Genomic DNA, 66,533 nt, shown 5'->3' with positions numbered 1-66,533 from the left:
GACCGAAACACCCGAGGAGTAAGGCGTAGTAAGTCCCAGACCGAGAGTGAACAAAACTGGTTTTCCGAAAACAAAACGTCCTGGATTTTCTTCCCCGTATCTCCTTTTTGTGATTCTTTTGTGGACGTGCCTCCTTGCCTGGGTGCAAACAATATGGAAGTACTTGTGTGAACTCTTTCAGCGCAATACGACCCAGAATAGAAGTTGCAGAAAGTAGGGCGAAATTTCACAAGTTTTAGTAGGTTTACACAAAATTTCCGAAAATTCTCCCGAAATAATTTTTTCCTGAAATTCCACGTAAGAATCTCCACTGAATTTGGGACAAAACGCGACAAATTTCAGGTCAAACGGATGAGTATTCGCCCACGAAAAAAATCAAACAGTTTCACACACAAACGAACCTTCCTGTCGGTTCTGGCAGTGATCAATAAAAAATTTATTGCCAATCTTGTGGGACGAATCTGGGCCTCAAATCTCAGCCAAAACTCAACAGACACAGTGACGAACGTCTGGTAAAAATTTCAGACCGAAATACACGAGGAGTAAGGCGTAGTAAGTCCCAGACCGAGAGTGAACAAAACTGGTTTTCCGAAAACAAAACGTCCTGGATTTTCTTCCCCGTATCTCCTTTTTGTGATTCTTTTGTGGACGTGCCTCCTTACCTGGGTGCAAACAACATATGGAAGTACTTGTGTGAACTCTTTCAACGCAATACGACCCAGAATAGAAGTTGCAGAAAGTAGGGCGAAATTTCACAAATTTTGGTAGGTTTGCACAAAATTTCCGAAAAATTCTCCCGAAATAGTTTTTTCCTGAAATTCCACGTAAGAATCTCCACTGAATTTGGGACAAAACGCGACAAATTTCAGGTCAAACGGATGAGTATTCGCCCACGAAAAAAATCAAACAGTTTCACACACAAACGAACCTTCCTTTCGGCCCTGGCAGTGATCAATAAAAAATGTATTGCCAATCTTGTGGGACGAATCTGGGCCTCAAATCTCAGCCAAAACTCAACAGACACAGTGACGAACGTCTGGTAAAATTTCAGACCGAAACACTCGAGGAGTAAGGCGTAGTAAGTCCCAGACCGAGAGTGAACAAAACTGGTTTTCCGAAAACAAACGTCCTGGATTTTCTTCCCAGTATCTCCTTTTTGTGATTCTTTTGTGGACGTGCCTCCTTGCCTGGGTGCAAACAACATATAGAAGTACTTGTGTGAACTCTTTCAGCGCAATACGGACCCGGAATAGAAGTTGCAAAAAGTAGGGCGAAATTTCACAAGGTTTGGTAGAGGATAGCCTTGGTTTGCACAAAATTTCCGAAAATTCTCCCGATATAGTTTTTTCCTGAAATTCCACGTAAGAATCTCCACTGAATTTGGGTTAAAACGCGACAAATTTCAGGTCAAACGGATGAGTATTCGCCCACAAAAAAAATCAAACAGTTTCACACACAAACGAACCTTCCTCTCGGCCCTGGCAGTGATCAATGAAAAATTTATTGCCAATCTTGTGGGACGAATCTGGGCCTCAAATCTCAGCCAAAACTCAACAGACACAGTGACGAACGTCTGGTAAAATTTCAGACCGAAACACCTGAGGAGTAAGGCGTAGTAAGTCCCAGACCGAGAGTGAACAAAACTGGTTTTCCGAAAACAAACGTCCTGGGTTTTCTTCCCCGTATCTCCTTTTTGTGATTCTTTTGTGGACGTGCCTCCTTACCTGGGTGCAAACAACATATGGAAGTACTTGTGTGAACTCTTTCAGCGCAATACGGACCCAGAATAGAAGTTGCAGAAAGTAGGGCGAAATTTCACAAGTTTTGGTAGAGGATAGCCTTGGTTTGCACAAAATTTCCGAAAAATTCTCCCGAAATAGTGACAAACGTCTGGTAAAAATTTCAGACCAAAACACCCGAGGAGTAAGGCATAGTATGCCCCAGACCGAGAGTGGACAAAACTGGTTTTCCGAAAACAAAACGTCCTGGCTTTTTCTTCCCCGTATCTCCTTTTTGTGATTCTTTTGTGGACGTGTCTCCTTACCTAGGTGCAAACAACATATGGAAGTACTTGTGTGAACTCTTTCAGCGCAATACAGACCCAGAATAGAAGTTGCAGAAAGTAGGGCGAAATTTCACAAGTTTTGGTAGAGGATAACCTTGGTTTGCACAAAATTTCCGAAAAATTCTCCCGAAATAGTTTTTTCCTGAAATTCCACGTAAGAATATCCACTAAATTTGGGACAAAACGCGACAAATTTCAGGTCAAAAGGATGAGTATTCGCCCACGAAAAAAATCAAACAGTTTCACACACAAACGAACCCTCCTTTCGACCCTCGCAGTGATCAATAAAAAATTTATTGCCAATCTTGAGGGACGAATCTGGGCCTCAAATGTCAGCCAAAACTCAACAGACACAGTGACGAAAGTCTGGTAAAAATTTCAAACCAAAACACCCGAGGAGTAAGGCGTAGTAAGTCCCAGACCGAGATTGAACAAAACTGGTTTTCCGAAAACAAAACGTCCTGGATTTTCTTCCCCGTATCTCCTTTTTGTGATTCTTTTGTGGACGTGCCTCCTTACCTGGGTGCAAACAACATATGGAAGTACTTGTGTGAACTCTTTCAGCGCAATACGGACCCAGAATAGAAGTTGCAAAAAGTAGGGCGAAATTTCACAAGTTTTGGTAGAGGATAGCCTTGGTTTGCACAAAATTTCCGAAAAATTCTCCCGAAATAGTTTTTTCCTGAAATTCCACGTAAGAATCTCCACTGAATTTGGGACAAAACGCGACAAATTTCAGGTCAAACGGATGAGTATTCTCCCACGAAAAAAAATCAAACAGTTTCACACACAAACGAACCTTCCTTTTAACTCTGACAGTGATTAATAAAAATCTTAATTGCTAATTAGATACCAATTTAGAAACCTTTTAACAATAATAGAAACTAATTTAGAAACCAAAAATTTATTTTGTTCCTAAAATGGTTTCTAATTTAGTCACTATATCAACTAATTATTTTTTGTCTCTAAAATTGATTTCTATTTCATGATTTTCTTGTAGTGATATATAAATGCATGAGCGAGATTTGAAGAATAATATGGGAATAATATTTTTTTTATTTTCTTTTTTTGTAAATAAGTGTATTTATACTTATATTAAGTAAATTAATAAAGTTTATATCTAATGTTATTTTTTTTTGGATGTTACACAAACAATATAAAATCTATACTCACATATAAGGTGGGAGAAAACCTGTATAGCTCAACAAAGTCGTAATTTGTAGAAGTCTATTGAGAAGAATACCATACCAAAGGTTGCATCCATATTTTGACTTCTTTTTATTGGTTTGACTATTTTAGATCAACACGTTTTTTAGAAATAAAATATTTTTCTTTGTATATGGATAGAAACACTCCAAATATTCCTTTTTAATTTATTCTTTATCCTTAACCGATAAAAAGGAAAAATGAATTTATTAAAATAAGTTAATGCAATGGATGAAAATGAGTTAAGTAACCAATACTTTTATTTATTTGTATCATCCACTAAATTATCTAGAGTGGATTAATTCGTACTTTAAGATTGAACTTAAATAATTATTATTATTTTTTTTAAATTAACGATTCGAATAAATAACTTATCCCTTAGATTAAATTTTACATTTTCACTTTCACATGATAATGTGTGTTAGCTGGCAAAGAATATTAATGCCATCATGCACATTCTGCAATTCATAAGGATAGGACCAACCCAATTTATTGATCCTCGAAGTCCTTAATTATTTTTCAGTGAAGTTGAATAAAATAATAATAATAATTTAAGATTTAATTTTTTTCTGAAAATAAAAGTTTGATTATTTACTTCACACAATTAATGTTCAATCTCCTTAAAAGTTTTATGTTTGATTAATTATTTTACACAATGTTCAATCTCCTTAAACAATATTTTTTATATTTATAATTTATCTTCTTTCACCTTCATCACAAACCAAGTTTGTTTCAATCTAATTCTTGGATCAAAATTCTTCCAACGAGTCAAAATACATGCAATAATGATGTTCTTTACACGAGAATATTTTTTATTCATTAAATCTCATATACCCACAAAATAAAGGTCAATGTTATTAATAAATTAGTAATTATCTATCATTATCACTTCACTCAACCAACCATGTCTTTCTTGTGCCATTATTTATTCAAATATATAGTTTTCATTCTCAATTTGTATTTTGCATCATACACCTATCTATTTAATAATCACTCTACCCTATTCGATACATGAATTGCACTATTAAATACAAACTAATTTTAAAAACTAAAAGAATTAATTATTATTTAACTAAAATAAAAACTATTTTTTAAATTAAAAAAATTATTAATATCTAAAATAATTTTTATTATTAATAAAAATTTATAAATTAGTATTTAATCATTAGTTACCAAAATTTTAGTTAATAACTACTTTATATTATAAATTAATTTTTATTAATATTTTAAAGACTAATTTAAAATTTAAAATATTAATAGATAAAACTTTAGTAAGTAATAGTTAGATACCACTTTAAAAATTATTTTATATTAGTAGATAAAACCTTCATAATTAATATTTTTAGTCTCTAAAATAGTATATAATTTAATTAATATAATGATTAATTATTTTTTATCTTTAAATTTAATTGTTATTTAATAATTTTCTTGTAGTTCGGATGATAGAATATTATACTTTATTTTATTGAATTTTTTTATGACGGCCATTTATTTGTGTTGTAAAATAAACGTATTTATAAGAATATATATTTTTAACATTATCAAACTGTATTTTTTTTCCAAAATAGGACATAAATCTCACAAAAAATAGAGAATGTTATCGGGGCACTACAAAATATTAGTAATTAGCGGTGAAAAATTGCCTTAGTAACCTATGTGTATGAATGAAATTGATGTTGATTTTTTATAAGTCTTACTAAAATTAACCTATTCGAAGTTATTTTTAATATTTATATTTACTTTAGTGTTAGTTAAGTCAATGTTAATTTTTTTTAATATTTATTAAATTTTATGTTATTTTAATTAATTTTAATTATATTTATATTTATTTAAGTTAATATAGATTAAACTGATATTAATATTATTTATATTTATCAAAGTTAGTGTAATTTTAATATTTATTTAAATTAGTAGGTTTAATTAATTTTAATTTTTTTTAAATTTCATTTAAGTTAGCTTGACTTAGTTAATCATAAATTTTTTAATTTTATATTTGTATAAATTGACATCAATTTTTTTTATAAGTAAATAATGAATGAACTAATAGGAGAATTTGAGAGATGTTTCAACCATATTTAAAAAAAAGACTAAGACGAGATTATCTCAGTAATACAAAACACCAATGAAATACACAAATGTCAAAGACATTACATTCCTATATATGACTATCAAAAGAGATCACATAACAAAACATGACACCAAGCACAACATTTTAGTGGTAACTCATTCATGGCAAAAAAAACTAGCAAACGATCATCTCCTTCATCATATCCTAATTATAGTTTGATATCAGTGTTGCACTCCTCTACACCTCTTACCGTTATGACAAAGGAGGGTTGATATTTTCCATAATGGCGTCCATTAGTCCAAAAACACTATCACCACATTGTAGTTATATTCACATATGCCAGTTGCTCGAAGTTGAGATGTTAGGTTCTGAAGCATTGTGACCCCAAATGAAGCATTTCCTGCCTCTTCACTGTCCCTATTGTCCATCAAATGCAGTGATGACAACTAAGTTAAACTATTGTATTTTCTGAATAACAAACTGCATGAAACTCAAAAATTGTTCCCATGAACCTAGCTTTCCAGATGCAATAATTCAACAAGTCTATAGTTGTTCATATGTATTCTTCATAGGCATCCATATGTGTTATCACTTTCCTATTTTACTTTTAGTGCGTGAAAATCAAATATACAAATTTGAAAATATCACATACACAAACGAAGGCTCTGTTGGAGATCCCACATCGACTAGAGATTAGAGCCTTTCATTGTATATAAGTGGGTGCAAACCTCAACCCTATGAGCCGGTTTTATGGGGTTGAGTGGTCATCCTTACCATTTTTATAGAAACCAATTGGAATACAAACGTTGTGAACAACTCAATTACCTTTTAGGATACAATATCCTCCACACTAGCTTTTATAGAAGATATGGATGCCCTGGTCATTCTAGAATGACTCATTGTTGTCACTTTCTATATGTCATCACCACTTCATATTAATCCTCTGATTAACATGTTTCTCCCGTCATTGTAGAATAATGTAGTAGTATATGAATGGAATGATTTATAAATAAATAAAACTCCTATTTTCTCTTTAAGAAACAATAAAATAAATATGTAAAATAGAAAAAAAATCCAATGTGACCCCTTCATGTTTTTTATTTTGTTTTTGTGTTTCTTTCCTTTTATGTTATAGTTCGCGTGGAAAAATGATTGTTGAACTTTGGGGTACCAAACTTGTTGGAATGCCAAATTTTCATCATAATGGTTTAGATGAACTTAAGAAAAGTTGATTGATCTAATACATTTTTAATGGTCCAAATTTAAAAATGACAAAATGTTGTGATACATATAAGCCTAATTTCCACCATTGAAGGCATGAGATTATTTTCTCTCACTCTTTTTTATATAAATGGTCTCACACCAAAAATTCCTAATTCACATTTCTTACTCTTTAAATTTCATTTATCTTTAACTTAAACTATTTTATTTTATCCGTTTGTTTATTTAGTTGTGTGTTAAAGAAAAAAAAACAAAGGTGATTGTGAGACTAAAAGTATTGTTATTAGTCTCAGTTAGAAACTTAAATGAATATTAAATTAGTATTAGTTTAGTTGATATTAACTTAAGTAAATATTAAAATAAAACATATTAGTTGGATGTGATTTTTCTGAAGTATTAAGGTTAATATTATACCATTTTTTACTTTAAGCAATACTAAATTAGACCATACGTATATAATTGTTGACTAAATATAGAAAATACAACAATTTTATAAGTGTGGTTTAAAAACTAAATTTTTTTTTTTTATAAAATCGTTAAATATTTTATACCATATTTTTTTAAGTGTTGCCTTTTAAAATGTGTAGATTAAATAATAAAACTGCGACCTAAGAATGACCACAAATATATAAATATAACCTAAAAGTGGAAAAACAACACTTTTACACATGTAACTTACAAATCATTACAAATCAACCTTTCACCTTATGGATGCTTAAACCCATTCTTTTAAACTATGGATATTTTAAACCACATTTAATTAATCTATTAATAAAATAAAAAAGAAATTATACTTTCCAATTTCAAATTTACAATACACTTTTGTTTTGTTTTTCATTCATGTTTCCAAATATAAATCACTAGCTTTCACTAGTTTATAAAACAAAGTGTTAATTTATAGTTACTAAAAAAATTATTTAATAATAACTAATTTAGAAAAAAAATAACTAATCACAATCACTATAAATATAAAAATGACTAAGTTAAATATTATTTTTAAAATATAAATTAAAAAATATATAAAATTATTTAAAAGTATATAAAAATCGTAAGTCGTTTATAATTTAATTTGTCAATCAGTTTTTTTTTATATCAAAATAATATTTTCAAATCTCAATCTAATATACTTCTTTAGTTTAAAAAAAAAACAGCAAGAAAACTGATTTGCTATAAAATCCTTGATTAATTATTGAATAAATTTTTTATATTATAAATTAAATTACATTTTTATGTATATTAAGGTAAATTGAATTATGTAGTCATTCATTATTGGGTAAGAAAATAGGTTTGAAAGAGATGAAAGAGTGAAAGCTTCAACCACCGTTTTAGAATTCAAACATAAACACAACAGGAAAAAGGTAAGTGAGGAAATCGAGGAACTTGTGGGTCCTACTTTTTCTTAAACCTTTTCTTTCTTCCATTTTGTATTTTTCCCACAACTTTCTCTCTCTCTGTTCATTCTCACCTACGCTCTCTTCTCTCTTTAATTTGAAAATCTTTATCAACTTGTTGCAGACGCGCATTCTATGTGTTTTCATTTACCACTGTTTATTACAGAACCGACCAAAGCCAAAACCCTTAACTCTATGTCTCTCTGATTTCATTCATTTGCTTCTGGTGTAATGCCCTTTTGATCAATCCATCATTCCAGGTCTCTCCACAACTTCATTTTAGTTTTTCCACTTCTGGGGTTCTATTATTATTATATTTTTATTTGGGGGTGGGTTCAAGGTTTCTTTTTGGGAATTTTGTTGGTTGTAGATCTGTGGTGGGTTTGGTTTGAAATATTGTGAATTTGTTGGTTGAGGTTAGGGTTTTGATTGTGTTAATGGATGAAACAGTTTGTTCTGTTTAAGGTTTGTGTTTGATGTGCTTTTCGGATTGCCGAGGTTGTTACCTTCTTCAGCTTGCTCAAGTGGGTGTATTGGAATATGTGAAATTTTGAATCTTTCAAAATAAGTTAATCGGATTTTTTTGTGTTCATGCATGTGTTGTTGTTTGTCTTGCCTTTGCAACTGACCCTTTTTTTTATTCTTTAGTATGTTAGGTTTGATGTGCCTGTGTTGGTTTTCATGGGAAAACACCAGGACATTGTTGGAAGCTGAGTCTAGTTGTGTTATTTTTTGTGGAGTTATTCTAGTTTGTTTGCTAGTGGTTTGGTTCTGAATTCTCAGGATGGTCGAGTACTATTCCATGGCTGCAACACTGCATTTCTTGCTTCCTAATGCACTATGTTTCAGAGGGAAAATTCCTTCCTTCTACCAAAATGCTGAGTGCCACTTCAAAAACTAACAAGCTGTTACCTTTTTTGAATTTGGCTTGGGCTAAGCTCAAGGTTATCCAAAATGCTTTTTCGGATCAAACACAAGTTACTCATTGGTCGATCATGGGAGAAGTTAGCTTCTAGATGTTCTGTTACCTTCTTAAGCTGCAAAATAATGGAAAACCTGAGGGATGCACACAACTCTTGTCTTTGGCTGTTATTTGTATTTGAGTGCGATCATGAGGCTGCCATATAGACATTATCCGTGATTTATCATACCTCAAACATATAATAGAACTATCTTTCTTGAGAGATTGGACTCACTTGGAGGGTAATCATATTTTGGTTAGAATACAAACAGTTTGCAGTTTAGATTTTGTTTACTGAGTTTTGGGTTATTTAGACTGTAGATCACACTTCGATGCCAGGGAGGTAGGAACTTTTACAGGGTGCGCGTTTTTAGTATCTGAGATTGAGTATATTAGGATCTCTCCATGCGATTTCATTCATCAATGGACAAGAAGATAGATACAAAATTTGGATTGGTTTAGTAAATAAAATAAAAATTCATCTTAGAAAGCTAATGTTTAAGAAGGGGACAATTTTTAATAGGTTATTTGCTTTTTGTCATTTTATACTTGCCATTTTTTGACCATGAAACCAGTTCAACAACTCATGCCTACAAATTTCCACCTATGACCTGGTCTTGTTAATTAACTTTCTTTATGTTTTATTTTTCTGTTTTTTCACAGGCATAATTATTTGTGCCTAGTCATAGCTGATCTAACACAGCTATGCTTCAAATTCTCACTTTTAAATAAGTGCATAACTTCAAACTGTCATTTATTTTGATCAATTGATATTGAGCCCTGCAACATGTATGTAAGCCTTCTTTTAGATTGTCAATCATGCCAATATGATGTTCATTTTCCTGTAATTTCTCTTTGACAAATTTATGTGGTTCATCTTGTTCCTAGTCTTATGGGAAGAGGACAACCTAATATAGCTGTTTTACATGTTATAATTGTCTCTAATATTCATATAAATTGGACCTGAACGTGATTTGAAATCCTTTAATATATCTGTCATGTTAATCAGGATTTGTTATGCTTTCCATTTTCAATTTTTATTTCATCCATTCTTTCTCTCTAAATATTATAAACTTGTATATAATAATTGTGAACATGCAAAGATTTGTAAGATTTGTTGTTCTGTTCATTTGGAAGTGTAAATTTCATTTTATTATCAAATTATTTTTCTACTCATAAGGGATAGCCTGATAAATGGAGTCCGGAGATCAAACAAGACATTATGCAAAGCAATCAATACAAACCTCTATTTAAATTGCTTGCCAAAAATTTGGATGTTGAGAAAACACAATAGCCTTATTTTATCCATGTAGTTGACTCCAACATTTAGTGATGATATTTTTTACATGATCAGGGCAGCGTGAAAAAGAATCTGAATCCATAAATAATAACTTAAAGAATCTTTTGAAACTATTGTGTCAACTATTCAGCATTTGAAATGTTAATGAGTAACGATCTATGTCTGGTGGAATGCCAGTATTTGAAAATTGTTTATCTTTTGGGCAAACTGTTCATATTATGCTAGGGTAATTACATTTTACAGGATAAGAATTTCCCAATTGCTTAATATAAATGTGAATTTGAGAACTAATTAATTCTCTGAATGTATTTTCAATGACAAATGTATGTGTGCTTTTTTTTTTCTGGTCGATGTGTTCTGTTTGCTTTCATAAGCCATTGAGTTTGTAAATTTGTTTTAAAACTGTGTTTGATGAAGGCCATGATGCATCTTTGATCATATCAATGGAGCATCAGGGAGGGATGATAGCTTCACCCTAGAAAGATTCATGAAATTGTTGTTAGTGCTTTGTCTGTTGATGTTATTCAAAATAGAAGTTTATGTTGTTTGATTCACCTACAGTCAACATCAGGGGATAAAGTGGGTTTTGTCATTCCTTCTGTTGTTTGAATAAACTGGAGATGCGACTTAATAGTTTAACTATTTCTTTGTTAACTGTTTTGTGAAAATTTAAAGAAGGAAGTACTATGTAGAATTTAGTTATAGCCTTTGTGATTGATTATAATGATTATTTCCTGTTCACAGGGTAGCTGGTGATTGCTTTTGCTAGCATGGCATCAAGTACTTTATTCTTCGATGATATTCGAAGCAAAGTTGATGTTGATCCTCCTCAAAATGAAGAGTCAACAGATGTTGGTGAATTAGTAAATGATCCTGCACAAACTGCACTTAAACCTAATGGTACCGTTTCAAGCAGTGTGCGTGAGCTATTAGAGTGCCCTGTATGCTTGAATGCCATGTACCCTCCAATCCATCAGGTTGTTTATATATTGGTGGTTCATTGTTGCTTTGTTATTGGTTCTTGAGAGAAAGCATGCAATTGTAACTAAAAAATACTGGGATGTTCTAAGTGCAATTTGATAAATTATTCACATTGACAAAGCGTGATCATCCAGTACTGGGTTCATGGAATGGTATTGCTGCTTATTAACAGGATTGAACACAAATAAAAAAGGAATTCTCATTCTAATTGTAACTTAACTAAAATAATGGTTTTATTGGCGTGTCATGGAACAAAAAACTTTTAAGGGTGCTGATTTCCTCATTCAAAAGTAATTGTTCCCTTGCTCACCTAACTTATCTATTCCGAGAATGTTAGATGTTTTTACTAGCAGGAACTCAGTCAAATTATATAAATATAACTGTTTTTATATAATTATTGCCTTGTTGATGGTTTCAAAATATTTTTTTTTTTTAACTTAGTTGACTTGTTTTCCTCTGTCAATTTTGCAGTGTTCAAATGGTCACACAATATGCTCTGGTTGCAAACCCAGGGTCCATAACAGGTGCCCTACTTGTAGGCATGAGCTTGGCAATATCAGATGCCTTGCACTGGAGAAAGTGGCTGCATCTTTGGAACTTCCGTGTAAATATCAAGGATTCGGGTGCATTGGAATATATCCCTATTATAGCAAGCTAAAGCATGAATCACAATGTGCATATAGACCTTACAACTGTCCATATGCTGGTTCAGAATGCTCTATTATGGGTGATATACCCTACCTGGTGGCTCATCTGAAAGACGACCACAAAGTGGACATGCACAATGGTAGCACTTTCAACCATCGCTATGTCAAATCAAATCCACATGAAGTTGAAAATGCCACATGGATGTTAACGGTATTATTTTCTGAACTTTGTTCTACCTGCATTCGATTGATTCTGTAAATTCACTATAGTGCCTAACCATATGGTTGGTATGCAGCTGATAAAAAAAAAATGGTTTGTATGCAGAATGTGTAAATTTGGGGTGGGGTTGGATCTACTTGTGTCTGTCTTCATCAGTTCATGAGTAGAGTGATTTAGCAAACCTTGTAATTTCTTCATTTGCTTAAAAAAGAAAAATCCAATATTGCAAATACTAGAACACATTGAAGCTACGTGATTGTTATTTAGATTTGTATCCTCTAGGGACTCTTGATTTACCCTTTTGCATCTATGCCACCCTAGGTGTCTATGATAAACTTATATGCATTCACTTTCAATTTCTTTCTGGACTGAAGTTGGATTTTAGTTGACTATTGTGTTTCACATTGGTTTCTAGGTCTTCAGCTGCTTTGGTCAGTATTTTTGTCTACATTTTGAAGCTTTTCAGCTTGGAATGGCTCCTGTCTACATAGCCTTTTTGCGGTTTATGGGTGATGATAATGAAGCAAAAAATTATAGCTACAGTTTAGAGGTAGGTGGAAATGGGAGGAAGATGATTTGGCAGGGTGTGCCTAGAAGCATCCGGGACAGCCACCGGAAGGTTCGTGACAGTTTTGATGGTCTCATCATCCAGAGAAATATGGCCCTTTTCTTTTCCGGCGGCGACCGGAAGGAATTGAAGCTAAGGGTTACTGGTAGGATTTGGAAAGAACAATGAATGGATAGGAGATGATGTTCTTCAGCTAGTACTGATATTTAGCCTTATAGTTTGTAGTGCAAAGTCGTTTCTTGTAGTGATATGTACCTTCTGGTCATGTAATTTTTTGCAACTTTGGAGGCAAACTCTCTTTGCTTCTCCTCACATCAAGTACATGAACATGAAGTTGTACATCGTATCATTATGATAATTACGCAATAGAGATGTAGAACCTTAAATTGCCCTATATATATTTATATTCTTTTTGTTCAATTAATGGCAATGATTGAGAGCACTTGAGAAAATGTTCATAGCTATGATTTGTTTTACTGCATGGCACAGAACCACGTAATGCGTTTTGTTTATTCGTAGTTGCCATTTTGTCAATTTGCTGCATATCCTAATTTGTTTTGATTATTGGAAAACGATATTTAGCATCTTTTTCTACTTAAGTCCAAGTGTATGTGCAATCTTTCTAGTTTCAGTAGTTGTCATTAATTGGTGTTTTAGTTATTTACAAAATGATTAATAATGGCACAATACTTTAATATGAAGACAAGATTAATAATCCAATCTCGCATTGGCTTGTTGCATCAAAATGAATAACTGTTGAGTCAGACTCAAGAGTGCAACAATTTGTACAACATTTTTTTGATTCACTCCTTTCTTCACATATCCCTTCTTAAATGTTATAATGATGGAGAAAATAAACAAAAGTGTTAAAAATTGTTGCATGTATATCACATCTCCTATCTTTTGTTCATCTTAACGCAATGAAACACCAGTGATTAAAGAAACACATACAGCCAAATCAGTCAATATTTAAGAAATTGCATCAGTAATCCATAAGATTACAATGAATGGTATGCATTAGTTTGGTCCCATTAAAAAAAAGATGTAAATCATTAATGTGAAATGCAGTATTCAACCTGTTACATGCTGAGGAAAATCATAAAATGAAGCACTTCATGCTAAGATCAGCTGAACTGCAAATATTTTTTCTAGCCAAAAATGGGGAGGGGAAAGAAAACAAAATTCCAGTGCTGCATTCAGCTTTAGATGTTACCTATATATACTATGGTGAAATGAAATACATCCTGTTAATAAGTAGGACTCTTCTTCCTAACTATGCACTTGGCATCATCCAATTTGCTGCATATCCTAACTTGTTTTGATTCAATCTTTTTTTCACATATCCCTCTTAAAAGTTTCAGCTGCACTTGGCCAAATACGCATTCCATCCTTGAAGACGATATTCACGAGCTGCATGAGACGGATTTTTGGCCTTGATGATGCCACGACCCACTATGATAATGTCACTACTCCTATCATAGACAACCTGGAAAAACCATTTTGTTATCAAGATAAGCTCAAATGAAAGAAGATTATGTAACTATGAAGTACTGACTCAAAAGATCTTCTTCACATTTAAGGAATGATTTCAAAGTACAATCTTTACAACACAAGGGAGCATGAAACAATATCAGATCCTCTAAAGTGGAAAAAAACTTGGACATGGTCAAATGTCATGATCTCACCATTTATTCTTTTGAACATCAAATTTAAATATTGTGTTAATAAAGTTTATTGAAGGTCTAAGATGTCATGTAGTAGAGTCACTGCAGATTGAGGCATTTTCAGCACATGAATATTAAGGGGTGGATGGTTGTTGTGCTGAAGCAGGAGAAACAAAACGAGCTTGCCAAGGGTAGCAAACCCATAATCCACTTTGTGTCATTTCATTTGTATTCAGTTTTAATGGAAATGTTTAGTTATCAACCCCCACAATATCCATAAATCTATGTCAGCTACAATTAAATATTCAAATAAAATCTGATGATGTCAAGCTACCAAGACAATATAGTAAAAACTCTGATATTGTTTTCTCAACAATAGTCAGAGACTATGCACCCTCCCTCTCCCGTTCCCTGTATACTTTTTTTCTCAACAAAATTCTTCTAACCCAAGGAAAGAATGAAAGATCAACCATGTTAAAAGTAAAATACTTTATGTATGTTATATAACACTGTTCATAAACCATTTATGATCTTTCACCTATCATGTCGTTAATTTATGCACATGACAGAAAGATACACACTGCATGCATAAACTTACAGAATGTGGTGTGTTATACTGCTGCCCTAAAGCATCACCACCAGTCACCATTTGAACTCCAGGGGTTGCATGAATGAAAGAAGGATTTACAGGTGCCCCAGACCATGATGCTGGATTGACTGAGATGAAGCCAATAACAAAGTCAGAATGATCCTCAGCGATTTTCACTGCAGCAGTGGTGTAATCTCCCTTGGCAAGGTTACCACTTGAACTCATTTCAGCAAGCAGCAAAAGACCCCTTCCACGAGGCAAACCCTGAGTATGATTTACAAGACATGTTAGGCTAGCATTTTGGTGTGGCTACAGTCAAGATAATGCTAAGACTAGAGCATAGACCTTCAACTTCAGTCCTTCCACAATTCCAGGACCAGATATAATGTGAGCATTTACTATGTCAGCCCATTCCAATATATGGAAGATCCCTCTGCAGATATCAGAGCATAAATAAGTCATATGAAATGCAGAAACAGAAGGAATAATACTAAGAAGTAATCCAAGATAGATCTTACCCTTCATACTGCATGGTCACTGTGTTACCAATGTCAGCAAACTTACGATCCTCAAATATTAAGAAGTTATGTTTTTCTGCAATCTTCAACAGAAAAAGAAGCATAAATAGAAACAACTAAACCAGAAATATACAAGATTCCTGAAAACTCACTAAATGTGATGCTCATACATATAATACTCTTATAATAGGTCAAATACATGACTTCGGACTCTAATTTCAATAAATATTGACAAATCTACTTCCATCTATAAATGTTGACAACAGGAAGATGAAAAAATTTGTTCTGCACTGCTTAAAAGCAAAAAGGGACTTCTTATAGCACTGTACCGAGCGAAGCTTAGAACCAAAATCAGGAGTAAAATCTGGAAAAATATCCACATGTGTCTTCAGCAAGCATATCTCAGGCCCAACCTGACAGGAAAGAACAGCCAAATTAGTTTAAGTAATTTATTTGTCAGAACTAAACTTCTAACCTTAAGTTTACTATCACACTGATGATCATAAATGAATAGGACTCTTGAAAGAGTTCTCGACCCTTTTTTTAAATTAAGAACCATCTTTAACAGTTTCAAATAAATGATCAAACAAAAATGCCAAGGACTAGTTTAAACATTTTCCCGTTTTGGACAATTGCCAAGTTCTTACCTTGTCAGCGATTTCAAGTAATTCAGCAGCAGTTGCAACATCTGCAGCCAAACACAAATTACTCTCCTTCTCAGCCATTATCTCAAACAACCTCTTTCCTGTTGGATTCTTTGACAATTTAGCCCTTTCCAAATATGGAAAGGCGTTGCACTTAGTTCTTGTTGCCATAGCAGCAATCTTCTGATTCTCTTCTAAGAATCTCATAACAACCCCAAGCATCTGCTCATTAAGCTTCCCTTTTTCCCTCAAAATTTTCACCATCTCAGTCAATTTAAGAATTGCATGCAGCTTGATTCCATTATTCTCCAGATTCTCTCTCCCACCTTGCTCTCTATCAATCAAAACAACAGCATCACTGACCTTCAACCCTGCAGCACGCAGTGGCGCAGCAGTTTCCAAAACTGATGTCCCACTTGTAACTAGATCCTCAATTATCAAGCAACTTTGACCCTGCTTGAAATCACCTTCAATGGCTTTAGAAGTGCCATAATCTTTTATTTCCTTGCGGCGCATGACCATGGGGATATTCTGAGTAACAGAGACACAAGTGGCAATGGGAAGAGCAGTGTAAGGGACACCACAGACAAGGTCAAATGAAGTGGAAGAGACAGAGGAAATGAGGGTTTGAGAAACATTCCGGAGGACAGAAGGGTAAGATATAATAAGGCGGAGGTCTATGTAGATTGGTGAGGATATGCCAGATTTGAGCTTGAAATTGCCAAATTTCACAGCTGAAATCTCATGGAGTTGAAGAATTAGAGACTCCATTTTTTCCCTTTCTCAGTGTGCTTCAAGCTTTTTTTTAGATCTTAGGGATAACCTACGCAATTCAGTAATCAACATCTTAACTTAATTTTTCTAAAAGACACACACAAGTACATGATCAGAATCGTTTCTTAGCATAGATTTAATCATAATATTCCTTCACGCATCATAGATTATATCACAGAAGCAGACAATTCTCACAGAGCATATACAAAGCACAATAACTCAAGCACTAAGCTAATTAATCACTTAAAAAAATATTAGTGACCAACACAAGGAGAAATCAGATGAAACTTTCAGAACTAGTGCATGACAACCTTACACTGATGGTGACGAATCTGCATCCATGTCTTGTGCCTCTAGACACACAGAATCTAACCTACCTGATTCACATTCTGCTATGCCGATCAAAAAAAACAAATTAGGTTAGTTACGTTGAAAGACCAACTCCTTCTCCTAGACCCAATCCCTATTAGGTTTAACATAATCATAAGGAAGCATAATTCCATGAATTTAAAATCCCATCCCCCATAAAACAAACTCAATTCAAACATCTACACTGTTTGAGCAATAAAATCAATTCAATAAGCTAGAAATGCAGCAACCCAGATTCCACAAAACAAAAATTTCATGCAGAATCAATCAATAACAGTCAAAGGTTCAATGTCCTCTAACCCCTTAAAAACTCCTGAAACTTCAATGACCTTATCAACAATAATGATTCAACCAAACCCAGCAACTCAAAGAACATGTGATACAAATTGCAACATTTGAGACTGATCCTTCAAAAGATTCAGCTCACTGGAAGAGGAGAGAAATTGGTGTGTGATCTTACATTTGGTTTTGGGTGTTATCCACAACAATAGCGCCAAAAGAATTTACAGCTAAACAAAAAGTAACAAATCAAATGAGAGACAATAGTGTAACTATATTGAAAGAAAAAAAATTACAATACTTTTCTTTCTAAATTTAAGAAAAAAACAATAACATCCTTTCTTTGAGAATCTTAAAGGAGAAATTAATTTTCTCTTAGTTTTTCTCTCAAATATTAAAATAGGGGAAAAAAATTAATAGAAAAGATTTTAGTGTGTTTTATGTGCTTTTATTAGATGAAAAACAAGTATCAAATTTAATTTTTTTGGATATGGCTTCTCTTCTAACATTGAGTTGCACCACTTCCATTGGGTGGGTGAGTAGTATGACAAATTCTCCTGCTACTCCATAACTACTTCTTCTGCATCTTTATAATTTTTTTATAATTTCAACTAGATCTTCTTCTTCGTTATGAATGGTGGTGGTTGTTTATGGTGAATGTTATTTGTTGAGGTAAATTGTGATATTTTTAATGGTGGTGATTGCAGTTTCGTTGACTTATTTTTTTTCATTTTTCTAGAAAATACAAAACCAAAAAAAACAGTAAGGTTCAAATATCAAGTACAAAACTCACAAAAAAAAATTATCTTGATACCAGAGAACATCGAATTCAATTAATCTTTTCGTCAACCTTTATACACAAGGGAACCGGTATCTCAAACACTTATAATGAAAATTTAAGTGTACGAAATGTAGTTAAGTTATCTAAAAATATGAAGTTATATTTCATTTAGAGTTATTTAAGAAATTTAAAAAAGTTAAAACTGACTTTTTCACAATTAATATAAAAGTGTAAGAGAAAGGTATAGAGTTGGAAGGAAAATTTGACTAATAGTAATGTTCTTGAAGTTTATGCTTGCCATCAATACCAAAATGAAAAATAATTTTCAAATTTTTTTGCAGTTAATTGATTTATGAATATGTGTTACCATTTATTGGCCATAATTATGATATTTCGTTATCAAACAAAATCTCTATAATTGATATTTATGCATTTTAACAAATTAATTTATAAGTTTTTAATGATTACATAATAAGAAAACAAATTATAATTTCATTTGAGACACTTTGATATTAATATATATAAAAAATAGATTAATGTGATGGTTGATGTACATTTTTATAGTTTTTTTTATAGTTTCATTTACTTCATGAACTAATGTGATAATCTCTTCCAATTAAGAATAATTGTTCTAACTAGGTTTTATTAATGAAAATCTTCCAAGAAGAATATAGTTCAAGTTTAGATTAAACCAATATCAAAAGTGCTTTGGGTTTTCTTCTTTTCTTATTCTAGTGCTTTTGAATATTGGATAATCTTCATATATCTATACTTAAATGTTTGTGAAAAGCTTTTAAAACTTCAAATACCCTTATTCATTAAACAAAATTCAACTACCCTTAATCTTTAAAAAAAATCTTCCCTTATTGTGTGTACCTTGTTCTTTCACTTTAGTTTCCCCCTAGTTGTTTGATATTCTCAAGAATTGATATTTGGTATTAGTTCACCTTATCTATGCATATATTTTTATCACTTGTATATGTATATGGTTAAGTTTCAATGTTTATTTTTTTTTCCTTTTCTTATATGATGATAATGTATCATCTTTTTAATTTCCAAATAGGCTTATCCATTAGAAATTTAGTTGAATGTGAAATAAATGCTCCAAAACACTTTTTATTATAAAAACATTTATTATTAATATCACCAACATAAACATAACAATCACATATATTTGTATTTTCTAATTTTATCATTTATATATAATTATATTTAATATTAAAAATCAAATAAAGCACATCATCATTTTTTTTTTGCATACTTTACATTACAAATCTAATTTATATTGACAATATATTCTCAAAAAAATTTTAAAAGTAAAAGTATCATCCAACATAATTACTTTAAGGATTAATAGTGGAATATATATATATATATATATATATATATATATATATATTAAGTAGATGAGTAATTTATATATTTTTTTTTAGTTTTTTGTAATTTTAAAATATAATTAAAGATAAAATAAAATATGAAATGTTTATATAAAACATGGAATGGTTATAAATTATTATTATTATTTATGGCATGAAAGTATTTTTTTTATTTTTTTATCTTGCAATATTACACATGTCAAGATACCCTGCTACATTCATGTTCTGTAGTTGGTGTGTGAAATAAAAGTTAATTATATGTTAATTCATAGAAAAGAATAAAAAAGAAGAAGCTTCATAGCCAAATATCTATGGCAAATTCCACGTTGACATGTTATGTCTAAAGAATTTACATATTTGCTAAGAATTATAAAGTTTGTTAGAAAAGAAAGATAATTCTGATCTGTTGCAACCCCAAAACCATCACATTTGGCTTGTCAATTCAGTTTTGAACTTTATTTCTTTTCCTGTTCAATACACATTTCTCAAAGTTTCAAGCTTTCACCTTCAATGGTCGTCAAAAACCAATTTTCTCAAAGACCCTTTTGAACATTTTCATAGGGAGGGTATGTTATTTCAATTATTCACAACCCCATCAATTCAATATGAGATATATGTTTGATTTAGCCTTTTGTTTTTGTAACCATTTTGGTTTGTTTCAATGCAGGAATTGCCAGTGCCTTCTTCTTAATGCTGAAAATTTGAGAGCAGAAAGATACATTCTGATATGTAAGAATTTATATTCAAAACTTTGTTTCTTTTTTGTTCCCTCAATGGCTATGTCATTGCAATTTGCAATCTCTTGGCCACCATTTGTGTCTATCCATTTTGGTTTGCACATGCCATGTTTGATTTAATGTCTGCAATGCCATGTATTTGCATGCAGAGTAGAAACTGCCATATGGCTGGTGACAGATTGTAACACCACATTTTCCTTTGGGTTTCAAAATATTGGAAGCCAGATATGTCTATGCAGCATGAAAATTCTGATACAAAAGAAGTAATATGTAAGAGTTTTTAATCCCTTTTTTCCTCCTCCCCCAGAAAAACACAATAATAGAATGATTGATTTTGTACACAAGAAGAATATGTTTATCAATACCATTGAATCATTTGGTTCAATTTTCTTTTTCCCATTGTTGGGAAAATTCTTTTACAATGAACCACTTGATGGGTGAGAAGGGATAATGCAAAGTCTTTCCTCAAAGGAATTTAAAAATGGTCATATTTAAGTAACTAGGCACACAATTTACAGAATTCTATTAAGTTATTTGTAGATTCTTTGAACGATTGTTTCTGTTGCTGGGAATTATTGGCAGAATCATATGTTTACTTAGTCTGATTTTCTGAGGATATGGTAGATACTTAAGATGTTGTGATTTGTACCATGTCATTACACACACCTACATGAAGCACACAGAGACAGGTCTTGTTTCAAAACATGTCTTCTTGCAACCAAACATAAGATACTAGGTGGTTTTGAAGACATCTTTTTGATGACTTGTAAAACATAGTTAGGCCTGGTTCGAAAAAATAGATGTTAAGTAGTCTTAGCACTCCTTGGTGATCAGATATAATAGAATACAAAGATTTAGAGAATGAAACTTAACCCCTTATGCCGCTTCCTTTTTTTATAAAAAAACTTTCATGTTAGGCATCACTATGTAACTTGACATCTCAGTTAGGCTGTCACCTTAAAGAACAATAATCATCTGGCATCTTTACGTGATTAGTTCAGCTTATATCTTATTCCTCTTTATTATAATTTACCAATTACTAGGTCCCCAGAGAAGGCTAACAAATCTGATGCATCATTCTGGGAACAAGTTCTGTGCTGATTGTGGAACTCCAGAGCCAAAATGGGTGTAAGTATTTCCCTGATTTTTCATAGGAATGTAGTCTTCTGGATTATTTTTTTAATCTCATTTTTATATCACATTATCATTGATCTTGAACTGAGTGTGGCTTCAGTGTCTTTCCAAAACAAAAAACTGTGCACCAATCAGAAATATGGTGAATTTACAGAATTATTTCAAATGAATTAACTCAAAAAGTTAGAATATATGTACCAAATGATTTGGAGCTTAGAAGCTTAGACAATTTGTGCACTAATTGATCAAGAATTTTTATAGATATGCAATGTTGTATTTAGACTCCAGTTGTTTTTTATCAGCAAAGAATTGAATAAATAAAATTGAGCATTTCAGGATGCTTCAACCCTGAACCCATTCCTACTTTACCAGATACATATCCCTGCTAAAGCTTTTCAGCTAGAAGTTGGTCACATCATAAAATTATTAGCTCATTACATTATTTGTATATGTTTTGTCTGATGAATTTGTTAAACATCAGATCTTCAAGTCTTGGAGTATTTATTTGCATCAAGTGTTCTGGCATACATAGAAGTCTAGGAGTCCACATATCAAAGGTATGTTTCTAACAAAGCTTTGAAAATAACTTCTTAGTAACAGTCATACATAGCATATTCATTTAACTTTGAGGTTGGGATTCATAATGAAGCATAGTGTAGATACACATCTGCAGAAAATATTTTGAAACCAGAGTTAACATAATGATGTTAAAATTGCATATTCACTATTTGCAGTTCTCTTAGAAACATGAGAGGGGGATTCCATTGTGCATGCATAACTGGCACACTACAAAATGAAATTCTAACATTGTTTGAAGCTATTATAGGTTCTATCATTGAAGTTAGATGAATGGACAGATGAACAAGTTGATGCATTGGCAAAATTAGGAGGAAATACATTATTAAACAAGAAGTATGAAGCTTGCCTCCCAAGTAACATGAGAAAACCAAAACCACATTCTTCCATTGAAGAACGCTCTGAATTTATTCGGTAACTGAAAGAGAGCTAAAAATTTATTTTTTCTATATTTTTTTTATAAAAGCTTTCATGTTAGTGCAACTTGACATCTCAGTATTTTTTTCTATATTTTGTTAAGAATTACACCATTCTTATTCAGAAATGTCCTATTTGATTTTCTTTTTCAGGAGAAAATATGAGATGCAACAGTTTATGGGGTGTGATGACCATATGGCAGGCACCATTGTCCAATCTCAAGGAAGAAGTATATCACTTGCTCAGTGCAGCTCTTCATACTATCATGCTTTTATGGACAAAAAACCATCTGAAAGATTTCCAAGCAAAACTCGAATTGGGAGTGCATTCCGAAATAGTTGGGGAAGAAAAGATTCTGAGCACAAGTCAAAGAAAAGTACCTCATTGGTAATCTTTCCTTTGAGTCATGCTAGTTCTATCAGCCATCTCTTATATGAACATAAAAACTACTTTTGGAGCTAGTTGATGCAACAAAGTGTGCTACATACTAAATTTTTATGTTGCTCCATGCTCCCCTGTTCTCTATTTCTAGTCAAAAATGTGGGAGGGATGACTTTCATGCTCTATATTCTAGACAATCACAATGAGAAAATCACTAAATAGAAATCAATTTTAAAGATAAAAAATAATTAGTCACTATATTAACTAAATTAGATACTATTTCAGAGACTAAAAAAATTATTGGTATATAACTTAGTTTCTATGGTTAATAATTTTTTTAAATTAGTTTTTATGGTTAATAAATTTTTTAAATTAGTTTCTAAAATTAGTATCTAATTAGATACTGAGATTTTAGCAACCAACATTAGAATCTAAAGTAATTAGTAACTAAAATATTATTAGCTAATTAGATATCAATTTAAAAACTAATTTATAAATTTTATGAATAATATAAACTACCTTAGATACCAATAACTTTTTTAGTCTCTAAAATAGTATCTAATTTAGTTAATATAGTGACTAATTATTTTTTATCTCTAAAATTAGTTTTTATTTTGTGATTTTCTTATAGTGAATATTTATAAATCCATCAGGGTCTTTGCCTTTTGGAAACTGCAACATTGGGTTTGAACACCTATTTACCTTGTGTGCTCTTAACTTCATAGCCATATCAAGAAGCAGATGAGAATCAAAGCATTATTAAAATATGAAGCATACTTTTCTGTGTCTTATTCTGAATAGAGAAAGGGAAAATGATAGTTACTGAAATGTTGGAACTTCTGTTTTTCTAAATACTTAATCTTGTTGCTTCCATTTACTGTTATAGGCAGGTATGGTTGAATTTGTTGGATTGATTAAGGTTAATGTGGTTAAAGGCACTCACCTAGCCGTTCGAGACGTAATGACTAGTGACCCTTATGTCATCCTTTCTTTGGGTCACCAAGTGAGCATCTTTATCTGTGAGCTAGTTTAAAATATGGATGGAAAGTAGAAAAAATGTGAAACACTTTTTATGTTTGTTGTTGCAGTCAGTAAAAACACGAGTCATCAAGAACAATTTGAATCCAGTCTGGAATGAAAGTCTAATGCTTTCAATTCCAGAGAACATTCCTCCTCTAAAAGTGGTAAGTTCATTTATTTTCTCAGTTTCTGCTAATCATAAATGGTTACCATGATCATACTTGTACTAGTGAAACAATATCAATCTCAAGAATGAAGAGTATATTTTGAGACTTCAGATCTATGAGGTTCGGACATGCCTCTTAAATGGCGTACCCGTGTTAGACACACGTATCGGACACCGATACTCGTAGGACATGTATCCGTGAAGTGTCCAATTCAAAAAATATTTGATGAATTTCTAATAATTCTAGCACAGTTCTAACACAATTTTAAAAGGGAAAATTACATAATTTTTTAAAAACTCAAACTTGTTGTATAAATTTTTATTATGATAATAAAAATAATGAACAAATATTTTTGAATTAGTTATGAAAAACATCTTTGTACTACAAAAAAAATAACTGAAACATAGTTGTACTCGTAGGACACGTATCTGTGAAGTGTCCAATTCAAAAAATATTTGATGGATTTCTAATAATTCTAGCACAGTTCTAACACAATTTTAAAAGGGAAAATTACATAATTTTTTAAAAACTCAAACTTGTTGTATAAATTTTTATTATGATAATAAAAATAATGAACAAATCTTTTTGAATTAGTTATGAAAAACATCTTTGTACTACAAAAAAATAACTGAAACATAGTTGTACTCGTAGGACACGTATCTGTGAAGTGTCCAATTCAAAAAATATTTGATGGATTTCTAATAATTCTAGCACAGTTCTAACACAATTTTAAAAGGGAAAATTACATAATTTTTTAAAAACTCAAACTTGTTGTATAAATTTTTATTATGATTATAAAAATAATGAACAAATCTTTTTGAATTAGTTATGAAAAACATCTTTGTACTACAAAAAAATAACTGAAACATAATTGTACACATAAATCTTTATTGTCAATTTATATAATTCATAATCATATAATATATATATATTCGTGTCCTTGTGTCCTACATTTTATATATTATACGTTCCAACACAAACTTCTTATTACTCAACCAACTGGGAATCCAAGTGACATTACAACATTTCAGCCACATTAACACACCATATCAAGATACAAAGCACATCAGTCATGTCATGTTACCTTCCATGCATTACATTTACATCATAAACCATTGTAGTTTTATTTCTACTTGTGACAATATTCCATGTTGGTGTGTTTTATGTGCAGCTTGTGTATGACAAGGATACATTTTCAACTGATGATTTTATGGGAGAGGCTGAAATAGACATTCAACCTCTAGTTATAGCAGCAAAGGCCTATGAGAAATCCACTATCAATGAATCCATGCAGCTTGGTAAATTTGTAGCAAGCAAGGACAACACCCTTGTTAGAGATGGCATCATATCCCTTGATGAAGGCAAGATCAAACAGGAGATCTCAGTGAGACTACAGAACATTGAGAGAGGTGAACTTGAGCTTGAGCTTGAGTGTGTTCCTCTCACTCAATAGCTGGATAAAAGTGTGTTCCTCTCACTCAACATCTGGATAAAAGTTAAGGATCACAACTCATCTTGAACCTGGTTTTGGAGCACAAATCATAGGATTTTGTATGTGTGTATATTCTACTGTCTCCTTCTGTGTTGTACATTATTACATGACATGATGGGATTACTTCACTGTCAAAGTTTCTATCTTTTTACAGAGTTCAATGTGTCTGATTCATCATCACCTTCTGAGATAATAAGACTTATTGTTGGTGTATCTTAAGAAGTTTCCTTAATATTCACAAATCTTCAGGCTTTTTCTTTTTGTTATCAAACAACAACTTCTGATCCATGAAACCAAACTTTTTATGATAAAAAATATATCTGAAAATATGAAGTTAAAATTTTTAACTGATTTCATCTTATGGGATTTAACAACACTTATATTGTTGTTAGAAAACTAATTAAGGATATCAGTAAGTAGGAAAACGCAACTGCTATTATTCCGATAAAGCCAATATAGTCTCACGTCATTTAAGAATCAAGATCAAAGACAGTTTAAATACATTTTTTTCCCTTAATCTAACCAGGTGTTTTTAAGGATAAAATCGTGATAAAATTCAAAAACTCAACCGATATTATCTCAATGCACTCGAGGTCAAAACATAGCATTACCACATAAGTACAAAAATCATGAATAATCTACAATAATTTTCATTTTCTAAAGATAGTCTATCTTTCCACACTATTTTTCCATTATAGTATAATGACAAAAATAATCTTTCAAACAAAAATTTCTCTTTAAGGAAAATGTTATCTAGAATTTATTAAAATGTTTCTGGACTATACATTTTCGAAATTCAATGTATCATTTATAACTAATTTTTTACAATTATTTATTTATCCTTCTGGAATATTTCACAAATAAATTTATATTATCTTCATATAGAATCCTTTTGTTCAAAGAAAAAATCATCTTCCAAAAGTTGCAATATTACAAGGTGGTGATATTAAATTGTATTTTAAAATTAATTTTGATTAAATTGTAAACGGCTAAGTAAGCTTATTCCATAATGATATAAAATATCCTGAAATCATAAATTCAGAATAATTAAAAACTAATTTAAGAATATATTTGGAAATTATGTTTTAATTATACTTTTCTATAATATTTTTGGAATGTACAATTTAAAAGTATCTTAATACATTCTAAAAAATATGTTTTAGAAGTTTTAAAAACTCATTTTTGTAAATCATGTAAGGATAAAGATGTCATTAACAAAGGAATAATTAATATTTTCTTAATTTTAAATTGAAAAATAAAAACAAACAGAATTGTTTTCAAAAAGTGACAAATTAAAAATGAAACAAAAAGAAATTAAATAAATCGTGAACTGTGTTAATTACTTAATTATGAGAACATGAATCCATAAATTATGTCTAAAACATTACAGCTTAAAAATAACAATAACCACACAAGCACAAAACATGATAACTTAGTGTTTAAAAATTTGACATATTTGCCTATATTATTAGATCGTATACTTATAATTTTGTAATTTATAAACCCTAAATCTCATTCCACATTCTTAATGAAACATTTCATAAATTCATTCAACATATATTAGAATACTTAACTCTCAGCCTAATTGATACATCTCATGTTATGAATTATACACTTGATTTGATTTTTGAGAAAACATCTATGTTAAATTAGACTCAAAGAGTTGTATCGATCTATCATACTACTTTCACTAAGTTTACTAGATAGTTCTTTTTCACACTACAGATTAGGTTATATGAACTTCTTTTTACTCTCAAAACCTAATATTTTTTTATATGTGAATCCAATGTCAATAGAGTCAAAATATTTCATACAAAATTTCAAATTCATTACACAACCTAAACATCCAATATAGTATTTTCTTCCTAAAAATAAAAATGTTTACAACTCATATATATATATATATATATATATATATATATATATATATATATATATATATATATATATATATATATATAACCCTCATTTTCATTCATTTAAAGTAATAAATATTTTAAAACTCATGCTCTTAAACTAAAAGTGAATCATTTTTGCCTGAAAAATAACATTTGTCCTATCTCTAAGCATTCAACCATCTCCAACAAACCAACTCAAGAAAAAAAAAAACAAGACAAACTTATTTAAAAATAATTTATGTTTGGGTTGAAATAGTTTACTTTCAACTAGAATTTCTAAGGTAAACTTTGATATTAAAAAAATTAACAAATTTTCCAAAATTCTAAAGAGAATGAAGAGAAAAAGAAGTATTTCAAAAAGATAATAGATTTTGAGCGTTTGAATAATTAATCTTTTATGTTTATAAAATTTTAACTTAAATAATAAAATATCCTTATTTCATCTAGAAACTTATTCTACTCTTAAACACATGCAATATTCCTTACACTCTTAAATATAAATATAAAACAGCCTATTAACGTGTTGGAAAAAGTGAAATAAAGAAATAAAATGACTTTTTTTTCTAATTATAATTTTAAAAACTAAAAATTAGCTTTTTTTTCCTAGAACTGTTTATAGTGAAACTTTCTAAACAAACTCTAATTTTGTCTTAAAATTCAAAAGATAGAAAAATTATATCTAAAATTGCCAATCAATTATTCTCGGTATTAAGAGTATTTATCCATTCATTGGAAATTTTAAATATGTACAAAATATTTAAAGAATGGGTTAACCATTTTATTTTATTTTAAAAAAAAAATTATGATGAGTTCGTTGAATTTAGGAGAAAAGAAACAAAAATATTATAAAAGAATTATAAGAAACAATGGGCCAACAGCCCAAATCTATATTTGGTGCACCATCACTGATTTATTATGAAAATTAATATGCATTGATGCTTGAAGTTCTTTAAATAACAAAAACAAGGGTCTTTTCCTTTCTCCATCACTTTGTCTTCAAGAATGGATAGTGTAACTTTTGTTTTCTTGTCTTGTACTAATACTACATACTTTTTTTCTCTTTGTTAAAGATGCAAGTTGTGAAGCCAAAAATAATGCAAACAAACACTAGAATCCATTCCCATGAATCTTTCTCTAGTTTCCTAGTTGCCCAAAGTTTACATCATATATTCAATAGGAGGGACTCTCATTGGAAACCAAAAGGGTGCCATGAAAAGAAGACAAAAGCCATCAAAATTGTGATGTGGGGAGGATCCCAATTCAATTGTTGAATATGAAGTATCACTTAATTGAATATTAACATTAGTTTATAGGTAGTATTTAAGATTTATCAATGGAAATTAAATCTAGTAAAAAGGACTAGTCTCTCACAACATACATGATAAAGTAAAGTGGGAATTTTTGTGAAGAGAAATACTCAAATTTTATGAAGAATTTTACCTCAAATTAGATTATTTTATCAAAAGGACATATTCATAAATATGTATTAAGTACTAATTAATTTTAAATATAAAATATCATTGTTTTATATGATATTTTGGCCTCTCAATCATATCAATCAATCTAATATTAAAAATCAACTTAGTCCTAAAAATCAACATTTGTATCCGAATTTGACCTCTCTGTCATAATACATTTGTCATTCCTTATCAAACTCGACCTCTCGGCCATAATAGACGTGCACATCCTCTAATCTTCATCTTCATCACAAAAATTAGAGATAAAAGTTAGATTCAATAGTATTTATAACTCATTAATACTAAATACTTACTTAAACATCCAAGTGTTTTTATAAGTATACCCATTAACACGAAACTGAGAAGACAAAACAAAAGAGGACGAGCCCCACATAACCAGATATAAAAAACGAGCATTAAATATTCAAGCAAACCGTTGTATTTGGACTCAACTTAGTCTTTGTAAGAACAATTATATTTCAAAATAGTTAACAATTTAGTTTAATAAATTTAAATCAAATAATTTGATCAAGGAAAAAGTAAATCTAAAAAATAAATAAATAAAAATATTTTTGTTTTGAATGATTTACCATGATCCTCTAGATTGATTCCATATTGTTTCAATTTCCAACATCTTTTGGTATTACTAATTATTTTGGTCTTCAATCTACTTATGATCTTTGGAGTAGTTGCCACATCCTTCCTCTTGATAATGGAAATAGGAAAACAGCCTTGTACCAACTTCCAACATCAAACATGGAAAACAAAACAAAACCTTCTATGATACATGGAGAAACATCAAGAGGGTGCTCAATATATTCCATCATAATTGTTAATCTAAGGGGAAATGGATAAGGTTATATACCAAAGGCACCAATATTAATTACAATGACTTACCTGTTCTCAACTTCTTAAGGGTATGGAAAAGAATAATAAAGCAGAATGGTCACTTTGACTCTTGCTATTTCAAGTTAGTTCCTAAATTTATATAAATAACAACAGTTTTTAGAACAGTTTTCATTTTTCATTTCAAACACTTTCGGTCTAAACAAGTACTGAATTTTATTTTAATTATAACATGCAAACACTTGTATGAAATGAAGGAAGAATGTGGAAACTGAAATCATTATTAGAACTTTTTCTTTTTTAACTTGTTAAAATTCAGAAACTACCTTCAAATTATCATCCTCTTTTGGTCATTAATCAATTATGGTCTTTTGCCTTTCTGTCTTCAAACTGATTAGTGTGTAATTAGCCACTGAGAGCATCCACATTACTTGGTATGAAGATGTTGATACACATTCCAATCCAGAATTTTGTAAAGAAAATTAAGATTTTCTGAAAGAAAGAGAAATGTCCTCAGCTATAGGAACATTCTTTGTCCACATCCCATCAGTTTCATCACCAGATAAAGTTGCATATAGGAAAACAGCAGCAATTTCAAGGTAACAAGCAGGAACTGGCTTGTGTTAAAAAAGCAGCACAAACAGAGTCATTACCAAAGTAACACAGAAGATATTTAATATTATTAGCACATTTTCACATGGCATATGCCCCCAGACATGGAGATATGACAAAATCCAGGCACAAAGTCTGAGAACTAAAACAAGAATGACAATAACCAGAAATCATGATAAAATCAACGACCATTTTTTGTTAAACCTTGCTATCACATGAGTATATATTTCAATTGCCCCAAGAGAAACCCTGTCCCCACTCAAAAACACATCTCTCACAGTTGCATTCAAGAATTCAGAACTTATGTGCCATCAAAACATTGTCTTTTAACACAAGATATATGAGAAACCAAAAAGAAACAAAATGGAAAGTGTCAATACAGAAACAAATACAAATTGTAATGGTCAATATTTGCAAATCCCTTTGATATTACTTAATATTTACATTGTGTCGAGGAGAAACACTCCTCAGGACTGTGAATGAAGTACAACAGACACCATACAAACACATCTGGTATTTTTTTTCTGTGTGGAAGATAAAAATCACACTCTTGAACAAAATGCAGTTCAAGGAGCTGAACAGAGAAACCATCAGCTCATAACACATAACAAAAAAAACACCCATAGAAAAAAAATTCAAAGAGTGCTTTGAATCACCACATAACCTTACCCAAACACCTTCACCTTCTTCAAATCACAAACCCACGCCTAAACTTAAGCATCCTATATATGCAACGACAACTACCACAAAACCTAAACACAGTTCCTCAAATGCTCTAATGCCATCCTCCAATCAAAATCTGAGTTTGACATCCTTCATGCAACCCATTATTCCATGCATGAAACTTCAATTCTGATCAGATAACACCACCAAAAACACTTAAAATTGGAGTTTCACTATGACAATCTTTGTTCATCTAATAATCTTCAATGCAAACCTTCATCACTGACGTGAAACTCCAATTCTTGAGTGCCCAAAAACCTAAAATTGAAGCTTCACATGGACAAACCCCAAATGCAAACTTGTACTGTGGAAGTAAAACTACGATCCTGATTCGGTAACAACACCAAAAACACATGAAGAAGTGCTTCTAGGTTTCATGCCAACAACAACTACACACACCAAGTTTCAAATTTTTCTTCTTTTTTTGCAAACTTCAAGTAGAACAACAATTAGGACACCTTATCAACCCATTCTCATTGCACTCCAAACACCTCTTCAACACCCCTTCATCCTCATCAAACACCTTCCTACTCCCACTGCAATTCCCACAAGGTGCAAATCTCACATCCCCACAACTCTCACACACAAACCCACCCTTTGTCCTTGGCAACCCTTCCAGAAGCTTCCCTAGCTCACCCACCTCCCACATGTACTTGATGACGTCAGCACCCCCCACGTGCCGCCCCCTGATGAACACCTGAGGAAGCGCCACGTGCCCCTTGCTCTTCCCATTACCGTTCTCCCCCAACACATTCATCAACTCCTGTTTGTAATTCGCGTCCATCGAAATATCACGCTCGTCAACCCAAACCCTAAATCCCCGAAATATCATCCGCACCGCATAGCAGTCCTCGTAGGTCCTCCTAATTCCGCGTAAGCTAGTGAAATACAACACGATCCGATCCTCCGTCCCCGGCAACCGAATCTCCGGCGAGGAATCGATCGATTTCGCCGGAGAATCGAGGGAGGATTCGGATGCTTCGAGCGATTTCGAGGGTTTGAGCTTGTGGTGGCGGTGCTGCTGCTCCGAAGACGAAGGTTTCGCGGACTCGAAGAAGCTGCAGAGCCTCTTCACGACGCTCCCGCCGCCGCGGGGTGATTCGGTTAGCTTCGTCAGCGATCGGTCCAGCTGCGACGGCTTCTGCGGCGGCTTTTCCTTGCGAAGCGCCGTCATGGAGCGGTTGAATAAGGAGAATCTAGACGACGCCGTATCGCCGCCGTTTCCAAACTCTGCCATCGACCCTGTTCTTCTGCAACACCACCCAACGTAGAACGGTTCAGTTTTCAAGGTTCATCGGAATTCAAAACATCTAAATAATAATGAATAAATGAAAAGTTTTGTTTTTTTTTTTAATTTTGAATTGTGAATGATGAAGATACCTTGCGTGAAAGAGGGAAGATGAAGACGGTGGAGGACGGTGGTGGACGGTGGTTGTGTTGTTTTTTGCGGATTGTCGTTTTGAGGAGAGTGTTTGCGTTTTGGTGTTGGTTAGTCGTTTTGTGTGTTGCGTGTTGTCGTTTGAAGGTGTTTTTGTTTTCTCCGTTTTCGTTTTTCAGAGAAAGGTTTTTGTAGAGGAGAGAGAAGGTTTAGTTTTGAACTTTAGAGAGAGAAAAAGACCAATGAATGAAGCCAAGAATTTGTACTTTTTGTAGAAGGAATAAAGAAAAAATAAATAAATATTTTTTAATCTAGGCTGTGTTTGGATATACAGTGAAATAAGAAAAAAAGTGCTTATGGAGTAATGGTGAGATAGGTGCTAAAAGTTGGTTTGGTGCTTAATTTACCTTTTGGTGTTAGGTGTGGTGAGAGAGCTAACTAAAGAGACATTTAAGAGAATATTATTAATTTTAATGGCTAATGCTTAATTAATATTTTAATTGTTAAACCCAACAGTTACGGCAGTTTTAAGACTCTAATTTTCAATAAAATGTTCTTCATTTTTAATCAAATCATTTAATAATTTTTTTCCTATAAATCTCTAACTTTAATTCGTGTTTGACTAATGCTTAAATCTGCAGTTTTTTGGGTTGAAAAAGAACACATTTAGAAAAAATTAATGCATTAATAAAATTTATTGTGATTATTAGTTTTTCTGTGTGCCCATTATTATTCTTTGGAAACTTGATTAAATATTCTTACAAATTGTTTTTGACCAACCAAATAAAATTAATTATTATTTTCCTTTCTAACAAATTCCTTCTTATCCTTTTGACCAATCCAAAATTCAATACACCAAGTAAATTGATTGAAAATTTTACTGTAGTAAATTTCAAAGTTCAAATTATCTAAAAGTATGTTTTCTTTTTGTTTTAGGTTCACAAAATAATATTTTTTATTAGAATTTCAATATATATCTAAAATAAAATAATAAAAAAAACAAAAATTTCAGTTTCTCAATGTAAAGTTTTATCATCAACAACATTATCAGTTTTCACACAACACATCATTACAAATTTAAACAAACACAATAAAAATAACGGAATAAAATGTTTTACTTTAATAATAAAATATTTATGATGATTTTAATTATATATTTTTATTTTAAAATTTGTCACAAAAGCTTGGCTTATGATGTGACCAATAATAAAGGAATTACTAATGAATAAATTCAAAAACATGAAAAAGGTGTTATGTGATTTGATTATTTTATAAATAAAAATATTTACAAAACATTAATTTATTTAATTTAAAATTAATTATTAAACTTCAATTACTATCTTAAAGTTGTTTTTTTAATTAATGAATGAATATACTTATCAGCCATCTTGATATTAAATTCAAAATACGTAATTGTATTAAATGTTAATAGAAAAAAAAAATTAATGCTCTTAATATTTTTATGTGTCTAATTAAGTAGATTACTTATGCTAGAATAATAATTTTATGGTTTAATATTACATGGAGTGGTAATTTTCTCATTTTAATTTTTTATCTAAAATACTATAATGTTATATATTGTAAAAGAAACAATGTATTTACCTTTGTATTTAATTCAACATTTTGACATTTTTAAGACAAATTATCTATATTTACATTTTCAATTAATTTTATATGACAATTTAAATATTTAGTTTCCTTTTCTTCAATTCACCTTCTTAATTTTCTTTCTCTGATTATACCACATTTATATTGCATTTAAATAAAGTTGAACAACACATGTTTGAATTCTAATGATATATATCAACACTTTAATAATAATAATAATAATAATAATAATAATAAAAAGATAAAGATAAATTACAATCCTCATCATTCCTATCTAATTCTTATCCACAATTTTAGTTTTTTATTATTTTTCTATGATCACAGTCCATATTTAATTAAATGTGAAATATCATTATAATTTTTAATCTTATATGTCAATTATTTACAATTATATTTTAATTAATTAATCTATATTTATTATACACTAGATAATCATGTTAGGTTTAAGATATTCAATTCCATAATATATATATATATATATATATATATATATGTGTGTGTGTGTGTGAATATATAAATTAAAGATTAAATAATTTTTAGTTCTTAAGAAAATTTAATTGTGTGATTAGTTTTTATTTTATAAATGAAGTAACTTTGGTACAATATTGATATATAATTATTAATACTAACTTATTTTTAATAACACAGACAGGGTTAGAAGTTACATAATATAAATGATAGTTACCTAACTTTAAAATTGAAAATATAATTAATTTTGTTATAAAAATAAATAAAAAACACACATTTAGAAAATAATTTAATCTGAAAAATGTAAAGTTAAAGAAGAAGAAAAGAAGATAGAGTGATAATCATAATAATAATAATAATAAATAAATAAATAAATAAAATATAAAATATGGCCAAAGGAAACATTGGAACCGACTTTGATTTATATGGAAAATCTGAAAATATTTAAATTGATTTGAAAGATGGGTTAATTTATAGGTTTTTGTTAAAAATATAAAACAATATTTAAAAAATATATCTATTTAGACATAAAAAAATTAATATATGTATATTATATATTAAATATTTATGAAGGGTTTTTATATAAAGAATAAATAAAATTTTCAAGGATCTATTTAATGAGACAGTTTAATTTACCTATTTATTTTTAGAGATCAAATTAAACATTTACCTAATATCTTTATTTTATCTTCAAAGTTATGATATTAGTTTTGTTATACTATTAATTTTTATTATTATTATTATTATTATTATTGGGAGACTTGTGAAGCCAAACCTCTTTTTTTCAATAAAAGTAGGCTTTTAGGTTTCTTCTTTGTCATTATCATCACACAAGCCATTGCTTCCTAGAACCATCCTTACCCAATTTCTAAACAATGATGGAAAAAATTTCACATATTCATTTTTTTTTTAATTTTTGAAATGAATATTGTTTTTAAATTTTTATAAAATAACACTCATATTATTTATATTTAAATATATATATATATATATATATATATATTATATACTAAACTCTAATCCTTAAATCTAAATCTAAAAATATTAAGATTTTTAAAATGAGTGTTAATTTTGTAAGTCTTAAAATTGATCTCATACATATATATATATATATATATATATATATATATATATTTAAAACATTTTCTCCATTAATTTATCCCATTGAAAACAACTTTTTTTTTTCTTAAACAACATGTGTGATGATTTTATAAATTATTTTTTCAAATAACATTTTTTTAATTCTAAGCAACATTTATATTAGAAATGACCTTACTAGAAAAATTGAGCTTGTTTTTATAGGTTTATTTCACATTTATTATAACTTGAGAGTAATTGGCTAATAAATAATTTTAAAAAAGGAAGAAAAATATTTTTACAAATTAAATTAAGTTTTTACATGGCCAAGCTTTTCAACTTGTTGTAACATTAATATATATATATATATATATATATATATATATATATATATATATATTAATGAGTTTTCTGAGTTTACTTTTTGCACATCAAGTACCCAAATAATCATGATTATTTTAATCATTTTCATTTGGTGCATGCTCTTTAATCATGCTAAATGAGAAATTCTGAAAATGTTTTTATTTTATTATTTCATATGTGAAACTTTAAGGACAACGATTTTTTTTTAATACTTAATACAGGTGAGTTGGTCCACTTTGACTTGGAACACGTTTTTCTTTTATCTTAATAAACATAAACTAAGGTTGTGCATGTCACATGCACTGTTTTTTTTTTAATTAATAAAAAAAAAGTTCAAACTATTTCTCTCATGGAATTAGGTGAGAGATGAAGAACATTAGTCAAAAGAAAGAGATCCTCTTAGGGATTTTTTTTTACAACATAAATAGTAATCAATTATTCACAATTTAGTTTTTAACTTTTACTAATTATTACGTTGTGAATCTACAACAATTATTTTTATTTTTTCATTTATTTGCTACGTCAATTGGTTATGATAATTTTATCTGTGCTCTATAATTATATTCATTATTGTAATCAAATTATATCACTAATGAAGAATAAAATATTTTAAAAATTTATTTATATTTTTTTAAATCTATTCTTCGTCTATTATCTAAATTTTAAGAAATTGAATATATCAGGTTAATTGGTCATTTTGAATCACTTTAAAAATAATGTATTTTAAAATTTAATTAAATATGAATGAAATTAATTTTTTTTATTAAAATTAAATATATTACTAATATAAAAACAATATAAGTATTATTTAAAAATAAATGAGTCTAACCTTGCGTATAATTATAGTCACACACATATATATATATATTATATAACAATTTTAAAATAGTTTAATTCTTTTTTATTATATTATTTGAAAAATATAAGTATGTAGCATGCTATATGTCGTAGTCATAATGCTGCTGAATTTTCAAACTTTATATATACTTTATTTTTAATTAAAAATATTGAATTGACTTTGTTAATGATGTATGTATTCAATTCAAATATGATTTCCTTCGGAGAAAGATACTTGAGATCTATAAAAAAAAATTACTTACGCTTTTCCAATTAAAAATGACAACGTTCATAATTATAATATGAAAATACATCTTAGTAAAATAAAATAATATATATAATATTTTGTACTCTAAACTATGATAACTATATAATATATTAATAAATATATTAAAAAATGGACACACTATGATGTGAGGTTCTCACCAGCCACACGTGTGAGTAGAGGACAGAAAAGTGAAAAGCATATGTTGTGTCAATGGTGGGATTTCATTTCATCTGGTGTGCTTTCATTTCACTTCACCTCATTCAAACAATGAATTGCCAGTTACAAAATCTAAATGCTAAAATTATGAAAAATAAAATAAAATACCAAGGTCAAAATCATAAATTAACAAGTACAATTTAGTCTAAGCTAAATATTATTAAATATCAAATTGCCAACATTCACATGAAAATTAAACAAATCCTGCTTCGTAATTTTAAAAAAATAAAAATAAAAATTAATTTAGGATTTATTCATAGAGAATCATTTCATTTGTATAATAGACTTTCATCTAGTCTATTCTTAGAATTCTTTATGAATAGGTATAATCTACCTATGTATCATTTTTGTTAATATATGAGTTTTGGTCTAATTCTCCCATATTTTTGTATTTTTTTAATAATACTTTTTCATGTGATGGCAGATGATTGTTGTTACTTGAGATGTCAGTCTAGTTGAGATATCAAGTTACAAAGTAATACCTAACCTGAAAATTTTTTATAAAAAAAAAATTAAGTCTATATTAGTTAATATTTGATTTTTTATAAAATATTAAGTATTAGTATGTAACTTGACATCTTGACACCTTAAACAACAATAATTATTTGTTGTTATATAAAAAATATTATTAAAACAAAATACAAATAAATATAAAAAACCTAAATAAAAAATCATATATTAATAAAAATATACATAGACTATATCAATCATTAAGGGAATTTTTGCTTTAGAAACATTATTGATAATATCACCTTTTTTATGTGCATATGAGGTTGGCTAAAGTTTCCCAAAGTTGATGCCAGTTGGGTACATTATTTGATGAAAATGGGTTTTGGTTGATGAAATTATGAAACCCCTTTTGTCAAAAAAGGAAAAGGGACCAAATTTCAGATCATAAATGGTAACTTATCACATGAATTTGTGGATACCATTTTGTAGGGTCATAATCATTCTTCTATCAGAAGCTTTAGACAGGTCAAAGATGCCACATTTTTGCTTATGTTCAAAGCAAAATCTGATACAAGAACAATTTTTTGCTTTATATTTGGCATAAGAGGGGAAGACAAAAGCACAAAACATATTATATATTTTATGCTTTTTTAACCATTAATAAGACAAATAGGTGTATACAATCAAAAACCAAATTATGTTGGTACATGAATGTGGATGAGAGAAAAAAATAATAGATTTAGAGAAGAATACAATAATATTAATTGTGTTTTTTTTTTATTGTGTGTTATTTTTTTTATTAACAAATAATTAATAAAATAAAAACGGAATATTTCAGTTATGTTTAAACTCTTATATAATAAGAAATAAGATTGGTAAAAAAGTTGAATATTTGAAGTTTTTAATGTGTGTTTATATTCATGTTAGGTTAGCCATAACCATCTTAAAAACATGATTTTGGGTAAATTTTTATATATTTAGTTTTGAATTTATGAACTTTGTACTTTTTATCATTCACTCAATCTATTACTTTAACTTTACTTAGATTCTATGTAACTAACACTTGTAATGAATTATGTGCATAATTATTCACATGTTTAACACATTTTCTTCAAAAATAAATCTATGTTGAATTGAACTTACTACTAATTCTACTATCCAATATAAGTTTAATTTTAATAAGTACATAACAAAAATTCAAATATCCTTATAAGGAACTATATTAACCAATTTTAATACATAAATTTCAATTCAAACCCTGTTCCAGAAGTCATGTTTCATAAATTTTATTCAGGAAATCATGTTACAAAAATTCCAGAAAACTTTTTCTAGAAAATTTCCAAAAGAGATAATCTCATAAATCACTTTTATGAAGGATAAAATGGTTATTTTAAAAACCACGAGGGTGCAATTAGAAATTAGGAGAGTGTAGGAAGAAAAAGCCCTTCTACTCTTGCTAATCTCACCCTTATTATCTCTTGGGAGTTTCTTCCTGCACCCCTACATTCTTTGAAATACCGAAATTCTCCTTTCACAGTTTTGGATGATAGGAGTTACGTATGCAAAAAATGTTTCCAGAACTGGAAAGGGTGTTTCCAGAAGACAAAAAATCATTCCAAAACACAATTTTTTGATTTTTGGATTGATAAATTTAGAATTAATAAAATATGTTCTGAAAAATATGTTCAAAAAATATCTCAAAAAGAACCATCCATAAGTCATTTTTAAAAGGGGTAAAACATTCTTCTTAAAAAATGACGGGGTGCAGGAAGAAATTTGTTAAGATGCAGGAAAAAAACAACCTTGTTAAGGTGCCTCAACCTTATCTCTTGTAACATTCTATTTATGCTTAGCCCACATGAAAGTCCACAACTTAGGGTTCGAAATCTATTTACTATGCATACCCTTCACTCAAAACATATACATTTCATTAAATAGATTAAAAGCTTAAATAAAAAATTTAACTTAATTATTCTTTCAATCTATTTCATACATCTTATATAAAAGCACAAAAAAATGTCCTACTACACCTTACTCCTTGGGTATTCTGCTCTGAATTTTTTCCCAGACATTCATCACTGCGTCTATTGAGTTTTGACTGAGATTTGAGCCCCAGATTCGTCCCACAAGATTCACAACAAATTTTTTATTTATCACTGCCATGGCTGAAAGGAAGGTTCGTTTGTGTGTGAAACTGTTTGATTTTTTTCCTAGGTGAATACTCATCCATTTGACTTGAAATTCAGTCGAGATTCTTACGTGAAATTTCAGAAAAAACTATTTCGGAAGAATTTTACAGAAATTTGTGCAAACCAAGGTTATCATCTACCAAAAATTGTGAAATTCCGCCCTACTTTCTGCAATTTTTTTCTTGGTCCGTATTGCTCTGAAAAAAATTTACATAAGTACTTTCATATATTGTTTGCACCCAGGTAAGGAGGCACGTCCATAAACAAATCACAAAAAGAAGATACGGGGTAGAAAAGTTGGAACATTTTGTTTTTGGAAAACCAATTTTGTTCACTCTCGGTCTGGGACTTAGCATGCCTTACTCCTTGGGTATTTTAGTCTGAAATTTTACTAGACATTCGTCATTGTGTCTATTGAGTTTTGGCTAAGATTTGAGCCCCAGATTCGTCCCACAAGATTCACAATAACTTTTTATTCATCATTGCCAGGGCTGAAAGGAAGATCCGTATGTGTGTGTGAAACTGTTTGATTTTTTTCCAAGGTGAATACTCATCCATTTGACCTGAAATTTGTTGCGTTTTGTTCCAAATTCAGTCGATATTCTTACGTCGAAATTCAGGAAAAAAACTATTTTGGGAGAATTTTTCAAAAATTTTGTGGAAACCAAGACTATCCTCTATTATTCTGGGTCCGTATTTCGCTGAAAAAATTCACACAAGTACTTTCATACGTTGTTTGCACCCAGGTAACGATGCACTTCCATAAACAAATCACCAAAACAAGATACGGGGTAGAAAAGCCAGGACGTTTTGTTCACTCTCGATATGGAACTTACTACGCCTTACTCCTTGGGTATTTTGGTCTTAAATTTTTACCAAACATTCGTCACTATGTCTATTGAGTTTTGGCTGAAATTTGAACCCCAGATTCGTCCCACAAGATTCACAATAAATTTTTTATTCGTCACTGCCAGGGCTGAAAGGAAGGTTCGTTTGTGTGTGAAACTGTTTGATATTTTTCCTAGGTGAATACTCACCCGTTTGACATGAAATTTGTTGTGTTTTGTCCCAAATCCAGTCGAGATTCTTATGTAGAAGTTCATGAAAAAACAATTTCGGGAGAATTTTTCAGAAATTTTGTGCAAACCAAGGCCCAAAACTTGTGAAATTCCGCCTTACTTTCTGTAATTTTTTTTGGGACCGTATTGTGCTGAAAAAATTCACACAAGTACTTTCATATGTTGTTTGAACCCAGGTAAGGAGGCATGTACATAAACAAATAATAAAAAGAAGATACAGGATAGAAAAACCAGAACGTTTTGTTTTTTGAAAACCAGTTTTGTTCACTCTCGGTCTAGGACTTACCATGCTTTACTCCTTGGGTATTTTGGTTTGAAATTTTTAACAGACATTCGTCACTGTGTCTATTGAGTTTTAGCTAAGATTTGAGCCTAAGATTCGTTCTAGAAGATTTGTAATAAATTTTTTATTCATCACCGCTAGGACCAAAAGGAAGGTTCGTTTGTGTGTGAAACTGTTTGATTTCTTTCCTAGGTGAATATTCATCCGTTTGACCTGAAATTTGTCGCATTTTGTGTCAAATTCAGTCGATATTCTTACGTGAAATTTCAGGAAAAAACTATTTCGGGAGAGTTTTTCAGAACGTTTGTGCAAACCAAGGCTATCCTCTACCAAAACTTGTAAAATTCCGCCCTACTTTCTGCAAATTTTCCCTGTGTCAGTATTGCGCTGAAAAAATTCACACAAGTACTTTCATATGTTGTTTGCACCCAGGTAAGAAGACACATCCATAAACAAATCACAAAAAGAGGATACGGGGTAGAAAAGCTAGGACGTTATTTTTTCGAAAAACCAGTTTTCTTCACTCTCGGTCTGGGACTTACTACGCCTTACTCCTTGGGTATTTTGGTCCAAAATTTTTACCAGACATTCGTCACTGTTTCTATTGAGTTTTGGATGAGATTTGAACCCAAATTCTTCCCCCAAGATTCGAATAAAATTTTTTATTCATCACTGCGAGGGCTGAAAGGAAGGTTCGTTTATGTGTGAAACTGTTTGATTTTTTCCTAGGTGAATACTCATTCGTTTGACCTGAAATTTGTCGTGTTTTGTCCCAAATTCATTTGGGATTCTTAAGTGGAATTTCAGGAAAAAAATTATTTCGGGAAAAGTTTTCAAATTTTTTTTGCAAACCAAGGCTATCCACTACCATAACTTGTGAAATTCTGCCTTACTTTTTGTAATTATTTTATGGATTCGTATTGCGCAGAGAAAATTCACACAAGTACTTTCATATGTTGTTTGCACCCAGGTAAGGAGACACGTCCATAAACAAATCACAAAAAGAAGATACGGGGTAGAAAAAGAAGGACATTTTATTTTCGAAAAACCAGTTTTGTTAATTATCGGTGTCAGACTTACTATGCCTTACTCCTTGGGTATTTTGGTGTGAAATTTTTACCAGACAATCGTCACTGTGTCTATTGAGTTTTGGCTAAGATTTGAGCCCAAGATTCGTCCCAGAAGATTCATAATAAAAATTTTATTCATTACTGCCAGGACCGAAAGGAAGGTTCGTTTATGTGCGAAACTGTTTGATTTTTTTCCTAGCCGAATACTCATCCGTTTGACCTGAAATTTGTCGAGTTTTGTCCCAAATCCAGTCGAGATTCTTACATGGAATTTCAGGAACAAACTATTTTGGGTGAATTTTTCAGAAATTTTATGCAAACCAAGGTTATCCTCTACCAAAACTTGTGAAATTCCGCCCTACTTTTTGCAATTTTTTTCTGGGTTCGTATTGCGCTGAAAAATTCACCCAAGTACTTTCATATGTTGTTTGCACCCAGGTAAGGAGGCACGTCCATAAAAAAAATCACAAAAAGAAGATATGGGGTAGAAAAGCCAAGACTTTTTGTTTCCATAAAACCAGTTTTGTTCACTCTTGGTCTAGGACTTACTACGCCTTACTCCTTGGGTATTTTGGTCTGAAATTTTTACCAGACATTCATCACCGTGTCTATTGAGTTTTGGCTGAGATTTGAGCCCCAGATTCGTAATAAATTTTTTATTCATCACTGCGAGGGCTGAAAGGAAGGTTCGTTTGTGTGTGAAACTGTTTGATTTTTTCCTAGGTGAATACTCATTCGTTTGACCTGAAATTTGTCGTGTTTTGTCCCAAATTCATTTGGGATTCTTATGTGGAATTTTAGGAAAAAAATTATTTCGGGAAAAGTTTTCAATTTTTTTTTGCAAACCAAGGCTATCCACTACCATAACTTGTGAAATTCTGCCTTACTTTTTGTAATTATTTTTTGGATTCGTATTGCGCAGAGAAAATTCACACAAGTACTTTCATATGTTGTTTGCACCCAGGTAAGTGTAAGAATGTATGGCTTTTAACTAGAGGGGGGGTGAATGGTTTAATGAGGGTTTTTGCAAACTTTTAAGTCTAGAAAGAATTTCTTTCGAGAAAACTTGATTCAGAATTCAGTTTGCCAAAAACACAAAGTAATTTAGCATAACACCAGAAAAACAATCGGTTGTTTCGAAGAAACAATCGGTTGTTTATACCAGTTCACAAATATAAACTGAATTTAAAGAATTCAAGGGATAGAGAGATTGAACACACATGTTTATACTGGTTCACTTACAACAAAGAGCTACATCTAGTCTTCCCAGAAACCACTGGGGAATCCACTAAACAATCAACCCTAGATTACTTACAACACCACCACATAAGTGACCTTGATCCCCTCAAGACACACACTTCCTTTGGCTCAGCATAAACACCACTAAGAATGCTGATCTTAACAACCTCAAGAACACACAACACTTCTCATCTTTACACACAAAGTTTCTTCAAAGTACAAAAGGATTACACTTGTTACAGAAAAATCTGAAATCAATACAAGATGAAAATCCTATTCCACACTCTCTTGATCCAAGCAATCTCAAAGCAAACTTCAACTCTTCAAAAGAAAAATCAGTGAAAAACTCAAATATGTTTTTCTTTGATTAAATCTCAGTTCTTGTTTGTTACATAAACATAACAAACTATTTATTGCTTTCAAAGACTGGTCAAAGCATTTAAAACTGGAGCGTAATCAGTTATAAAATCATTTAATGCTCAGTCAAAGTACAAAACAGTTTTCTGTTATGGTCCCAAAACAAACAATCGGTTGAATACACGAATCAATCGGTTGTTTGGTTTGACAGCAAGTCAACCATCTAAAATAGTTTTTAACCTTTCTAAAAACACCTAAGTATAAAACAATCGGTTGTTTCGACAAAACAACTGGTTGTTTTTCACTTAGTTTGAAAAACACTTTCAATTAAAAGGTTTAAGAATGCTTAATCTTTGGATTCAATCAAGAGTGGATTTACACAGAAAATCTACCCCAGATCCTATTATAAAACACATATGCAACAGCAAGCACAACCAGCCTTCCATCAAACTTCAAAGGGTTTGGATTCTTCAAAGCTTGAACACACTTGATTCAACAATCTCCCCCTATTTGATGAAGAAAAATCCCTGGTTGCTTGTGTTGGATTTGATTGAATCTGAAGCAGTTCCTGCAAAAATAGCATATATACAATCCAATGCTTCCTACAGCAGCAGGTTAGATTTTCACATGTTGAAAACAATATTCCAGACAAACAAACGGTTGTTTACACGAAACAAACGGTTGTTTACACGACACAATCGGTTGTTTCTATCAGCAGAATCAGAAACAATTTTAATATAAGAGATTTCAGCAGTTTTAAATAATTCCAGAGAAAGATACACAAGAACCAATCAATTTTCCCCTTATTTGTCTTCACAAATTGACTGTAACAGGTATTAAAACAGATTTAGGAAAGATTTTGAAGGTCAAGGATACCTAACTCATTTCGCAAAAAGAAGAACCTCTATTTTGGTAAAGGTTTTGTGAAGATATTTGCTAGCTGCAGTTTTGTCTTGACAAACTTCACTTCATAGTCCCCATTGCTCACATGATCCCTGATGAAATGATGGCATATCTCAATATGCTTAGTTCTTGAGTGCTGAATCTGATTTTTGGTAAGATTGATAGCACTTGTATTGTCACACATCAAAGGGGCCTTGCTGATTTGTAATCCAAAGTCTGCAAGTTGCTGTTTGAGCCATAGAATCTGTGCACAACAACTTCCAGCAGCTATGTACTCAGCCTTAGCAGTAGAGAGAGCCACACATGCTTGCTTCTTGCCATGCCATGAGATGAGGCTTGAACCAAGAAGGTGGCAAGTGCCACTTGTGCTTTTCCTATCTTGCTTGCATCCTGCAAAATCAGAATCTGAATAGCCAATTAAATGAATGAGAGAGTGAGAAGGATACCATAACCCAACAGTTGATGTTCCTTTGAGATATTTCAGAATTCATTTTGTAGTTTTGAAGTGTGACTCCTTCAGATTTGCTTGATATCTTGCACAAAGACATACTGCAAACATAATGTCCGGTCTACTTGCTGTTAGATAGAGCAAAGAGCCAATCAAACCTCTGTATTTAGTTTGATCTACCCCTTTTCCAGCAACATCTGCATCCATGTAGCAGCTTGATGGCATAGGTGTGCTTGCTTCCTTGCAACTCTCCTTTTCAAATTTCTTGAGAATCTCTTTACAATACTTTGATTGGCATAGAAAGATTCCATCCTTTGTTTGCTTAACCTGCAATCCAAGAAAGAAAGACAATTCTCCCATCATAGACATTTCAAACTCACCTTTCATAGCAACCACAAATTCTTCGCACAAACTATCTTGTGTAGCACCAAAGATGATGTCATTAACATAGATTTGCACAAGGATAATTTCAGAATTTGACTTTTAATGAAGAGAGTCTTGTCAATCATTCCTCTTTCATAGCCATGAGACAACAAGAAGTTGCTAAGCCTTTCATACCACTGCCTTGGAGCTTGCTTCAGCCCATACAAAGCCTTTTTTAGCTTGAAGACATGATTGGGATATTGGTGATCTTCAAAGCCCAGTGGTTGATCCACATACACTTCCTCATTGATGTAGCCATTTAAAAAGGCACTTTTGACATTCATTTGAAAGAGTTTAAAACCACTCATACATGCAAAAGCCAGCAGCAACCTCACAACTTCCAATCTTGCAATAGGAGCAAAGGTTTCACCATAATCAATTCCCTCCTCTTGATTGTAGCCTTTGACAACTAACCTTGCTTTGTTCCTTGTGATCACACCATCCCACTACACCATTTTTTACCTTAGACAACACCTAAAAAGCGTTGCCTAAAGTAGGAAAAGCGTTGTCTTAACTTTAGGCAACGCTTTGACAACGCTTTTCCAATCGTGGAATATGCAGCCGTGGGCTTAGGTTTAGGCAACACTTTTTTGCAGCCGTTGCCTTATATTGGTAGAATAGGCAACGTTTTTTGGGATAACTTTTAGGCAACGTTTTTTCTCATAATGTTTAGGCAACACATTTTCAATGTTGCCTATTGTTTAGGCAACGTTTTGTAAAATGTTGTCATTCGTAAAGACAACACTTATTTAAATGTACTATATGTTTTTTGGAGAGAATATTTAGGCAACGTTTTTCTTGATAATGTTTAGACAACACTTTTTTAAATGTTGCAATTTTGTTTAAACAATATTTATTTGAATGAATATTTATTTGAATGGAACAATTGCGTTTAAATAATTATGGTAAAATTATTTAAAATATTTCTGAATAAACTGTGAATGCATTAAGTCACTAATGTATTTATTATTTTAAAGTAAAAATATAATAAGTCAAACTATTTATTTAATTTTTACAAAATAAATTAATTAATCTATTGAAGACAATTGATAACAAATAAAATTTATAATATTTAGAAATATGATTAAATATGCAACTAACATATAATGTATATCTGAAAACATAATTAAATAGATGAAAACATTAAAAAATATGATTTAACGTCGTCTAGTACACTTTTAAAATTAAAAGAAATTACAACTTATATCAAACAAAAGTGTTTGATTTATTTCTACATTTTGTGAATTCTCTTCTCCGTATGATCTTCAACTTCATCCTGAATAAAGAAACAAGAAAAAAATATCAAGTAGACAAAAAAACAAAATAATCACTACATTAAACTTATTAAACTACTGACCAAAGGCCTTTTTCTAAAATATGCCCAAGAAATTACAAGAAGCATTTGCTTTAAATTAAAAATAACTCAGTGGTCAAAGGAAGTGAAACAATGAAGAAGGGAATAAAAAAATGTAAAAAAAAATAGTACAAGTGGAAATCCACTATTGAATTGGTGTGACTACTGCTTATGCTCCATCTTTGCTTTAATTAAGAAAAAATAATCATCTTATATCTCCAATGTACACAATCATACTAAAATAAAAGTTAAAATAAAAAATGGTTTTCCATGCCAAAGATACGAATCAAAAGAAAAAAATGAAAAGAAAAAAAAGAGTAGAACACAGAAAAAGGTAACCCAAATATATATTCTAACTTTAATTATGATCAGCAGTTTCTTGTTTTCTACAAACAATATTATATTTGTCTACAAATGCCTATTATTAATTATAAATATGGTTCAGAAAACTATCCTCCAATTTAGTGGATGTAATAATTAGTTAAAAACCCCAGTTAAGTTTCAAGTTTATTGAGTTTGTTTACAGACAGTAACACGTTATTGGCTTCAGTGTGTTTTCTATATTTGAAAGTTGACGTTTTTCAATTTAGTCCCTAGTTAAATTTAATTAATGATTAGTCCTAAATTTAACAAAAAAGAGTGTGTCTTTAATTCCTCACTTGAGACAAAAAGGCATGTGGTTTTATAATTTTCAACGACTAAAAATGAATAAAAATCAAAAGGTATTAATTTAAAATATTGTCATGTTTACAGATAAAAATATATTAGGGGACACGAACAAATTAAGGGAAACTTACAAGACTAGGTAGGGTTATAAATTTTAACTGAAACACAACTAAAACAAGTGTTCCAGGTTGCTAAATGTTTCACTTTGTTGTATCCATTACCTTGCCCTCTGTAATAACTCCCAATGTAATGGTCCAGTTATCATGTTAAATGCCTTGGGATAGCAGAGTAAGTGAGCACCTGAAGTCAAAAGCTAACTGATACTGTAAGTTTGCCAAATCTTAGAACAAGAAAATAATAACAATAGTTTTGTTCATCTGTTATCAAATCAACACAACTTGACAATTAATCTCAATTGATCCTTGAAAGTGTATAAAAAAAAAGGAAAAATTGACAGATAACATAATAAAGGGAATGAAATTCCATACCAAGAACTATGGATTTGAAATTTCTTTTAGTATATCCTTGAAATAAGAAATACACCTGTAGTGTTGCCTAATGCATGTGAACCAATCTCTCCTATCCATCCCCAAAAATATCAAAATTGGTACTATATGATGCTAATAGCATGACACTTAGGAGGCATAGATAAAAACAATTTGGAGAAATCAAATCATAGGCAACCAATCAAAACTAGAGAGAGATTAATTGTTTCCAAATATATTAAATACGGAAAAGACAAACCTCTAGCAGCATATACCATTGCTAGTTCTGGAAACCGAATGTCATAACAGATGCCTATGCCAATGCGTCCAACCTCTACATGAATAAACTCACATAAATTTGTTTACTCAAACACAGAACTTTTTACTGCAAGAAAAAATATTAAATCACTCCTTGACATGATAGTCAAAATACGCGTTCTGTTCTATAAATAAGGATTGGATGGGAAGACTTTATAGGGTGCTTTCTTCTATCTTCAGTATCATTAGGCTAAAACTACACCACAAACATAACTAGTTAAAAGCACACCTACACATTATCCTCTCCTTCTGAAATAACCTCCAGAATTCTATATAACTGTTTCGTCTTTCACATCTACACATATACTCACATTCGAGAAACCAGAAATACGTAAAAACATTTAGTCTGAACAAGTGATATAATTCACAAAAATTCCTCCATAGAGACATACAATGGTTGATTGTGCATAAGATATGGTAGAGTAGCATGTAATTTATAAAATGACGCAATATGAAACATTTTCAAACTACTTTAAAATGTAATTTCATTGTATACCAAAATATTTCAAATGTGCAAGTTGTATTTTCCATGGTATACCAAAATAGTAGAAGTTGTAATCATTACAACTAATTAGAGTTAGGAAATCTCTCAAAATTACAGATATTTTCTTGTTATTAACATGCACACACTTTGAAATATTTGATGCACTTCCATCTGGTAATTTGGCAGCCTTAAAAACACCACAAAAGATAGATTTCTCATTAGCATTCATTGAAAAACAGGCTGCTGAAAATTGTACTCGGCCTTTATCAATCTCCCTTGGATGAAGATCCTTTCTTATTCCCATATTTTGCAAATCATAACGAGCATTAACATGATCTTTTGTCTTCCCTTGAATATCCAAAAGAGTGCCCAAAATACTATCACATATGTTTTTCTCAATATGCATGACGTCCAAATTGTGACGTAATTTATTTGTTGCCCAATAAGGCAACTCAAAAAAGATTGATCTCTTTTTCCATGGACCATCTATTGTCTTTTTTGCATTCTTTCCGAATTCATTGATGAAATCTTTTAACATTTCTACGATTTCTGGCCCTTCTAACATGTGTGGTGTAGATCCAAATTCTTTTTTTCCATTAAAAGACTTCTTATTAGATCTCCAAGGATGGCTCATTGGTAAAAAGACACGATGGTTCATATAGCACATTTTATGGCTATGTTTCAAGTAGGATGATTTAGTGTCATAATTACAATATGCACAAGCTAATCTTCCTTTGGTGCTCCAACCTGACAACATCGCATACCCAGGGTAGTCACTGATAGTCCATAGAAGAGCGGCACGCAATAAAAATGTTTCATTTTCTGAAGCATCATATGTTTCTACTCCAAACTCCCATAAATCTTTTAACTCCTGAATCAACGGTTGAAGGTACACATCAATATCATTTCCTGGTGATTGTGGTCCCGGAATCAACAATGATAACATTGTATATTCAGGTTTCATGCACAACCAAGGTGGAAAGTTGTACACCACCATCATCACAGGCCACGTGCTATGTGATATGCTCATGGTCCTAAATGGATTAAAGCCATCACTAGCCAGACCAAGTCTTACATTGCGCGAATCAGTAGAAAAATCTTCATGAAGACTATCAAAGTTCTTCCAAGCTTCACCATCAGCGGGGTGTCTCATTTTCCCATCCTTCGATCGTTCTTCTTCATGCCATCTCATGGACTCAGCAGTCTTTGAACACATAAATAGTCTTTGAAGTCTAGGAATCAATGGAAAGTGTCGCAATACTTTGGCAGGAACTTTATGCTCATATTTTGGTTGTTCAACCTCAGAATTGGCATTTGGAAATTCCTTCCATCGTGAAGATTTACATATACTGCAAACATCTAGACCCTCATTCTCTTGCCAAAATAACATACAATCTTTCGGACACGCATGAATCTTTTTATAATCAAGGCCTAGATCACCAATCATAGTCTTTGTTTTGTTAAAAGAATCAGGAATATTCAAACTAGGCATAACCTCTTTTAGTAATTGTAGGAGATCAGTGAATGAAGAATTGCTCCAACCATGAAGACATTTCAATAAATACAGTCGAATGATGAAAGATAAAGTGGAGAAGTTTTTACTCCCAGGGTAGAGTTCTTGATTTGCATCATTAATCAAATGGTAGAACTTTCTAGCTTCATCATTAGGACCCTCTTTGCCTCCTTTTGCTTCTACCACATTTCTATGTGTGTTATACAATAAGCCATAAATATCATCTTGTGAATCTTCATTATCTATCATGTCATCATCACTTTTTGTAGTCGAAGATATTTCTTCTCCATGGTGAATCCAAACCTTATATCCTTTTAGAAAGCCCGTGGCTATTAAATGATCATAAACCACATGTCTTCTTGCCCAAACACAGTTTCTACAATCAGCGCATGGACATAAAATCTCACGTCCTTGAGGTCTTCCTCTAGTGTAAGCAAAATCTAAAAATGACTCAAGACCATCTATATATTCTCTGCTAAACCTTGGAAATTTTGCCCACTCTTTCTCCATCACCTTTAATGTAAAATATAAACAAATTATATGCAAGGAATTCTTCTAATTAGTTGCCTAAGAATTAACTATTAATAATGTACACAAATTATATGCAAGAAATATTGTATAAATTGGGATTGTAATTACAAAATATGCAGCTGACACATAGGACACATAGGAGATAAATCTGCAATTTAAAATTATAATTCTTAATTCTCTTATATAAAACCTATTTTAATACTTTATATATATATATATATGTCTATTTCGTAACGTAAAAGTGATTTCCAATCATCTCATATTTTGAATCCTAATTAAAATGATACTTACTAAAAAATATTAAAATACAATAACTTAAACTTAAATATTGTTAAGTCCAACCAGACACTTTGAGCTAGAATATTGATAACAATAGACTATTCAACTATTTAAATGAGCCAAAGACAAAATATATACAAGTCAATCACATTTTCTTACTGAAACTTCCAACTTCAAGAATATGGACAAAGGACCTATTGTGCAAATTGTCACAACTATTTGCTATCAATAAAGTCCTATTAAAAAAGGAAACAAGGAAATAGTAACAATCAAGTAATTTACCTTGTAAGTGTCACTTTTTTCCAAAAATTCTTATATCATTCACCTATGAAATAAGGTTTGAAACTTCGGTGCTATCAAATAAATCTTCATACAACTTCAGTTCATCAGCCAAATTCACCTAAAAGGGAAGAAATAAAAAGGGATATTAAATATAGAAAATAAAATCCATCAGAATAAAAAGGGCATATTAAATATAGAAAATAAAAGATAAACCTGGAGGGTATTCTTCTTCCCTCTATCTTCCTTTTATAAAGGGAAGTGGTCCAGCCTTTCACACGTGTAAACTATAAATAAAATTTATTTTTATTAAAATAACATTAAAATAAATTTTATCCTTTTAGGAGTAGTACAATATTTTAGTACGTAGTTTATGGGATTAAAAATATACATATATATAATTATTGAAGTAAAAATTAAAAGTAATCTTACTAGACTTAAAAATTATAATCTATTGAAGTAAAAATAAAATAACAATAGCTACGATTGTTGAAGATAAGAGTAGACTTACTAAACTTAAAAATTATAATCTATAAAAAATAAAATGGGATGAATAGGAATTTATTAGACAGAATATATGGAACAACAATCACATAATAAACAATAAATTATTAATGGGATGGGAGAGATTATAGAAGAGTATAAGATATTATATGCAAAATGAAAGGCTGAAATTAGCATAGTAGAATGTGAATTGAGCTAGTTACATTAGTCTTTGATTTGGAGATTATGATGGGTGTTCAAAAATTTGATTCCAAATTAATGCCTTCCTAATGCTCATCAATCAATATAAAAAACTATTATTAGACTAATATATGCAAGAATCTTTCATTTATGTTGGAACTAATATATGTGTTGTCATTTACGTTGATAATTCCAATAATTAGATACAATAAATTCTCCTAATCAAAATTATAAAAAAAAAACTATCATAATACTTAATTATGGTTCTTAATTCTCTTATAAAAAACTATTATAATACTTAATATATATGTCTACTTGTTAAGGAATTCAAAATTCAAAATTATTGGGTATCTGAGTTTTCACATTACAATATGATAACATTCAACAGACAAAAGTGCTAGGAATAGATGGATTTTTCATAAGCTGCAAAATGACTACTACCTTATTTATGGGCATGCTCATACAGTGCTCTTGTTTTTTCATTCTCTCTCATTTTTAATAACAAGAAAGTTGATACAGTTTCTCTGCTACTAAGAAATTACAACTTAGCTACAACACTGTATGATTATCAATTTTAGTGATCTTATTGTCTCTTTGCCTTTAAAAAACACAATACTTGATGCACATCATCCATAATTGTTTTGGTATGAAAAGCAGATACAATAGTAAGTATAGATTAATCTTTAAACAATTGATTGGGAAAAAAGGAAATTTCTACTAAGTCCACAGAATATAATGGGCATGTAAATTTTCCTCTTATGCATTTCTACTAAGTTTATACCTTTGCAGCACCAATTGCAAAATAACAAATACCAACCAACTGATTAAATTCTGATAAATTTGAATATTCACAATTGATTAGCTTATACTATTCACCTTGATTGAATGTGTTCAATTGAGGTCCAATTAACAAGTCCAAGCTACAATTATAATTAAAAAGAAATACACTCGAAAAAGTAAATAAATCCTAAAATCTGAGTCCATGAAATACTAAAGAAAGAAAACAAAGAATTATTTTGAGTGCAGAGGTTATTGTTTCTCATCATGTTTCTTGTAATTTTCCTAAAATCCATCTTGTTCCTTTTCTTGTTGATTTATGCACTAATCAAGTTGACTAGTCTCCATTTTAAAAACAGAGAAGCTGAGCTACTAGTTGGACTTTAACCAAACTGAATGATGTTACTGGGAAACTATTCTGCAATATTATAAGCCACTTAGGTTGTCTGTGTCCTTTTAGTTTGATACAAATGCTTTAGTAAGTCATAAACTAAAAGTTCTTTTCCTTAACTATAGTCCAAGAATCCTTCACTTAACTGTAACAATATAGGAATTTATGGAATTTTGAAACAAGGATTTTATTAGTCAAATTGTGAAATTGCCAAACTAAAGATTCAAGAAATGGTAAAAGAAGAAAGCAATGTGCTGAACCTAAAATTAAAACTAGGAAATCCAACAGAGAACCTAAAATGCAGAAAATGCAGAAAATTCAACAGAGAACCTAAATGCAGGAAATCCACCAGAGAACCTAAAAGCCAGGAAATCCAACAGAGAACCAACAATACAGAAAATATCCAACAGATAACCTAAAATGCAGGAAATCCAACAGAGAACCTAAAATGCAAGAAATTCAACAGAGAAGCAAAACAGAGCACAATGAAGAACGAACAGATGCGAAAATGGAAGGAAGAAAACTTAAACCTGTCTCTTCACATCATTTTGCCTCCGACAACGTCATTGTGGTTGAATTTGAAGAACGAACAGCTTACATTACTACTCGCACAATGCCACTCCTGCTTCGTAGCGAACAGCTTAGGGTTTCTGTTGGCACAAGGTTTCGGCTTCGACTTAGAGTCTTCGTTCGTGATGGCACAAGGTTCACTCACTCAATGCCAGCTCAATGACGACCACTCAATGCCAACTCAATAACAAGGTAAGTTCGTGACGAAGCTGAATCTTAATTATCACAATTTAAAAACTTAATTATCACAATTTAAAAACTTAATTAATCACAATTTAAAAACTTAATTATCACAATTTAAAAACTTAATTAATCACAATTTAATCATTACAATTTAAAAACTTAATTATCACAATTTAAAAACTAAGCCTATATGTTATTTAATTACTTTAAAAATGTTATCTAAAATATTAGTTAAACACCACATTTTAAAAAATGTTGCCTAAAATACTATTTAACATGTCTACAATTTTAAAAGCATTCTTTGAAGTACTCACAATCTGGTCCACATTTTATAAAATGTTGCTTAAAATAAATAGGCAACACTTTTTCTAAATACTTTGAGATAAAGGTAAATAAATCTTACTAAGTGGGCAACAATAAAAAAGTGTTGCTTATACTCACTTTAGGCAACACTTTTCTACCCGTTGATATGTCAGCGTTGCCTAAAGTAAAAAATGGTGTAGTGTCCTCATCCAGTTTGTTTTTGAACACCCACTTCAAACCAATGATGTTCATCTCAGCTGTTTTAGGGACAAGAAACCATACCTCATTCCTTGCAAACTGATTCAGCTCTTCATGCATAGCTTCAACCCACTTTTCATCCTTTATAGCTTCATCAATTGACTTTGGTTCAATTTGAGAGACAAAAGCAGTGTGCCTGCAGAAGTTTGAGATGGAGCTACGTGTTGAGACACCTTCCTTTATCTGCCCAATGATGTTCTCCACTGACAGATCTCTAGGAATCCTCCATTCTTTGGGCAACTCACTCTGCTGCAGAATTTCAATCGGTTGTTTTGAGGAATCAACCGGTTGTTTCGAGGAATCAACCGGTTGTTTTTCTGCACAAATGTCCAGCTTCTCCAAACTGATGTTCTGCTCATCCTCTTCAGCATTGTTCTTCGAGATTTGAATGCTTTTGTGATCCACTTCATCGAAGACAACATGAACAAACTCTTCTACAGTCATTAGCCTCTTGTTGTAGATTTTGTATGCATGACTAGTTAGAGAATAACCTATGAAGATACCATGATTAGCTTTTTCATCAAACTTCCCTAGGTTTTCCTTTCCATTGTTGAGAACAAAACAACTGCAATCGAAAACTCTGAGGTGATTGATGTTTGGCTTCCTTCCATTGAAGTGTTCATAAGGAGTATTCTTCAGAATTGGCCTAATTAGCACTCTATTCATCACATAACAAGAGGTGCTAACTGCATCAGCCCAAAAATACTTAGGAAGAGAAGATTCACTTAGCATTGTTCTAGCTAGTTCTTTAAGGGACTTGTTCTTCCTTTCCACCACACCATTCTGTTGTGGAGTTCTTGGAGCTAAAAAATTATGCAGAATTCCCATCTTTTCATAGAACTTGCTGAACTTTTCATTTTGGAATTCACCTCCATGATCACTTCTTATTGAGCCTATGTTGTTGTTCTTTGTATTTTGCAATCTTCTAGCAAGCTTCTTGAATGCAGAGAAGGCATCACTTTTTGATTCCAAGAAGAGAGTCCAAGTGGACTTAGAAAAATCACCCACAATAACAAGAGCCTAATAGTTTCCACTAAGGCTCATGGTTCTTGAAGGTCCAAAAAGATCCATGTGAAGTAGCTCAAGAGGTTTTAAAGAAGAAACAACATTTTTTATTTTAAAAGAGTTTTTCACTTGTTTCCCCTTTTGGCAAGCTTCACAAATATGGTCCTTCTCAAACTTGAGCTTTGGCACCCCAATCACAAGATCTTTAGAAATCAACTTGTTCAAGTGATTCATGTGAATGTGAGCAATTCTTCTATGCCAAAGCCAAGACTCATCATGCTTGGATAGAAGACAACCAATTGAACAAGTTGAAGAGATATCTAGAAGATAAACATTATTGCTTCTCTTACCAATCAACATTACCTCTTTTGTGTTGGGAAGACAAATTTCACAAGAGTTTGTTTTGAAGATAACCTGATATCCTTTGTCACACAATTGACTAATGCTTAGCAGATTGTGCTTTAATCCTTCTACATAGAGAACACCATTAATGACCAAGATATCTTTGTCTCCTATGGATCCTCTCCCAAGAATCCTCCCCTTGTTGTTGTCCCCATAGGTAACGTGCCCTTCTTGCTTAAAGGAGATGCTTAGAAACTTTGATTTGTCGCCAGTCATGTGCTTGGAGCACCCACTGTCTAGGTACCATTATTGCATGCTCTCCTCTAAGGTTTCCTACAAAGAAGATTTTCAAGTACAAAGATTTGGTCCCCTTATGAATGTGGGTCCATTTGGTTTACATTTATCATTTGAACCTTTACTACACTTGGGAATCCACTTCATAAAGCCCCTAGGAACAACATAATTTCTGATTTTACAGAATCTAACAGAATGGCCTCTTTTCATGCAGTAGAAGCATGTAACAAGCGGTTGTTTCGACAGATCAATCGGTTGTTTTTCTGGCAGTTTCGAAAATGATTTTGAAAATCTATCTTGCTTGTTCTGTGGGTTAAAACCCAATCTAGCTTTTCCAAAAACACAGTTTTGAGATGCCAAGACATTCTCAAAGTTGGATTGACCTTTAGAAAGCTTATCCACAGTTTTAACAAGATAATGAACTTTCTTTTCAAGATTTTCGCAATTTTCACAAATAAGAGTATCACACTTGCAAGAGGAGTTTTTGTAAACTATTTCATGGTTTTCAAAATCTGTTTTTGGATTTTCCAATTCCTCTTCCAGTGTTTTGACTCTGTTTTCAAGCCAGCTATTCATTCCCTTTAACCGGTTGTTCAAGAGGGCCAACCGGTTAGCTTCTTCATGTGTTTCTTGAAAAGCTTGAAGCAATTGACTGTAATTTACAGAGTTTGAGGAGTTAGAAGAACTTACACTACTTGAGTCATCTTCCTTTTTGGCCATGAAGCAGAGGTTGAGGCTTTTTCTGTTTTGCCTCCTTTTCCTTCGTGCTTGACTTCTTGACCTTACTTCCTTTGATTCATTGATGTTCCCATGAGTAGCTTTGAGTGTGTCCCACATCTCTTTAGCAGATTTGCATTTTGATATCCTGAAAAACTCATTAGTATCTAGTGCAGAAGCTATTATGTTTTAAGCAGTACAATCAAGCTTGGCCATCTTACATTCTTCATTGGTCCATTGGGACCAAGGTTTTGCAATAAAAGATCCATTCTTTTTAAGCTTTGGAATGAAAGGGTCATTTTCGATTGAATCCCAAATTCCTTGATCAATGGATTCAACAAAGATTTTCATTCTAGCCTCCCAATACTTATAATTCAAACCACAGAATAAAGGTGGTTTGTGGATTGAAGCACCTTCCTCAAAAGATAGTTTTCCAGACATAGAAAAGGATTTTCGGATAAAACTTGATTATCTTTCAAGTACCAAGCTCTTGATGCCAATTGTAAGAATGTATGGCTTTAAACTAGGGGGGTGAATGGTTTAAAGAGGGTTTTCGCAAACTTTTAAGTCTGGAATGAATTTCTTTCGAGAAAACTTGATTCAAAATTCAGTTTGCCAAAAACACAAAGCAATTTACACAACACCAGAAAAACAATCGGTTGTTTCAAAGAAACAATCGGTTGTTTAAACCAGTTCACAAATATAAACTAAATTTAAAGAGTTCAACGGATAGAGAGATTGAACACACAGGTTTATACTGGTTCACTCTTAACCAAGAGCTACATCCAGTCTTCCCAGAAACCACTAGGGAATCCACTAAGCAATCAACCCTAGATTACTTACAACACCACCACAAAAGTGACATTGATCCCCTCAAGACACACACTTCCTTTGGCTCAGCACAAACACCACTAAGAATGCTGATCTTGACAACCTCAAGAACACACAGCACTTCTCAGCTTTACACACAGAGTTTCTTCAATGTACAAAAGGATTACACTTGTTACAGAAAAATCTGAAATCAATACAAGATGAAAATCCTATTCCACACTCTCTTGATCCAAACAATCTCAAAGCAAACTTCAACTCTTCAAAAGCAAAATCAGTGAAAAACTCAAATATGTTTTTCTTTGATTAAATCTCAGTTCTTGTTTGTTACATAAACATAACAAACTATTTATTGCTTTCAAAGACTAGTCAAAGCATTTAAAACTGGAGCGTAATCAGTTATAAAATCATTTAATGCTCAGTCAAAGTACAAAACAGTTTTCTGTTATGGTCCCAAAACAAACAATCGGTTGAATACACGAATCAATCGGTTGTTTTGGTTTGACAACAAGTCAACCATGAAAAACAGTTTTCAACCTTTCTAAAAACTGTTGTTTCGACAAAACAACAGGTTGTTTTTCACTTAGTTTGAAAAACACTTTCAATTAAAAGGTTTAAGAATGCTTAATCTTTGGTTTCAATCAAGAGTGGATTTACATAGAAAATCTACCCCAGATCCCATTCTAAAACACCTCTGCAACAACAAGCACAACCAGCCTTCCATCAAACTTCAAAGGGTTTAGATTCTTCAAAGCTTGAACACACTTGATTCAACAGTAAGGAGGCACGTCCATAAACAAATCACAAAAAGAAGATACAGGGTAGAAAAGCCAGGACGTTTTGTTTTCGGAAAACCAATTTTGTTCATTCTCGGTCTCAGACTTACTTTGCCTTACTCCTAGGGTATTTTTGTGTGACATTTTTACCAGACATTTGTCACTGTGTCTATTGAGTTGTGGATAAGATTTGAGCCCAAGATTCGTTCCAGAAAATTCGTAATAAATTTTTTATTCATCATTGGCAGGACCGAAAGGAAGGTTCCTTTGTGTGTGAAACTGTTTGATTTATTTCCTAGGCGAATGCTCATCTGTTTGACCTGAACTTTGTCGAGTTTTGTCCCAAATCCAGTCGAAATACATACATTGAATTTTAGGAAAAAACAATTTTGGGAGAATTTTCCAGAAATTTTGTGCAAACCAAGGCAATCCTCTACCAAAACTTGTGAAATTCCGCCGTACTTTTTGCAATTTTTTCTAGGTCCGTATTGCGCTAAATAATTCAAACAAGTACTTTCATATGTTGTTTGCACCCAGGTAAGGAGGCACTTCCATACACAAATCACAAAAAGAAGATATGAGGTAGAACAACCAGGACGTTTTGTTTTCGGAAAACCAGTTTTGTTCACTCTCTGTCTAGGACTTACTACGCTTTACTCCATAGGTATTTTGGTTTGAAATTTGTACCAGACATTTGTCACTGTGTTTATTGAGTTTTGGCTAAGATTTGAGCCCCATATTCGTCCCAAAAGATTCGTAATAAGTTTTTTATTCATCACTGACAGGGTTGAAAGGAAGGTTCATTTGTGTGTGAAATTGTTTGATTTCTTTCATAGGTGAATACTCATTCGATTGACCTAAAATTTGTCGCGTTTTGTGCCAAATTCAGTCGATATTCTTATATGGGATTTTAGGAAAAAACTATTGTTGAACCTTGTGATGGTCAATGTTTTGAAGAATCCAAATCCTTTGAAGGATGTTGAAGCCTCTGCTTTGCTTGATGTTGTTGTGCTTGTTTAAGCTTTGTTCTGGGGTAGTTTATATGTTGTAATCCACCCTTGTATTAAATCTCAAGCAATTAGCATCTCAATCTTTATAAAAGTAAAATGTTTTTCAAACTAAGTTGAAACAACCGATTGTTTATACTTAGGTGTTTTGAGAAAGATTGAAAACTGTTTTCAAATAGTTGAAACTGTTAAGTACCAAAACAACCGATTGATTCGAGGAAACAACCGATTGTTTGTTTTGGGACCATAACAGAAAAACTGTTTTCTTTGACTGAGCTTTAAATTCTTAAACTGCATACGCTCCAGTCATTAAATGCTTTGACTAATCTTGTAATGCAATTTAAGAGTTTGTTAAGATTTGATAACAAACTATATCTTTGAATATATTCAGAAAAACAAAATTAAGAATTAAGAATCTTTTGACAAAGTTTTTCTAAGAGAGTTTTTCAAAGTGCTGAGATTGCTAAGTTTGTGTGATTGATCAAGGTGTTGGAATAGGATTCTACTTGTATTGATTTCAGATATTCATCTGTAACAAGTGTAATCTTTGTAATCTGTTGAACAATTCGTTTTCTGTGTTTGCTGAGATTGGTTGTGTGTTCTTGAGGTGTTCAAGATCAGCAATCTCAGTGTTGGCCAAGGAGAGTGTGTTTCTTGAGGTGTTCAAGGTCATTCTCTTGGTTGTGGTGTAAGTGATCAAGTGGTGATTGCTTAGTGGATATCCTCAGGGTTTCTGAGAAGACTGGATGTAGCTCTAGTTTGGAGTGAACCAGTATAAACAACTGTGTACAATCTCTCTATCTCTAACTCTTTAAATTCAGTTTTGATATTTTGAAACTGGTATAAACAACCAATTGTTTCGCTAAAACAACCAATTGTTTTTCTAGCTTTGTGCTTTTGCTGTTTTGATTTGAAAAACTGAATCCTTAATCAAGGTTCTTTTGAAGAGTTTTCATTCTAAGCTTAAAAATTTACTAAAATATTTCAAAAACAATTCACCCCCCCTCTTGTTTAAGACCATATATTCTAACAACTATTTCAGAAGAGTTTTTCAGAAAGTTTGTGCAAACCAAGACTATCCATTACCAAAACTTGTGAAATTCTGCCTTACTTTTTGTAATTTTTTTTCAGGATTCGTTTTGCGCTGAGAAAATTTACGCAGGTACTTTCATATGTTGTTTGCACCCAGGTAAGGAGGCACGTCCATAAACGAATAAGAAAAAGAAGATACGGGGAAGAAAAGCCAGAACATTTTGTTTTCGGAAAAACCATTTTTGTTCACTCTCGGTGTGAGACTTACTACACCTTACTCCTTAATGGTTTTAGTCTGAAATTTTCACCAGACATTCGTCAATGTGTCTATTGAGTTTTGGCTGAGATTTAAGCCCCAGATTCATCCCACAAGATTGGGAATAAATTTTTTATTGATCACTGCAATGGCTGAAAGGAAGGTTCGTTTGTGTGTGAATCTGTTTGATTTTTTTTCGTGGGTGAATACTAATCTGGTTGACTTGAAATTTGTCGCGCTTTGTCCCAAATTCAGTAGAGATTCTTTCGTGGAACTTAAGGAAAAAAGTACTTTGGGTGAATTTTTCATAAATTTTTGCGTAAACCAAGACTATTCTCTATCAAAACTTATGGAATTTGGCCCTACTTTTTGCAATTTTTACTCTGCGTCCATATTGCGCAGAAAAAATTACCACAAGTAGTTTCATATCTTGTTTGCACCCAGGTAAGGAGGCACTTCCATAAAAAAATCACAAAAAGAAGATACACGGAAGAAAAGCCAGGACGTTTTGTTTTCGGAAAGCCAGTTTTGTTCACTTTCGGTCTGGGACTTACTACGCCTTACTCCTCGGGTGCTTTGGTCTAAAATTTTTACCAGACGTTCGTCACTGTGTCTATTGAGTTTTGGCTCCGATTTGAGCAACACATTCGTCCCACAAGATTGGAAATAAATTTTTTATTGATCACTGCCAGGTCTGAAAGAAAGGTTCGTTTGTGTGTGAAACTGTTTGATTTATTTCGTGGGTGAATACTCATCCGTTTGACTTGAAATTTGTCGCGTTTTGTCCCGAATTCAGTGGAGATTCTTACGTGGAACTCTAGGAAAAAACTATTTTGGGGGAATTTTTCATAATTTTTTGCGCAAACCAAGGCTATCCTCTACAAAAACTTTTTGCAGTTTTTACTCTGCGTTTGTATTGTGCTGAAAATATTTACACAAGTACTCTCATATGTTGTCTGCACCCAGGTAAGGAGGCACATCCATAAACGAATCACAAAAAGAAGATACGGGGAAGAAAATTCAAGACGTTTTGTTTTCGGATAACCAGTTTTGTTCACTCTCGGTGTGGGACTTACTAAGTTATACTCCTCGGGTGTTTTGGTCTGAAACATTTACAAGACGTTCATCACTTCTATTGAGTTTTGACTGAGATTTGATCCCCAGATTCATCCCACAAGATTGGTAATAAATTTTTTATTGATCACTGCCACGACTTAAAGGAAGGTTCGTCTGTGTGTGAAACTGTTTGATTTTTTTCGTGGGTGAATACTCATCCGGTTGACCTGAAATTTGTCCCGTTTTGTACTGAATTCAGTGGAGATTCTTTTGTGGAACTTCAGGAAAAAACTATTTCAGGAGAATTTTTCATAAATTTTCGCGCAAACCAAGGCTATCCTCTACCAAAACTTGTGGAATTTAGCCCTAATTTCTGCAATTTTTACTCTGCGTTCGTATTGTGCTGAAAAAATTCACACAAGTACTTTCATATGTTGTTTTCACCCAGGTAAGGAGACACGTCCATAAACGAATCACAAAAAAGAAATACGGGGAAAAAAAGCCAGGACGTTTTGTTTTCGGAAAACCAGTTTTGTTCACTCTCGGTCTGGGACTTACTACACCTTACTCCTCGGGTGTGTTGGTCTGAAATTTTTACCAAACGTTCATCACCATGTCTATTGAGTTTCGGCTGATATTTGAGCCCCAGATTCATCCCATAAGATTGGAAATCATCTTTTTATTTATCACTGGGATGAAATGAAGGTTCGTTTGTGTGTGAATCTATTTAATTTTTTTGGTGGTGAATACTCATCCGTTTGACCTGAGAATTATTGTGTTTTGTCCAGAATTCAGTGGAGATTCTTTCGTGGAATTTTAGGAAAAACTATTTCGGGAAATTTTTTCATAAATTTTCGTGCAAACTAAGGTTATCCTCTACTAAAACTTGTGAAATGTCGCCCTACTTTCCGCAATTTTTACTCTGCGTCCGTATTGCGCTAAAAAAATCCACACAAGAACTTTCATATGTTGTTTGCACCCAGGTAAGGAGGCACTTCCATAAACGAATCACAAAAAGAAGATACGGGGAAGAAAAGTCAGGATGTTTTGTTTTAGGAAAACTAGTTTTCTTCACTCTCGATCTGGGACTTACCACGCCTTACTTCTCCGGGTTTTGGTCTGAAATTTTTACCAAACGTTCGTCACTGTGTCTATTGAGTTTCGGCTTAGATTTGAGCCCCAGCTTCGTCCCAGAAGTTCGGCAATAAATTTTTTAGTGATCACTACCAGGGCGAAAGTAAGGTTCGTTTGTTTGTGAAACTGTTTGATTTTTTTCATGGGTGAATACTCATCTGTTTAACCTGAAATTTGACACGTTTTGTCCCGAATTCAGTGGAGATTCTTACGTGGAATTTCAGGTAAAAACTATTTTGGGAGAATTTTTCAGAAATTTTCGCGCAAACCATCTCCAAAACTTCTGAAAATTCGCCCTACTTTCTGCAATTTTTATTCTAAGTACGTATTATGCTCAAAAAAGTTACACAAGTACTTTCATATGTTGTTTGCACCCAGGTAAGGAGGCACGTCCATAAACGAATCACAAAAAGAAGATACGGGGAAGAAAAGCAAGGAAGTTTTGTTTTAGGAAATCTAGTTTTGTTCACTCTTGGTCTGGGACTTACCACGCCTTACTCCTCGGGTGTTTTGGTATGGAATTTTTACCAGAAGTTCGTCACTGTGTCTATTGAGTCTTGGCTGAGATTTGATCCCAGGATTCGTCCCATAAGATTTCCAATAAATCTTTTATTTATCCTTGCCAGGGCCGAAAGGAAGGTTCGTTTGTGTGTGAAACAGTTTGAATTTTTTCGTGGGTGAATACTCATCTGTTTGACCTGAAATTTGTGTCGTTTTGTCCCGAATTCAGTGGAGATTCTTACGTGGAATTTCAAGAAAAAACTATTTCAGTAGAATTTTTCAGAAATTTTCGCGCAAACCAAGGCTATCCTCTACCAAAACTTGTGAAATTTTAGCCTACTTTCTGCAATTTTTATTCTGCGTCTGTATTTCGCTAGAAAAATTCACACCAGTACTTTCATATGTTGTTTGCACCTAGGTAAGGAGGCACGTCCACAAACGAATCACAAAATGAAGATACGGGGATGAAAAGCCAGGAAGTTTTGTTTTAGGAAAACCAGTTTTGTTCACTCTCGATCTGAGATTTACCACGACTTACTCCTCTGGTGTTTTGGTCCGAAATGTTTACTAGACATTCGTCATTGTGTGTATGGAGTTTTGGCTGATATTTAAGCCCCAAATTTGTCCCACAAGATTGGCAATAAATTTTTTATTTATCACTACCAGGGCCGAAAAGAAGGTTCGTTTGTGTGTGAAACTGTTTGATTTTTTTCGTGGGTGAATACTCATCCGTTTGACCTGAAATTTATTGCGTTTTGTCCCAAACAGTGGAGATTCTTACTTGCAATTTCAAGAAAAAATAATTTCGGGAGAATTTTTCAGAATTTTTTGCGCAAACCAAGGCTATCCTCTACCAAAACTTGTGAAATTTCGCCCTACTTTATGCAATTTTTATTTTGCGTCCATATTGCGCTGGAAAAATTCATACAGGTACTTTTATATATTTTTGCACCTAGGTAAGGAGGCAGGTCCATAAACGAATCATAAAATGAAGATACAGGGATGAAAAGCCAGGACGTTTTGTTTTTGGAAAAGCAGTTTTGTTCACGCTCGGTCTGGGAGTTACCACGCCTTACTCCTCGGGTCTTTGGGTCTGAAATTTTTTCCAGACATTCGTCACTGTGTCTATTGAATTTTGGCTGAGAATTGAGTCCCAAATTCGTCCCACAAGTTCGGGAATAAAATTTTATTGATAACTGCCAGGACGAAAGGAAGGTTCGTTTGTGTGTGAAACTGTTTGATTTTTTTCGTGGGTGAATACTCATCCGTTTGACCTGAAATTTGTCTCATTTTGTCCCGAATTCAGTGGAGATTCTTAGGTGGAATTTCAGGAAAACACTATTTCGAGAGAATTTTTCAGAAATTTTTGCGCAAACCAAGGCTATCCTCCACCAAAACTTGTGAAATTTTGTCCTACTTTCTGGAATTTTTATTTTGCGTCCGTATTGCGCTCAAAAAATTCACACAAGTACTTTCATATGTTGTTTGCACCAGGTAAGGAGGCACGTACATAAACGAATCATAAAAAGAAGATACGGGGAAGAAAAGCCAGGACGTTTTGTTTTCGGAAAACCAGTTTTGTTCACTCTCGATCTGGGACTTACCACGCCTTACTCCTCGAGTGTTTTGGTCTGAAATTTTTACCAGACGTTGGTCACTGTGTCTATTGAATTTTGGCTGAGATTTGAGCCCCAGATTCGTGCCACAAGATTGGCAATAAATTTTTTTTTAATCACTGCCATGGCCGAAAGGAAGGTTCGTTTTTGTGTGAAACTGTTTGATTTTTTCGTGGGTGAATACTCATCCGTTTGACCTGAAATTTGTAGTGTTTTGTCCAAAATTCAGTGAAGATATTTACGTGGAGTTTCAGGAAAAAACTATTTCGGGAGAAGTTTTCAGAAATTTTAGCGCAAACCAAGCCGAGCTCTACCAAAACTTGTGAAATTTCGCCCTACTTTCTGCCATTTTTATTCTGCATTCATATTGCGCTGAAAAAATTCACACAAGTATTTTCATATGTTGTTTGCACCAAGGTAAGGAGGCACGTGCTTAAACAAATCTCAAAAAGAAGATACGGGGAAGAAAAGCCAAGACGTTTTGTTTTTAGAAAACTAGTTTTCTTCACCCTCGGTCTAGGACTTACTACGCCTTACTCCTTGGGTGTTCTGGTCTAAAAATTTTTACTAGACGTTTGTCGCTGTGTTGATTTAGACGATATTTTTACATCGAATTTTAGGAAAAACTATTTCGGGAGAATTTTTCATAAATTATGTGCAAACCAAAACTATCCTCTACCAAAACTTGTTAAATTTCGCCTTACTTTATGCAAATTTTTTCTGGGTCTGTATTGCGCTAAAAAAATTCACACAAGCACTTTCATATGTTCTTTTCACCCTGGTAAGGAGGCACTTCCATAAAAAAAATCAAAAAAAGAAGATACGAGGTAGAAAAGCCAGGACCTTTTGTTTTCGGAAAACTAGTTTTGTTCAATCTCGGTTTGGGACTTACTACGCCTTAGTCCTTGGGTATTTTGGTTTGAAATTTTTACCAGACATTCGCCACTGTGTCTATTGAGTTTTGGCTTAGATTTGAGCCCCAGATTCATCCCACAAGATTCGCAATTAAAATTTTATTCATCACTGTCAGGGTTGAAATGAAGGTTCGTTTGTGTGTGAAACTGTTTGATTTTTTCCTGGGTGATTACTCATCCTTTTGACCTGAAATTTTTCGTCTTTTGTCACAAATTTAGTTGAGATTCTTATGTGGAATTTC

At 31.9% G+C, this 66,533-nt stretch overlaps 5 protein-coding genes and 1 long non-coding RNA gene across 13 annotated transcripts; 2 read left to right on the top strand and 4 right to left on the bottom strand.

Annotated features, from left to right (window-relative positions):
* The first annotated feature begins 7,986 nt into the window (after positions 1-7,986).
* On the top strand, positions 7,987-13,048 carry LOC137817990 (E3 ubiquitin-protein ligase DIS1). The gene is made up of 4 exons (XM_068621219.1): positions 7,987-8,211; positions 10,957-11,189; positions 11,665-12,051; positions 12,476-13,048. The coding sequence occupies exons 2-4, from the start codon at positions 10,983-10,985 to the stop codon at positions 12,794-12,796; spliced, it is 915 nt and encodes a 304-aa protein (XP_068477320.1). The 5' UTR covers positions 7,987-8,211; positions 10,957-10,982; the 3' UTR covers positions 12,797-13,048.
* A 611-nt stretch (positions 13,049-13,659) lies between these two features.
* Positions 13,660-17,756, bottom strand: LOC137817964 (uridine 5'-monophosphate synthase-like). 7 transcript variants are annotated; one of them, XM_068621198.1, is made up of 8 exons: positions 17,647-17,722; positions 17,129-17,206; positions 16,047-16,866; positions 15,729-15,812; positions 15,400-15,482; positions 15,227-15,314; positions 14,891-15,145; positions 13,660-14,114 (listed from the first exon to the last, which is right to left on the bottom strand). In XM_068621198.1, exons 3-8 carry the CDS (start codon positions 16,812-16,814, stop codon positions 13,986-13,988), a joined length of 1,407 nt encoding a protein of 468 aa, XP_068477299.1. In that variant the 5' UTR covers positions 16,815-16,866; positions 17,129-17,206; positions 17,647-17,722; the 3' UTR covers positions 13,660-13,985. The 7 variants fall into 7 exon arrangements, with proteins under 7 accessions (XP_068477299.1, XP_068477294.1, XP_068477303.1 ...); XM_068621193.1 differs by having other exon boundaries at positions 17,487-17,675; XM_068621202.1 differs by having other exon boundaries at positions 17,516-17,669.
* Positions 17,757-20,022: 2,266 nt separating this feature from the next.
* LOC137821665 (probable ADP-ribosylation factor GTPase-activating protein AGD11) lies at positions 20,023-25,762 on the top strand. Of its 2 annotated transcripts, none has more exons than XM_068626369.1 (10): positions 20,023-20,188; positions 20,290-20,351; positions 20,509-20,629; positions 21,403-21,487; positions 21,975-22,050; positions 22,320-22,483; positions 22,639-22,873; positions 23,754-23,870; positions 23,956-24,051; positions 25,226-25,762. In XM_068626369.1, the coding sequence occupies exons 3-10, from the start codon at positions 20,587-20,589 to the stop codon at positions 25,505-25,507; spliced, it is 1,098 nt and encodes a 365-aa protein (XP_068482470.1). In that variant the 5' UTR covers positions 20,023-20,188; positions 20,290-20,351; positions 20,509-20,586; the 3' UTR covers positions 25,508-25,762. The 2 variants fall into 2 exon arrangements, with proteins under 2 accessions (XP_068482470.1, XP_068482479.1); XM_068626378.1 differs by having other exon boundaries at positions 20,048-20,188; positions 20,514-20,629; positions 25,226-25,656.
* A 4,992-nt stretch (positions 25,763-30,754) lies between these two features.
* LOC137820574 (uncharacterized protein At3g28850-like) lies at positions 30,755-32,882 on the bottom strand. Its single transcript, XM_068624722.1, has 2 exons — positions 32,463-32,882; positions 30,755-32,332 (listed from the first exon to the last, which is right to left on the bottom strand). Exon 2 carries the CDS (start codon positions 32,317-32,319, stop codon positions 31,516-31,518), a length of 804 nt encoding a protein of 267 aa, XP_068480823.1. The 5' UTR covers positions 32,320-32,332; positions 32,463-32,882; the 3' UTR covers positions 30,755-31,515.
* Positions 32,883-44,868: 11,986 nt separating this feature from the next.
* On the bottom strand, positions 44,869-51,068 carry LOC137810020 (uncharacterized). The gene is made up of 4 exons (XM_068611129.1): positions 49,100-51,068; positions 48,519-48,577; positions 45,874-46,184; positions 44,869-44,959 (listed from the first exon to the last, which is right to left on the bottom strand). The coding sequence occupies exons 1-4, from the start codon at positions 51,066-51,068 to the stop codon at positions 44,869-44,871; spliced, it is 2,430 nt and encodes an 809-aa protein (XP_068467230.1).
* A 365-nt stretch (positions 51,069-51,433) lies between these two features.
* On the bottom strand, positions 51,434-54,244 carry LOC137824822 (uncharacterized). The gene is made up of 3 exons (XR_011083276.1): positions 54,030-54,244; positions 51,864-51,934; positions 51,434-51,768 (listed from the first exon to the last, which is right to left on the bottom strand). It is a non-coding gene; the product is annotated as an uncharacterized lncRNA (long non-coding RNA).
* Positions 54,245-66,533: the final 12,289 nt, after the last annotated feature.

Source organism: Phaseolus vulgaris, chromosome 11, assembly GCF_000499845.2.
Source record: "Phaseolus vulgaris cultivar G19833 chromosome 11, P. vulgaris v2.0, whole genome shotgun sequence".
Taxonomy (NCBI): domain Eukaryota; kingdom Viridiplantae; phylum Streptophyta; class Magnoliopsida; order Fabales; family Fabaceae; genus Phaseolus; species Phaseolus vulgaris.
This window is presented reverse-complemented; position numbering and strand designations above follow the sequence as displayed.

What these genes read in the sequence shown, in the direction of transcription:
- LOC137817990 (XM_068621219.1), top strand. Translation starts at nt 10,983, where the DNA reads ATGGCATCAAGTACTTTATTCTTCGATGATATTCGAAGCAAAGTTGAT. An exon ending in TGTACCCTCCAATCCATCAG is followed by an intron (nt 11,190 to 11,664) that starts GTTGTTTATATA and finishes TCAATTTTGCAG; the next exon opens with TGTTCAAATGGTCACACAAT. An exon ending in ATGCCACATGGATGTTAACG is followed by an intron (nt 12,052 to 12,475) that starts GTATTATTTTCT and finishes ATTGGTTTCTAG; the next exon opens with GTCTTCAGCTGCTTTGGTCA.
- LOC137817964 (XM_068621207.1), bottom strand. Translation starts at nt 16,814, where the DNA reads ATGGAGTCTCTAATTCTTCAACTCCATGAGATTTCAGCTGTGAAATTT. An exon ending in TACTTGAAATCGCTGACAAG is followed by an intron (nt 15,813 to 16,046) that starts GTAAGAACTTGG and finishes CTTTCCTGTCAG; the next exon opens with GTTGGGCCTGAGATATGCTT. An exon ending in TTGGTTCTAAGCTTCGCTCG is followed by an intron (nt 15,483 to 15,728) that starts GTACAGTGCTAT and finishes TTTCTGTTGAAG; the next exon opens with ATTGCAGAAAAACATAACTT.
- LOC137821665 (XM_068626369.1), top strand. Translation starts at nt 20,587, where the DNA reads ATGTCTATGCAGCATGAAAATTCTGATACAAAAGAAGTAATAT. An exon ending in TGATACAAAAGAAGTAATAT is followed by an intron (nt 20,630 to 21,402) that starts GTAAGAGTTTTT and finishes ACCAATTACTAG; the next exon opens with GTCCCCAGAGAAGGCTAACA. An exon ending in TAGGAGTCCACATATCAAAG is followed by an intron (nt 22,051 to 22,319) that starts GTATGTTTCTAA and finishes AAGCTATTATAG; the next exon opens with GTTCTATCATTGAAGTTAGA.
- LOC137820574 (XM_068624722.1), bottom strand. Translation starts at nt 32,319, where the DNA reads ATGGCAGAGTTTGGAAACGGCGGCGATACGGCGTCGTCTAGATTCTCC.
- LOC137810020 (XM_068611129.1), bottom strand. Translation starts at nt 51,068, where the DNA reads ATGGAGAAAGAGTGGGCAAAATTTCCAAGGTTTAGCAGAGAATATATA. An exon ending in GGTTTCCAGAACTAGCAATG is followed by an intron (nt 46,185 to 48,518) that starts GTATATGCTGCT and finishes AAAATGGTGTAG; the next exon opens with TGGGATGGTGTGATCACAAG. An exon ending in AAGCAAGCTCCAAGGCAGTG is followed by an intron (nt 44,960 to 45,873) that starts GTATGAAAGGCT and finishes TCATTTCATCAG; the next exon opens with GGATCATGTGAGCAATGGGG.